This window comes from Alnus glutinosa, chromosome 6, assembly GCF_958979055.1.
Source record: "Alnus glutinosa chromosome 6, dhAlnGlut1.1, whole genome shotgun sequence".
In the NCBI taxonomy this organism is placed as follows: Eukaryota; Viridiplantae; Streptophyta; class Magnoliopsida; order Fagales; family Betulaceae; genus Alnus; species Alnus glutinosa.
This window is the reverse complement of record NC_084891.1, coordinates 28640001-28710759: the sequence shown is the minus strand read 5'-3', so window position 1 is coordinate 28710759 and position 70759 is coordinate 28640001. Positions and strand designations below refer to the sequence as shown.

Sequence of the window (70759 nt, the reverse complement as noted above, 5' to 3'; positions counted from 1 at the left end):
CCTCGATGGTTGCAGCGGTGGCCACGTCTTCGGTGACGTCTTCGAAAGAAATGGGAGGCGAGCGGGTGCCCGAACCGGGGAAGGAAGGGCTCGTCCGAGGATCTCGGGGAAGAACCTTTACGGCTGGGGAAGAATTCCCCTCCTCTTCCTCGGATGAAACCTCGGCTACCTCATCAATCTCCCTCATAATGGAGTCATCGGAGCCGATCGATGAATCAGAAGATGACCTGTCCGGAAGGGCCTGAGGAACTCGGGAGGCCGGGGCCTGTGGTTGATGAACCTTCGAAGAGCGTGTTCTTCGGGGAGACTGATTGGCCTGCCTCCCTGATGTACTCCCCTTTTGGGCAACCTTCCTCGGAACCTTGCCCGGAATGGGCCTACTGGTCGTGACGGACCACCCAACCACCGGGGCTCCCCGCTTGTCCAAAATTACTTTTTGCTCTGGGATTTGATACCCAAAGCATTCGTTCAGGCTTTGGACTGAAACAAGGTTTTCGTAGTCGATCGACGACTGAACCGCCCTGGCCGAGAAGGAGAGCATGGTGTTGACCTCCTTGATTTTAGTGACGCTCAGTGTAGGAAGGATCCGCAAGTCGTCGACTAATGACCTCCATTCTCTAGGCACCCGTTGGGAGTCCGGAACCACCGACTGGGAGGGACATTCCCATTCCCCGGAGACCCGAAAAAACTGCTCTCTCCAACCTTTGTTGTTCCCGTACTTACGTTGGTCGAGGTAGATGAATATCGGATCTTGGCGCACCCGCAGCTCGACAGCACCGTCCTTGGTAGACGGGCGGTATATACTGAAGAATTGGGCAGCGTCCATCTCAGTTCCGAGGACCAGCCGCCACAGGATAGAGGACGCCACCACGTACCTCCAGCCGTTCGGAGCGATCTGGCTGAGGGCCACCCCGAGGAACGCGCAAACCTCGCGAACGATTTTCGGGAACGGAAGTCGAACCCCTGCCATGAACATGCGCTCTGTCAAGGTGACTTCACCCCCGGCTATCCCCCGCGATTCAGGTTCTTGAAAGAAGATGTTGACAGATGGGCCGATGTCATAGGCCCTCCGAAGAGTCGCCTCGTGGCACGCCAACCAGGTCGACTCTAACCGATCTTCTGGCGGCACCAAAAGCGCAACCCCAGGTCTGACAGTGGGAAGGGAGACAACGGCCAAAGGAACAGGCTCTTCAGGGGCATCCACAAGACTCCTGGATGCTGGGTCTCTGCGAGTGATGGCCATGTGGAGTTCGGAGGAGGTAATGAAGAGAAAGAGCCGAGAAAAGAATAAGGTGAAGACGGAATGAGCGACGGAAGAAATGAACAGAGTTGAAGCCGAGGGGAGATATTTATAACGAAGTCGACAACCTCTGAGAAACGGAGAGGTGTGCGACTGTTTGATTGATGGCGGAGAATTAATTCTGTAACCGGCGCGGAAGTCGAAAGGCCTTCTTGTCGTCATCATTACGCCGCACGTTAAGGTCCCTGATCCCTGAAAAAACGCGCATGTTCAGTGTAGGAACGTTTCCAGTCCCTCCACAGCAAACTGGTCACGCTGGAGAAAGGTGAAATCAAATGTCCTCTCCTTGGGGCCCACCGTGGAGGCCTGAACACCCCCAAATTAAATGGCGGGAAGAGACAATCCCGGAAAAAGTGCTAGAATTCTCTTCCCCTTCACTGGGATGTAGAAAGAATTCGGGGGGTAAGTGTTAAGGAATTTCCCGCCATTGATTAAAATGATAGAGAGTTGAGCTGGAGTCTACAGCTAAGAGAGGAGCTGTTTGAAATGAAGTGGGAGATTCTCCCTAATTAATATTTTTGTCTTATTAATCGATGATTGCCTGCCGCCGATCAGAGAAAGTAGGGACGATTTGGTATAAGCGCCTGGGTTCATGGGCTCAAATTAATGAAGGAAAAGAAAAGCATATTCGAGTAATAAATGTTGACGTGAAGGACATTTAAGGGGAGCAGACATATAAAAGGTTTGGGGCTGATAAAAAAGGGAGGTATCTTCTTCTAAAAACACACACGAATTTCTTCTTTCTAAGGAGGTTTTCTCCCACCAATTCTAACTTGATCGTCGGAGGAGGCGTTGCCGGGACACCCTGACGACCCCTTTTGTTTTGCAGACAACTTGAAGAACACTCATTTGAATTTCGTCAACCTTGTGAGCTTTGGTACACGGTGACATCTGGGATTCCAAGTCGTCAGCTCCAGAAAATTTGTTAACATAAAGCATTACTAAATGACATTTTTATCTCACAAGGTTAATGTGACAATCTCAACCATCTTTTAAATCAGTTCTTATTAAAAAAATAAAAAAATCTAAAGATTAATGAAGACGATCATGTCAAATATTTATGAAATAAAAAATAAGATATATATCACTCAAGCAAAAAATAGAGACCTTGTCGCTTTGAGAGAGAGAATCGTAACAAGAAGAACCTCCCAAAAAACAGAGGTGATGATGACAGTGACAAAAACAAGGAACCTCTGACATAACAGATGGAGCCTGTTCTATATTCTTCAAAACAAGGTTTGTGCAACCCATCTTCATCCTTACGTTGAAATACCTATATGTAAAACTACCATTTTATTGGAAAAGGCAAACACAGGATATAAATTGGAGAGTCAGGAAATGAAGAGTCTTCATTTGGGACAGCTATGGATTCTTTCTTCAGAGAGGGAGAAGGGCTTTTTTTTTTGTTTTTTTTTTTTGAAAAATACAAAATCAGCTCTTAGGGTTTTAATGACTTGCAATTAGCTCATTGGAGTAGTTCAACCATCGTTAATTTTTATTTTTGATTGGAAGTAATGTGTCATCATATGATTGTTACTGACGTCACATTTAACGGTTTTCGTCAAAATTTTGGACAGAAATTAGGGGTATGAACTTTTTTTTTTTCTTTTCTTACCACATATAGTTGTCAACCAATTTTTATACCTCATTGAGCTAATTGCAAATCTGTAAAATTATAGTAATTTTTTTTTTTTTTTGAGTCTAAAGCAGACATTAGTTGTATTAGTAGGTGTGTTACCCTTCGATCTCTACTATATGACGGACACAAATTTTATATAAATTGGGTTGTAGGATATTTTTTATAAATCAGTCTCTGAAATTAATGTGTCCTTAGTATGTGAGAAACACATGGGATAATGAAGACTGATTTTGTGTACATTCTCATCTCTTCTTCTTTCTTTTTTTATTTCTTCTTCTTCTTTTTCTTCTTCTTTTTTATTCCTAATTGAATAAAAAAAAAGGGTTAGATGAGATGATCATTCCCACTCCTGATCCGAAAGGAAGAATGAGCAAATAATCTAAAAAAATAAAATGAACTGGGCTCCTTAACAATAATAGTTTGAAAATGATACCCATATACCGGTTGAGTCCATCCTAAAGATTCTTTAATTTAAAAAAAAAAAAAAAAAAATTGGAATTTTGATGTTTTTATTATTATCTTTCGTTCAATTAATTCTGATTCGAATCAGGTCTCTTTTATCTGTGACTGCTTTATAAGAGTCATGTGTGACCTTCGGCCCCTCCTTCACTCAAATAATAATAATAATAAAGATACGTGTCTCCTTGATCACCATTCCTTTCATGTCTATGATTTTCAGAATCTTCCATATCCCTAATTTTAAATCAACCTCCGTGTGGTCAGCTTTATGTAAAGAAAACACTCATTCAAAAAGGGTGTTTTTGGGCTCGTTTAATAACCTCCTCCCCTCTCCCTTTCCCTTATTTTCACTTCTTCCAAAAAACATCAAATCAAAACATTCTTAACCTTTTTTACTTTTTATATCACATCAATAATTTTTTATTATTATTTAAATAAAAAAACTCACTACAATACAAATTTTTTTCACTTTTCCATATAAATTCTTTCTACTTTATATCACATCAATCACTTTTAACTTTTACTCAACAAAAAATATTCTCCATAAGGGAAGTGAAGTGAAGTGAAGGGGAGGGGAGGGGAGAGGATTACCAAACGGGGTCTTCATCTTTTTGGTCGAATCGCCTCCCACTTTTTTGACTTCTAAATCATTGACTTGCTTGATTGACATTATTGGAATGCTTATGGCCAGGTTTGATAACGAGAAAGCCATTTTTTATTTTTTTTTAAGTAAAAAAATAAAATCATTAACAAATTGCTCTCGATACAAAATACTCACAAAACATTTAAATTTACTTTCACGTTTATGTTAAATTAAAACATTATTTCAACCAAAAAGTAAAAAGCACTACAGTAAATTTTTTTTATCAAACACTCTGTTTTATGAAGAGCTTCTATCCATAGTCCAGCTTCCTTTAACCTTTAACGGAAATTGTATGGGTAATTAATTGAAATGAAATAGAATAGCTTAGAGGAGGTTAGGATTCCATATTGTTCATAACATTGATAGAATATATCCTCCATTTAAGAAATCTTAAACCCAATTCCAAAGGAGTTGTTACAACAAATCCTACTGACTGATTTTGTTGCTTATATATATATATATCCTACGCGATTTAGTCTTAATTAAAATGCAACCAAATGACCAATACTAGGGTTGGCAAAATTTGTCCAATGAGGCCAAACCCGAGCCACTTGGTCGGCTCTTATTGGTACAGTTTCTAATATGACCATGACAGCTCACTCCTTTTCGGTGGTCTCGTTGTCTGATGGCTGCAAAACAAACAAAGTGAAGAGAACACGTCGGATGTTGGCCAACGTTCCCCCCTCCGATGCTTAAGTTAGTATTTGAGCGTGTATTAAGCGCAAGTGTATAAAATTGCACCCTTGGTTTCATACCTGAGGTTCTAGCCTATTTAAGTCGAGTGTCAATGACCTTTTGCTCCTTAGAGTTTTGTCTATTTCTCCTCCCTTATCCTAAGAGCGTCGCCAAGGCCATGATTTAGCCCGAAATCACCCACCTTCCATACCAGGATTATTTTCTTAATAATCTCAAGGCGAGATTCACGAAGGTAAATCCCGGATTTTTAGAGGCGAAGCGCAGTTCTAGAATATCCTGGACGAGAAGAGGTGTGACTCCGGGATATCCAAGGTTGCATGTAACAGACTTCCGGTCCGTAGTGATTGCCATGGGCAATACAATGCCTAGGACCTCTGAATGTCTATCCTCACTAGCTCTCATCAGGTGGGCCTTGGGCCCAAATCCCAGCCTGTACAAACATGGACTAGAAGGCTTGTAGCTCTAAACATGGGCCGAGCCAAAGTGAGATTATTCCCAACAGCTCCCAACAAGTCTAAGCTTGGGGTCGGTAACGGGTTTTACAATTCTGACCGGGTAGGGCCATAACTTTTAATTTATTTTACAAAAGAAAGAAAAAAAAGTGGATTTTGATCCAACTTAATAATATAATAGAAAAATTAAAAATAAACACTCTCGTAGGCCTTTTGCTGATTTCCCTATTGATGTATGCCGTCCTTGCTAATGAATCCTTCACATTGGTTGGCTCCTCCACGCGGTTCCAATTCCTAAACCTCCACGTGCCATCATTTTAGCTGAAGAACTCTACGAAGATGTTCTTCAATCTTGATGTCGCGAGGATTGTACTTGGAGGAATGCTAGACATCCAAACACCTTTTTTCAGAATTTGGTTCCAACCTGATGTGTCACAATTTCATGAGATCTATCATTTTGAGAAGTGTGCAACAATCTCATAAGATTGCGACACATCAAGTTGGAACCAAATTCTGAAAAAAAGTGTTGAGATATCTAACATTTCTCTTATACTTTAACGTCAAGGGTCTCCTTATTGGATTAGGGCTCGCAAACTGTGCCACCTAAAGCCCATCATCACCATAAAGGTCGTAAATTTTACGCTTATGAGGGTCGATGAGCACGTCGTAGGCAACAACCCTCATAAACTCGAATTTTGACTAGAGAAATGCTACGTGTACTTAAACTTTTACAAATGGAAGCTCACAAACTGATATAGAGCCTCTCATGAGGCTCCACATTAGCTTAATAATTATATAAAGTTAAAACAAATTTTAATACATAGACAAAAATACCCTTTCATCTCCTGTTGAACCCACCCGCCATAAACCATTAGACTGCCGGAAACTCAGCACGCCGGCCACCACGACTCCGACCCCGACCACCGGAAACCCAGCATCCCAGACTGGAAAAAACATGGCATCCCAGACAATCTCGGACTCGACCACGACCATGCTTCTGGTCGGGGAAGAGATAGATCCCGGCCGAGATCCAGCCGTTCTGCCCGGGGATGGGCTGAATCTTGGCAATCTGGTCGGGATCTGAGCGTGGCTAGATGATGCCCCACGCCACTGCCCATGATTGGAGAAATCACGGAGCAAGCCGAAAAACTCCGAACCAGTCATCCGGCGAGACATCTAGCCATGAAGCAAGGTGGTCTTTCGTCTGACCACGAGTAGTCTTGAAATAATAGATTTTGTTAAAAGGACATTTTCGACTTTAAGTATGGTGCCACATCAGTTTGTAAAGTTCTATTTGTAAAAGTTTAAGTACTCTTAACATTTCTCTTTCGACTATTACACGATGAGACTGACCTTGGAGAAGAGGCTTAGCCCAGCCCAACGAAAGAGGATAAAACTGAATTCCAAGCTGACTTGAATTTTCCAACTATGCATAAAATTTGGCAATTTTTGAAATACCCTTATAATCATTTTAAAATTAAAATTTTACCTCCCAAATTTTATTATTTTTAAGTTTTATCCTCAAACTCCAAATGCTAGTTACACCCCTCGTTCGGCTTAAAATATATTTTCTGATTTGGACCCCCTTGAATCAGAATTCAAAGACCACCCACTTCCAAACCGAAGGGCAGATGATTAGCCCCTAACCAACACACCGGATTAGGAAATCATATATATATATATATATATATATATATATATATATATATATATATATATATATATATATATATTTTATAAGTGGAAATCATATTAAGTCAGCTTATTAATGAGCTTCTTTTCTTGGTGGGCAACATAATTTTTTGAGATAACTTCGTAAAAGGGTATCGAATTATATGCCGTTTTGAGATAAGGGTACTCCGTTAGAATTTGTTGTTAAATCCTACAAAAATTTTCAAAATAATCCTGTGTTTATTTTTAAAAATAAATTTATAAATTTTTTTAAAGATTCAGGTATGAGTATTTTTGTAAATTTCGTTAAATTTTGACCAACAATTAGATCCTAGTATTTTTTTTTCCTAAAAATATTAGGGGTATTTTGGATATTCCATTAAGATTTAATAGCAAATTCTAACGAAGTATCTTTAAGTGAGACGTTTTGAAACTTAAATATTATAATTTAAGACATTTACAAATCCAATTCCCTTATCTCAAAAAATATAATATAATTCAATTTTTTGTGTAGCTATCCTAATTTTGTTGTGCCCCATAAAATCCATAATGAGCCCCGGCACGGTTGGCGGGAGAATTATAAAATCCATAATGAGCCCCGGCACGGTAGGCGGGAGAATTATTGAACTAATTATACAGAAAAGCAACCTACTAATGTTCCGTCCGTAACCATTACGACCTTGACCTAAACCGACCACGAGCTTAAATGGCATGTACGTAACATATCTCAGCGCGTGTGGCATCCTACTTCTTGTAAAAAAAAGTCTTCACCGACGAACTGCTGTGGTCCCCACGATCCAAAATCCCACGTGGGCATATCATCTACCCAATTAAAAAAACTAACCGCCTGTGTCTCCAATGTGGTCCCTGTTAACGCAAACGCCATGGTTACTAAAGAAACTGAGAAAAAAGGGAGCGAAGTATCAATGTCAGTACCAGTGCTAGTAGTAGCTTTATTTGCTTTGCTCTTGTTACTCTGTTCAGTCCTGTGACTCTGAGTACTGTATTCTATGGTACGGTACAGTTAATCCTTAATTCTTCTTCACCGGAGGGAAATGTACGGTTATGATTCTTAATCCTCATCAGAACCTAAGTCTCTGATCTTGATCAATGGGGAGCGTTTCGTCCGAAGACGATTTCGACCAATTGAGCGAGCGGTTCGAGAGCTACAGTCTGAGCGCGGACGTTAGCGAGTCGGAGAGTTCCAGTGGTTTTTTTTCGCGTCGGCGATATGGTCACGAGTGCGTGGTTAGTTCTCTGACGTCTTCGCCGCTCGCCGGAAACGAGGTGGGCGAGAATTCCGATATCCCGGCGCCTGTGCCGGTGATGTTGCCGGTGGTCGGTGGTAGGCACGTGGTGATTCCTGCGAAGAAGACGGATAATTCGGAGACGGAGTTATCCGGTAAGTGCTTAACAATTCATTTTCTTTTCTTTTATTGAACTTTACCTATTTTGGAAAGATTTAACGGTCATGTTTCTTTTATACGTTGAATATGTTATAGGTTTGGCTGTTAGGTTCTGTTTGGTTCATGGAAAAACTGAAAAAAAAAAAAAAGTTGTAAAATGAGTGAGAAACTTCATGTCTTTAGGGGTTTAGCTCCTTAAAAGACTCGGTTTAATCATCATTGAACCTTGGTTGAGATGATTTCTTCGGGTTTCTTGGGAGCCAAAAGACCGAAAAATGAGACTGCTAATTTTTCTTTTACTTCTTCACTTATATAGATAATTAGATATGCTTAATTTATAGTTAGTTAACATGTAATTGCAGAAATTGAGTTGATGAAGGAGCGGTTTGCTAAGCTTCTGCTTGGAGAAGATATGTCAGGGGGAGGGAAGGGAGTTTGTACTGCTCTTGCTATCTCCAATGCCATCACAAACCTTTCAGGTTTGTTTCTTCCTATATGTTTCAATGAGATATTTGTTTTACTTCATTTGTGTCATCCTTTTTGTTTCTGAGGAGAAAGAAGAAGAAGAATCATGATTCTGCATCTTTAATTTGTTGCAAGTTTGAGTTAGATGTTCAAACAAAATACAATAGAGAAAATTGGCTTTAAAAATTCCAATTTTATGTTTTTTTTTTTCATTGTTGTGTAGCCAGCCAGATTCAGTTGATTTTACTCTAATTTTTGTGCGGACCTATGGTTCTCTTTAATTATTCCTTGCAGCTACTGTGTTTGGGGAGCTGTGGAAGCTAGAGCCATTGGCTCCACAGAAGAAATCGATGTGGTGTCGAGAAATGGAATGGCTTTTATGTGTGAGTGACTTCATTGTAGAGCTCATTCCATCTGTGCAAGAATTCCCAGGTGGGGGGACCTTTGAGGTTATGGTGACACGGCCTCGCGCAGATCTCTATGTGAACCTCCCAGCACTCAAAAAACTAGATGCAATGCTACTTGGCATTCTTGATGGTTTTCACGATTCTGAGTTTTATTATGTTGATCGTGGGATAATTGTTTCTGGCGCTGATGACACAGAAGCTAATCATTTATCTGCATCCCCTTTAAGACCTTCAGTTAGGCAGGAAGAGAAATGGTGGCTCCCCTTCCCTAAGGTCCCACCAAACGGTTTGTCTCAAGATGTAAGGAAAAAATTACTGCACTCCAGGGAATGCACGAATCAGATCCTTAAGGCTGCCATGGCAATTAATAGCAGTGTGCTGGCTGAGATGGAAATCCCAATTGCTTACTTGGAGAGCTTGCCCAAGGTATGGGGACTACGTTTGGAATCTGTTCTATTTTATACTCCTATTTAAATCTATGCAATGTGAGCCCGAAATGGATATTAGCCACATGATTGAGGGTTATTTGGGTGAAATAATGAGCTCATTTTGGGTAGGAGAGATCACAAATGAATCCAATTAGGGTTGGAAACAAACCACAAGTTCTTAATAATCCTCTGATAATCCGTTGTTACATGGTCCCTTATTTATACTACTACTTGACTACTAAAGTCACTCGTATAGGAAATACTACTTCAACTAGAATTAGACTATGAAAGCAACATATAATAGGAATACTTCTACAATGAGAACTATAAACTAAAGGCTAAAGAATAAAGATAGGATAGATATGTAGATAAGTTAAACTTCTCTACTGCCAGGACGACTTAGCAGTAAATAAAGATAGGATAGGATTCCATTCTTTGGCCGCTTGGACTTATGGTTTTGGTCCTAGTGGATTGACGTGTGGAGCTCTATCATATTAGGTGAACAGCTCTTCAACAGCACACAGATGGAATGAAAGCTAGCGCATCAGCCATCATCAATTTTGATAAATTGAAAGGGTGCTGTTGCCTTTTCTTCTTGGCAATGTGGTACAGAATTTTTAGTGAAATTAATAACAGTTTACTTATATTTAGTAAAAGTTATTTGGAGACTTTCATAATGTGTTTAGCATGTGCTACATTACAGTTTTAAGGGAACTCAACACAATTTATTTATTTGCAAACATGTGAGCAAAGAGATGGCCATGGTTACTTCGTTACATGTTAAACATTGAAGGTTTTATCAGATAAACTACTGTGGGTTTGAGAAATATCTTCAAACATAGGTTATTTATCTAAATATTTTAGTGGTTTCAGTGAACAGAATCCTTGCCGATTTATTAGTCACACAATTTAAGACAAGTGCAAGTACCACCACGTACCTATTCGGAGGAATAGGTATAGATAATGTGGTTTGGAGAAACACTTAGTAAGAAAACAATACAGGAAGTTCCTACCAATATCCATAGCTTTTAGTTTTTCCTCATTATGAACATGTTGCTCAGTCAAATTATTCGATTCCAATCTAGTTAGCTGGGAGGCTTCATCTGCTTATACGTTTTGAAAGAGAAGAAAGTACAGTGCTAACTATCCACATCTTTGTATGATAGTCCTCTAGTTATCATTTTGTTTTTTTCTTAGGTAGAAAATACAATCCTTTTTTTTCTATTTGAGTAAATCAGTTATGAACCAAGTGACATTTTATTTCTATTCAAAATGTCTCTATATCTATACGTGACCTGCCCATATACATGGTAAGGACACGAAAACAAATCCACTTGTATTTCCATGGCTTCATACCCATGTTTCATGGCAAGGTTATTTCACAAGTTAAAGTTATGTTCAGAAGAAATGTAAATTTTGGTTTAGATTTCTCTTCGTTTTTCTCCAGATAGCAAACATGTTAATTTACGTAAGAATTGTTTTATCTTTGCAATTTATCTTTCTCGCTGTGGTTTGTGTCTACTTGATGCATTAGGTAATCTCAAGTTGTGATTTTCCTAGTTTTATCAGATTCTTTATCAGGCAATTGTGTTAGGATCTGATTGTTGGACATTCTCAGTTAATGCGTGCATCATGTTACCAATATGTGATTTCTCATCTATTGATCTAAAGAGCAATTAGATTTCATCTTCCCAGGGGCATGTTACTACTCAAGAATTTGTCTATTTTATTCTCTTCATTTCTGTTATTCAATACCACATGATGACTTACCAATTTTTCAGAGTGGAAAAGCTTGTTTAGGCGAAATCTTATATCGTTGCGTTACTGCCGAGCAATTCTCTCCTGAGTCCCTTCTTGATTTCTTAGACTTTTCATCAGAGTACACCACTCTGGATATAGCAAACAGGATTGAGGCTGCTGTGCACATTTGGAGGCCGAAGTATCTGAAAACACATTCAGTTCATGCAAAGGCTGGGAAGTCATCATGGGGTGGCAAGGTTAAGGGCTTTGTAGGTGACAGAGAAAAGAGCAAGTATCTAGCAAGTCGAGCTGAGTCCCTTTTGCAGAATTTAAGGCTACGGTTCTCTGGCCTCCCACAGACTGCTTTGGACATGAGCAAGATCCAGTATAACAAGGTGCAGCTCCAGTGCATCCATCTTTATTTGAGACTTGTAGTTTTTGGATCCCGCACATCATCAGTATGTCAATATCTGCATGTGAAATTTACAATGTTATATTGCAACCCAACAGAGAGATCTCTTTGCAAAGTTTTGCCTCAACTCGTGTCATTTTAGAATCTTGTATGGCATTACAAACATGAACATTGTAGAAATGAAAACTAAAATTGCTTGAAATTAGGACAGAAATTGGGTAATGCATTTCAATGCTGCATACAGGCATGAATGTGATCCTCATGGACCAATTAAGGACATCTTATCTTTTGTTATGTGCCTCTACAACCTCCCACCTCCTCTTCTCCTCCAAATCACACATACACTGTGAATGAGCCATTTATCTAAGTGGAAAGAGTAATTTTCTTCTCTGCTACAGGATGTTGGGCAGTCAATCCTTGAGAGCTATTCTAGAGTGATGGAAAGCTTAGCCTTCAATATAATGGCAAGAATTGATGATCTCCTATATGTAGACGATGCCGCGAAGCAACGTGCGGCAGCAGCAGCAAAGGCAACTCCTCTTTATGACCAGGAAAGGTTAGGTTGTGTTCTTCCCAAACAGCAGCGGATCTCACGTAGCCCCTTCTCAGTTCAACGCTCATATTGTGCTTCTCCATTCACAACGCCGGCATGCCATTGTAGTCAGATAGATGCAAGCCCTGGTGGAAGGACACATCATGCCGTGAAGAATTTAAGGTACACACTAGAGAGGTTAGAAAAATTAACTTTTCAATGAAGTAGAAATTAAAGTATACAGTATGGGAATCTCGGTGCCTTATTGGAGCTAGTATGCTTCTGAACTGGTTTGAGCTAACTTGTCTGTCAAATGCAGCTGAAAGACAGATTCTTAGACCAGTTGGTAATTAAGACTAGAACACACGAGCTTGTATATTATTTTATGATTGCAGAACATAGCCAGAGATTCTTGATATAGCTTGCAACCAGTGGTGCATAATTCTGTTTCCTTTCCATTTTCAGAACTGTGAAATAAGTGGCTTTGAGAGGAAGCAGGTACCACATGCTTTTTTATTCAGTTGGAAGTGGAGACGGTGAAAATCTTACCTGATATGAATCTCAACTGTTTTGGCCAATGACATCATTGTAGAAAATGCAGTATATAAATTCAAAAACTACCCTCAAGAGATAATATATCAAGGGTCCCAAATCAGTAATGAACCCCGCAGCATATGCTATATTGCACACTAGTTTGGCTCATGACATTGTGTTGATGGGGCTTTTGAGGCAAATTTGTTGTTGTAGTGGTAGGACTAGAAAATCCCTTAATCAGGCATAATAGCACGGTTAGATATTAGATAAAGCAGTTTCTGAAGCACCTAAAGTAAGACTATTAAGTCTTTTCCTTTATTATTATACTATTTTTCATTTATTATTATTTTTGGTTTTTCTTCTTGTGTAAAAGGAAAAATATTAGAAGCCTATATCAGCAATCACGGGCGATTAGGAAGTATTGCACCCCGTAGCATGTCTATCACCCTTTCTGGATTCTGTTAAAAGGGTTTTTGGATCTGTAGTCTACACAACGGGATATAACCTTTTCTTGTCACTCTCCTATGCGATTTGCTTCCATGTCTTTTCTAAAAATATGAAGAGATAAAGAATCAAAAGATTCCATTAAGTTAGCTACCATATTGGCCCGGGCATTTAGGCACTTGCCCTACATCTCTTTTTAACCTACAGTTCAGTACTGGCCAATCTGCTCAATGACCAACCATTTCATGGGAGAACTGGGATTCCTTATAATTGGTTGTCCAAATTGCCTTAAGTGGGGATTTACGGGGCCAACTGTTCCGAACAGGTGAATCTTATGTTCGGAGTTGTTTGGAACAGGTGGGCTTTGCAGCCCCTACAATTCAAACAATCCGATCGTAGGAGATTCCGATCCCCAACGCTAGCCCTAGGCAGCACATTTATACATCTGACCACAATACAGATTCACTGGGTCCAAATCCAATGATTGAGTTGAACGCCAATCTGCTCATATGATAAAGTGCGTTGGCCCAAATAAATCCAACTTTGTTGTATAGTTGGCTTGTCAGCAGCTCTCCATTTTACCAATCCGTTATAACTCAATTCTATGTAGTCTTAATACCAATTAAAATATGTTCAGCTCAGTATTAAGTTATCTCAAATTAACTTGTAATTATGTGATTACAGTATCATGAATTTTTCTTTTCCTTATTAAAGTGCTCAAACAGAAGGAACTGAAGTTTGTTCGCTTTTCTCAACAAAATACAAGAAGCACTGCTCTTTAGGTGGGGATTGGGGGTCAATTATCATGCTCCACAAGTTTTTTAGGGCTATTCCGGCCGGTTCTAGACTCAGCCCACTTGCTCCCGTTGTGAGACCTTTTTTTCCTTTTTTATTTTTATTTTTTTTATTTATATATATATATATATATATATATATATATTTTTTTTTTTTTTATGAGCAATTACAAACAAAAGGAAAGGGTATACAGGAATCCTTCCTACTATTGATCCTAACGGAAGAAAAAGAGGGAAAGTTAGGTCTTCTAATGGTCTTAGGAGAAATGAGAAATAAAAACCTTGACTTTCACTAAAAGGTCATAAATAAATAGTACCCCTTTAGTAATTGATGTTCATAAAAGACTTGATGAACATTGAAAAGATAATTAAGTCGGAACCAAACCCTAAGAATATATCAACATCCATAACATATAAGCCGTTCGTTAATGCTTTTTATAGAATAATTTTTATTTTCTGTTTAAAGTAAGTGTTTTGATATGACATAAATGTAAAAATAATTTTGAGTGTTTTGTGTTTCAAGATTTATTTGTCAATATTTTTGTTTTGAAAAGAGAAATAAGAAGTTTTATAAAATAAAATCTTGTTATCGTTTTAAGTGAAATGAATAAAAATAAAATCTAAACCATAAAATAGATCATATTAAGATCCTGATTATAGAAGTGGTTGGTAATGGACAGCATGCGTTTTAGCAGTTACTTTTTGTGGGCATATTATCCCAAGCATACAAAAACGAGAGTTATCAACTTTATGGAAAGAGAATAACCATGCAGTAATGTTTGAAGGAGCTTTATGACAAGAGCCATAATTAAGAGATAAGTTATTTGAACACAATCTATATACAGACCAAAGTCTTTTGGCGGTATTTATTTTATTTTTTAAGAAAAAAAAAATTGCCAAAAGGCATTGTGCGTACAATTTGTGTATAAATTATGTGCAAATAACATATCTTATTTTTATAAGGGCCAAAGCACACCAAGACAACAATTATGTAAGCGGGTATTGCACTAGTAATGAAACTACTCTTCTTCTTCTTCTATGTACTATTCTTTTTCTTTGTTTTTGTTTTTGTTTTTTTGTTTTTTTTTTGGTGTGTTTATTAATTGTTTGGGTTTTCTTTTTTTCATTTTTTTTCTTTTTAATTTCTTTATTTTGATTGTTTCTCAAGAACGTACTAACAACTAAGGCAGAACTACCCTTAACCTTTAGGGAAACGGATCTTTGAACTTGAGAGTATTCAGTTCCTTATAATGTCGGGACATTTTTGTTTTTTCATAATTTTTTGGACAAAAATGCCCATACACTAAAAAGATCTGGATACTTTCCGGTTCACTCCAGTTCAAGTGAACTGGAGAGAATCCTAATACAGCTTTGAAGGGTTTTAGGCCACCCCAATATTTGAAATTTTTGTCATCAAAATTTGAAAATTTCCTCTAAATTTTAGGTATTTTTAAGAAATGAATCTCCAAAATTAATTTTTAACGCCAATAATTTTCTTTTTTTAGTTTTGTCCTACCATTCCTAAAACTATAGTTTACCCCTGCTAAAAACTACTATTGTTATTAATAACAATTAAAAAAACATTGTAGTATACAATCAATTGGCTTAAGGCCTCATTTAATTGTTTTGATTTATCTTCAAGCTCTTTTGTTTTGGTCCTTTAAGTTTTCAAAAAAAAAATTAGAAAATTATTTGGGTGTAAAGGCGCCAAAATTGAACTTTACTACGATTTTTATAATAAAGTTTGAGATTTTCTAATAAGTCCACAGATCAAGCAAATGGAGGCTAAACTTAATAATTTGGCCCTAATGCAATATATATATATAAATATAAAACTTCACTTATAATTTTTGAACTTTCACCATTTTAAAAAAAATGTATCTAAACTTTAAAATGTTTTAATTTTTCAAAAAGTTCAATCTCAGTCTTCCGTTAGAATTTTCCATTAAATCTTGTTAAAATTTTTAAAATACCTCTCATTTTTAGGAAAAGAAAAAAAATTTGCTAAAATTTAGGTGTTAGTTAAAATTTAACAAAGTTTACAAAAATATCTGTACCTAAGGGTCCGTTTGGATTTACGATTTCAAAAAGTACGATTTTAAAATGCGCTATTTAAAAAAATAATTTTTAAAAACACGAATAAGCGTTTGACAAAATCGCAGTTTAGCCTTTCAAAATTTTGCGTTTTAAAAAAAAACTCAATTGCCTACGATTTGAATAATCAGTTTTCTGAGTTTTTAAAACGCAATTTTTTAAAAATATAGTTTTCAAACAGTTCATTTTCTACGATTTGATTTAAAATCACATTTTTTCTCTGAAAATCGTAATCCCAAGCTCACACTAAATCTTTGAAAAATTTTATAATTTTTTTTTAAAGAAAAAAAACAGTCATATTTTTTTTAAAAGAAAATAAACACAGTCGTATTTTTTTTTTTTAAAGAAAATAAACACAGTTGTATTTGGAAAATTTTGATAAAATTTAATTGAAAATTCTAACGGAAGACTGATATCAAAACATTCTAAAAAATGAATACCCTAATTAAATTGAGACGTTTTAAAGTTTAAGTACATTTTTTTAAAATGAACGAAAGTTTAAGGTCATAAGTAAAATTCACCCTTTAAAAAACCAAAAAAAAAAAAGGGAAGGCGCCATGGCCCCTAGGCCCCCTATGGTCGCCTTCCTCTGCCCGTCTTTATTAGTGACAATGCTGAGAGAACTGTGGAGAGATGTGCTGCATCCTTGTATCTAGGGTGCCCCTTCCCAACAAATGCAACTCTACAAATAGTTATATCTGTTAAACAGACTATGAACCAATACCTCCCATGAAAACTCATCGTCATTGGAAACTATCGTCTGTGAGCACTCACTGTAATAGCATGATCACCCAACACAAGCTTTCCATGTTGAGATTAAGGTAACTTTAAGCACTACAGGATTTTAGGTACTAATTAATGTACATTGTCATGCTTATCTTATATAAGAATGTTAATTAAAATATGAGTAATGCTCTAAAAACAACACTTTTATTCCGCTAGTATCTCATCGGCTGACATAATAATGTCAATCAAATCAACCCTTTAGTTAAGTCATTAAAGAAAAAATATTTATCTTACGAAAAAGACACTAAGAAAAAGTGAAGGAAAAGAAATGTTATGCTATTTTCATAACAAAGAGAGGTGTTCAACTCCTAGCAAATGGTTAATGATCCAAAACTCAATGACTCGAGCTTGATAGCTAGCTGTATAGGATGGCTCCAAATACAAGGGACATTGGCACAAAGTCGCTTAGGAAGCTCCAACTTTGGCCACCAGCACCGCAGAAAGCTAACCGGAGTCTTCCATCAAGATTTGAACTATATTAAGCAGTATAAAATGAATAAATAAAGGATTAAATACATTTTAGTCCCTAAATTACTACATTTTTTTCGGGTGGCCCCTCGAACTATTAATGCTTAGATTTTGACTCTCCAAACTAGTACTTTTTTTTTTTTTTTTTGCTCCATCCATCCATTTATGCATGGCACATGACCCTTTTAACCTAAAAATTTGAATATACCCATTTCTTAACTGTGAAAATTTCAAAGTGAGAAGGAGGGGTATTTTCAAATTTTTGAACTACACGTGCGGTGCACATGACCCAATTTCTGTTGGAATTGACGGCATAAATGGACAGATGAAGCCAAAAAATTAAAAAGTGATAATTTGAAAGGCCAAAACTTAAATATTAGTAGTTTGAAAAACCATTTAAAGAAAAAGTGATAGTTTGAAAACTAAAATGTATTTAACCCATAAATAAATAAACGAAAATGTTTGCTGCACGACAAGTTGTGCAACTTTTGAACTTGTTTGCCAAGTGACAGAACAGTACAGGATAATGAAATTATTGTTTATGTATTACTTCATATTTTTTAATACCAATTATTATTAAGACATTGTTATTTTTTTTTATTTTTTATATCACATCAATAATTTTTTATTATTATTCAAATAAAAAAATTAATTACAATCTAAAACTTTATCACTTTTTTATATAATTAATTTTATTTTATTTTATATCACATCACTTTTTACTAATTTCAACTAATAACATAACTTTTTTCTAATTTCATCTGATAACAACCACTATTATGTAGCGTACGTGTCTTTGCCAAACAAATTCACCGAACCCCATAAATCAAACTCAGGTAGTTCTGCCACAAGAGAAGCTCTACGGACTTTCCGATTACCATTTACCAACACTTTATGGTGAATAGGTTTAATTACTCATAATTTTTACATTATTTAAGAGAGCTGTCAGTCTCAATCATGAGCCTACGTATTCAGTAGGGAATAGAGTAACGTATTCAGTATCAGTAATGGGCTGCCATAAATTAATTGGGAAAAACAACAAAAAAAATTATTGTACTTTTTACATATATATAATTATAGCTAGCCATAATCCATTGAACAATTGGTAGACGCTAGAGGCATGCAAGAAGCTATGAATGAAGATTGAGATCTCAATCGATCTCCTCCGTTGACAGTGATTTGATCATCAACATGACTATACACAAGACAGTAAATATACAGAAGATCATTACAAATGCGAGCTCCAACTCAAAGCACCTAAATGGAGCGCCATCATTTCGGTCTCATGAGCTCTGACAAAATAATGTCTTTCTTCTCATTTCCACTATACCTCACTTTTCTATTTTCTGCTCTTTTTTTCTTTTCTTTTTCTATGAAGGATGTACTGGTAGACCCTTTATCCCTCAGAAGCTTTTTGAGCTTTGTTCCTTTCCTGAATCAGCTGGAAAGAAACGAAGAGACCCAAAAAACCCTAGGTCTCAATACAAGCGAGAAATTAGAGAGACAAGATAAAAGAGTCTTGAAAATGCTTGATGAGAAAAAAAAAAAAAGTTGACTCAAATTGCAGCCACAGAAGATCTACATATGATCAAACAGAAAAGCAAAGAGTTCGGCATGATGTTTTTCATCAGTTCATGTACATATATATACAACTTAAACCAGACAAGTACCGGTAACATATATACACATGAAAAGGAAGAAGAAGAAGAAGAAAGTAGAACAGATAATCTCTTTTTACTTATTTCATATTCGAAAACAAAAGAAAAGTAAAGTCTGGGTGGTCAAGTAGATAAGGATCATAAAAGAATAAAAAAAAAAATTAAAAGAAAGAAGGGTAAAGACAACAGAAAATGATCAGTTATCATGGAATATGCATGCTTTATACCTTGATCTCTATCATGGAACAGGAGAGAAGAGCTGGAGTGGATATATCACGAGGGTCTTACAAAGAGAAGCCAACAGAGCTCAGTTGGCAGTATGCCCACCTCCATGAGAGAGAGGTTTTCTATAGAAGGGAGGTGGACAGAATGCCAATAAACTCTGTAAGAAACCCTTTGCTAAACCCACATGAAAGCACTGTCCTTGTATTCACCATTGAAGATCTACAGACATTACACGCTCAGACACAAACTCATACAGAGACACACAGAAACGGAGAAAGAGAAGTAATAACTACATGGGAGAAAGAGAAGGGGCAGATGGGTTCTATTTAAGATGCGATGGAGCAGGTACAGTAAATGAGAGAGAGAGAGAGCCGAGAGGGTGGGTGTAATTAATAATTGAGAAGAAAAGTTAACGAGAGGTGGTTTCAGTCTTTCAGACGGATAAATAATCAAAGATTGGATGGTTCATTTACATAGGTGGCATATTTAGAAGGATCAAAGGATCATCATAGTTATTCTCCCCTCCCCCCCACCCCTCGTTCCTGACGAAACCCCTTTCCCTCACATATCCCCTCCATCAGTCTTTTCTTGCCTTTCTCACATATCCCTCGTTTCTGATGCCAAAGACTCACCCATCTCTCTCTCTCTCTCTCTCTCTCTCTGTGTGTGTGTGGAAGTGAAGAAAAGGGGTTGGCCAAGTAACTGACGAAAAATATGACAAGGCTTAGAGAAAATCAGTTTCGGATTAAGGAGAATCTTAGTTCTATGTTTCCGCTCCACCTAGCTTCTGTTTGTGAGACAAATAAATCACTAGGAGCTGTCTCTCGTTCATCTGGACCGTTGAGCGCTTAGTCAGATATCATCGATCCACAGCATTGACGTTTCACAACTTTACCAGGAACCTCTTGTTCTTAGTGGGTCTCAAATCTTAATGGCTGATTCCAAAACTTAATTTAAAAAATAAAAATAAAAAATAAAAAAAATAAAAGCTGTACTTGCATGCATCACCACATGGTGAAATCCAGTTCAACAGCGATAAGATTATGGTATGCACAGCCTAACTTTTATCCCATTTGGATAAGAGTAGTAGAGCTGACTAATTAGTGCCACCGTAGATAAAACATTTATCTCATGCATGTCTCTAGAAAACAAAATTTAATTATGTGAAACAAAGTTCTCAACGTGTTTTTTCCTCCACCTTTCTTTTTTTTTTTTTTTTGTCTTAAATTATAGCATAAAGCATAGATTTTAAGAGGAATGAAATCATGATTCCTTATCCGGCCGGACTCAGAGCAAGAATGTGGGTCAAACTTAATATTTAGGCTAAAATAAATTAACTATATATAAATATTTTTTAAAAAATAAAAATCGGGGGGCTGCCCAGGTGCCCACTTGATTCCGTCTCTGGTCCTATGATGCGAGACTATTGCTTGGCTATGAGTTTACTTCATAGTTAGAAGGATTTTTAATTATTTTGGTGACCAAATTATAAATAATGTATTTTTCATAATAATGGGAAACAAGAATAAAGAATATGGGCCTAGATATGGCTTTATATATGATATTAAATTTTACTCCTGCGTCACATGTTACTCTTTCAACACTTTTTTCCTTGTTCAACTATATCAATTGTACTAATTAATTGGAGAAGTAATTCTTTTCCATCCAATTGCCCTCTCTAGTCTCCCCCACGTAGAGAGAGAGAGAGAGAGAGAGAGAGAGGTAGGTGTGCCCTTTCCGTTTTACTTATTTGGTCATTCAATTCGTATATTGAGTCTATAAATATCATAGATGTTTAGTTAAATCCAGCCTCTATCATTTGGCAACATGTCAAATCAATTATAATAGTTTTAAAATAGTAATTGATGGTCACTGTGTATGAATGAGCTTGTTTGACAAAGACATGTACAAAACAGAACAGTACAGAGTAGTGGGTTGTTAATTTTGGAATTAGTAAAAAATGATGATGTGATATAAAATAAAAAGAATTTGTATAAAAAAATGAAAAGGTTTTGTATTATATTGAATTTTTTTATTTGAATAATAATAAAAAATTATTGATGTGATATAAAAAGTGGAAATGTTTTGATGTTGATTAGTATTAAGAAATATGAAAAAGTAAAAAAAAAAGAAGTACATGAACAGAACACGCATTACTGTGTACTGTAATGTAACTTGGCAAACAAGGCCAATATGACATTGAATCAGTAAGACTGTATTTTATATATTAAAAAAAAAGTACACACATTTTTTTAAATTACTATTTTATTATTAATTTACTTCATAAACTATTAATTATGTCAATATGTCCTTCTAAACTATTAAAAAAATATCAATATCTTCCTAAAGCTAACAAAAAATATAAAAATAATCATAAAAAAGTTTTAATAAGACAATTGGATAATAATTTAAGGAGGGTATATATACTTTTCTTTATTTATTCTTATTTATTATTCACTGTATTAAAATAAAATCCTTGTAAAAAATCGTTTATGAAGGGATGATTTATTTTGAAGTAATAAACTAATAATATAAGATAATTTGTTAGGAGAGTAAGGGTATGCTTTTTAACGTGCTTAAATAAATATATTTTGTTTCTTGTTAAAAAGATGTTATAATGTGATGTAAAAGTGAAAATAATAATAAAAACATTATTAAATGTGTCAGTGTCATTCTCCTCCTCTTTTTATTCTTTTCTTCAAAGGAGTGAGTCTTGTTCCAGCGGAGGATAATGAGAGATTTGAATCAATTACCTCCCCTTAAGTCTTAAGCATGATTTTCAATCGACTCTACTTAGTCTTAAATATCATCATTTTATCCTTAATCAGTTTGTATGTGTCTTTTGTTTCTTCTTTCTAAATTCTAGCTAACCTCAACCAAGTCAATCGACTACTCAATTACGAGTGATCTAATATATATGCTTATTGTTTCTTCGATTCTCAAGAGTCATAGATGATGTCTCATCAGCTCCAGAGGATAAGAGTCGTGATCAATAACAACATATTTTAGTGGTAAATGGTGAAATTAGGCACTCAACCAAGCTTAATGGGCAGCTTATGGTGGGGGAGCCGACCTTGTCACTTCTCAGTCATGGCCGGTCCTACTACAGCACTAAAAGTGTGGAATCCTAGGTACCCTCCGCTCCCATAGAATTAAGAACGCCTGAAGAAACTACAGAATTCAAACAAACAATTCCTTTTGACCTATAGGACATTTTAAAATCGGGATTAAAAGGTAAAACATAGGTCAATCTCTCCAATTATAATAATATCAATTAGCTATACTTTATCTCACTGCTGCTAACACTATAATAACTTTTATTATAACCTTTTTACAAACTTAACGGGTAATCTAAGACATTTATCACATTTACAAATTGATCTTATATATAATATAAGCAATACTTAATATGTCAGTCCCTAAAATGTGAATTGTCACGTCTACATACCTCTCATTTTCATAAAATATAAATTTTGAATAATGCTATGTATCGTATTTTTATCTCACAAAACCTTCCGGCCATAATATTATGTTGTAGTCCCAACTAAAAATTGGTTTTTTTTTTTTTTTTTAATTTTTAACAAAGACTAATTTGAGAGTTGATTAAAAGCATCTCTAACAGAATAGGTAAATGGCTCATAATAGTCAAATTTAACTATTATGAGTCATTTTTTCGTCTCCATGCTAGCAAAATAGATAGATTATAATTTTTTATTTTAGTGTGAATAGTAAATAGGCAGAAAAGCCTATTCACTATTCATAAGTTATTTATTGTTTTCTTTTTCTTCCTTTCGCTTTTTCTCTTTTCATCTTTCTTTCACACAAAATTATAGAAGAAAATAAAGAATAAAATAGAGAATTTATTAGAGAAAATATAGAAAAAATAATAGTTAAAGTAGAGAGTTATACCTTTTTTTTAATAACTATTTTGATTATTATCGTTAGAGATACATGAAGACTATTAGGTCAACGAGATAATTGTTAAAGTAAAAAAGGTGCAATAATTAGTGGAGCATTTTCGTAATCTATTGTCCTTTTTCATTGACTGAAACACTTGGGTAGTGTTTGTTTGTTGTCAAAACAATGAGAAAGAAAAGAAATGCAGTAATGCACAGTGACAAACGCTATGCACACAGAGAAAGAGATATATGAAATCTTCCCTTTTGTCGACCGATACGTCGCACTCATGACGCCCACAAGGCCACAACCCACGCTCCATGAAATCACTCTACCAACAATATTTATAGGAACAAACTTCCACATATATTCATTATTTATACGTTTTCGCGTGTGTGTGTATTTATTACGCCAATCCCATGTACTCAATACGATTTATTGCTTCAAATCTACCACCCCAACCATACCCAATAAATAAATTATATGACAACACGGAACAAATCAGGATCCCACGTAGAATTTATACGCTGATGTTGACTTTGTTCCCATCCAACCTGTTTGCGTCCTATTTGTCTGTGAGGTACAGACCCGTTGTGCAGCTGAGTTCCTGTCAGAGCCATGATTGAATCATTGGGAAATGAAACATTAAGGATAATTGTTTTATCGATAAGTATAATTTGATCTTTTACTTCAAATAATAATAATAATATATATGACATATTTACCTAGGCCAAGTAGGTTTAACTTGGGGAGTTGGGGGTTCTTTTAATTGAGTTTGCTGCTGCAAAGGGTCAAAGTTTGCAGAATGAAGAATTTCCATGGAGGGTTAAAGTTTGTAGTTTAGGCCCTAGGGCCTTCAAGTAGTTTTAAGTTTCTCTTCTTTGTAAACTATTTTTTTCATTTTTTTTTTCAAATAACAATTAGAAGATGGTGTAGGATGCAATCAATTAACTTAACATAACACCCAGTTTGATTGTTTTGATTTAAGTTTTATTATTTTGGTGCTTAAATTACATGATGGAATCATCAATTGACTCTATGCCCCATTTGATTTCCACCAAAAACTTTTAGATATAAAGAGGCTAAAAATTCGGTTTTTCTATGATTTTTTTTTTTTTTTTTATAAAGTTTAGATTTTATTGGAGAGTCCCTCATGTTTGGGCATGGCAGAAAACATGAGTTTTATGCCCACCAATAACTAGTCGACACGTCAACTAAAAAAATTAAAACAAAAAAACTAAAATGCTGTTGATGTATTGAATCGCTTCTCTTCGTTCTTTCTTCTTCTGTTCTTTTTCTTTCCTTTCATTGGGACTCGGTGAGGCAGAGGGAGAGAGTGGGTTCGAGAGGGGGAGATCGGGGGAGAGAGTGAAACAGAGAGAGAGATGCTATCGGAGAAAGAGAGGATCCGATCGACGGCGGGCCAGCGCCGAAGGAGCAGGTCCGGTTATGGGTCGTCGACCGATGGCTGGAGGTGCGATTTTCGGTGGCCAAAACCGACTTCCGGCGAGGCAGGGATGGTCCGGCAGTTCCTGTGGAGCGGAGTTGGCGCCAATCGGAGCTGAGAACGCCAGAGATGCGCTGAATGGGTTCGAGAGGGGGAGATGGGGAGAGTGAGATCGGGGGAGAGAGTGAAACAGAGAGAGAGACGAACAGAGACAGAATATCGGGGGAGAGAGTGAAACAGAGAGAGAGAGATGCTGTCGGAGAGAGAAAGAGAGATGTCGAGAGAGAGGAGAGATGAACAGAGAGAGGATCCGATCGTCGGAGGAGCAGGAGGCGACGTCCGGTTATGGGTCGTCGACTGGTTGCTGGAGAACTGACTTCCGACGAGGCAGGGACGGTTTGGCAGGGGCTTTGCAGACTGAACAGTAATTGGAGGCTTTGGAACTTTGCTTGTAGATTAATTTGAGAAAGTGAGGTTTTGCTTGTGTGTGTTTTACATATTTTCATTTGGTGTACTATGCTGATGTGTCTGTTTTCTATTAGAGGGTATAAAGGACTTGGTTTCTTTGATTCCGAACTGAAGTTATTTATTCCCTATAATAAAAGGCCACAAGGGTAATGTCAATAAGGACTAAATCTAACATAAATAAGGACCATCCCTGTGTCTGTCACTGCAGACTGCTGCTGCACCTTCGTACGTAGCTTCTCTCACAATCTGCCAGAGTATGGTTCATTGACTCATTATACTGCATAAGCAATCCCTACCGACCACACTGTTGGGTGGCCTGACGTGTTAAACTGCCCTGAGGCGAGTTGTTGTTACAATTACTTGCTCAACGTACGCAACTCTCATTTTGGTTTCAGCAAACACATTACAAAACAAGAATAATAATAATAATAAAAAACAAACAGTTTTCTTATTTTTCTGGTGATAAGGTGAATCAAAACTGTGTGGCCTAGCAAAAGAATGAGAATCTGATGAGGCAGCTGCCTGCAGCCTGCGCGCTGGGATGGTGTATTGAATTGTCACTCTTGATGCCATCATAATATAACCGAGCAAAGCAAAAGAGTAGGTAGAAAAGTTGTGTGTAGTATTGAAACTTTAACGTGAGGAAAAGAATAACTTTTCGCTTCTTTTAGATTTATGCCTAAATCTAAAAGCTTTGAAAAAAGTTCATGCGCTTTGTTCCCTGCGCTCTGTGCAACTCCTAGTGTCAACTTTTATCGTCGCTTCTCTTCTTTTGTTTCCTTTTCGGAAAAAGCTTTTAGGGCTAGCTATGGTGCTATGGTAGGGACCATTCCTTCTTTCTATTCGCAAGAATTAAAGTGATGTCCAGGGACCAAAATCTTCAACGAAATGACATCAAAACAACCCAAGATTTCCAAGTTGTTCCATCTTGGCCCTTGGCTGATTTTATTTTGACAAAAAATAATAATAATAATAAAAAATGGTAAAAAAACTCCATGGAAGCTCAAGTACTCAAGCACACTTGATCGTCGATATCAAAAGTGAGAAAAAAAAAAAGAGAGAGAGTCAAATGCAAATTTAGTTGACTAGTTGTTGAATATATATAAAATTAAGCAAAGCACCAAGCTAGGCACTAACAAGCAGGGCTGCAGAAAGAATATAATTACACAGCTCGATGCATGGAAATCCACTCCTTTAACCTTTTCATGATTGTGAGCTACTGGGGCTCAGGTGTATTTGCTCTCACGACGTAATGCTTCAAAATTGACTGTATCATTGCATTTTCTTCTTTCTACAAAAATGGGAAATGCTGCTGTAGGACTTTTGGTCGTCTCTCCACTCTCTCCTAATTAACCTAATTAATTTAAAACAAACCCATGGCCAGTGCTAAAAATAAAAAACAAAAAACAAGACCACGAAAATGGTTTGGAAATTCAGACTCTTTTACAGATTTGAATATGAATTACTTTTACAGTCAATTATTGGTGGAGGACTCTAGCTAATTAGTAATTAACAACAAGGTACGGTCTTAATTAATTATATATATGTTCTACCGGAAACCCATTTTCCATTAGAATCTTGAGGGTTTTTTTTTTTTTTTTTTTTCCTTCTAATTTTCATTTTTCCTCATCAAATGTATCGTTTACTTAGGATTCTGAACTCTGGACCAATTTGTACAACCTAGCTGCTTTTGACTTTCAAAGAATGTGTCATGCCTTACTACGCGACAACTCAAATGTTTACACAAGAAAAATGATTTCTATTTTTTTTTTTAAATTTCATTTGCTGTACAATTTTATTTTATTTTTCCTGTTAAATTTGTAAGATTCGCACTCATTAATTGATTTGTAGAAGAGATAAACATTAGATGAAGGGATGGACGTATATCACATCTCGTATATTTAACATCTATAAACGATAATTGGTACGAATTAATTAGTTGTGACATCCTAAATCTTAATTCCTAAAATTCAAACAAAAGCAAATATGTGGACAGCCAAACAAGGCCTAATTAATCCAAAGTGGACAATGTCAAGCTTATATTAAAGTGCTAATTATATTCATGATGGCTCAAGACCTCTAGGCTCTAGTCCCTTGAATGTTCTTGCATGCGGACTGCCCTTTTCATGTGTATATGACCTTTCCATGCACTCAAAGACTATTTTGGCTTATGATTATGGTCCAATTAATTCTATTTTAAAACCATACGGTTGTGATCACTTGTGGGTGGATGGAAGAATTGATCAATTTTTATTATTATTTTTTTTAATCTTTAAAATAATAAGAATTAAATTGATGATAATTTCAATTCGTCAATTAATTTTTAAAAATGATGAAATAGTAATAGTGATAGCATCGATAGTAATTAATGATCATAGAGTTACTTATGGATGGTGGTTAGGATAATGACTAGAAAAACAATTTTTGCATATATTTTTTACATCACTTTTTAAAATAAATCATTGGATTCGTAGGATCCACATGTGGATCTTACAGATTCAATGGTTGATTTTAAAAAATGATGTACAAAATATATATACAAAAAATGTGCATGTAACGTGTTTCTAATGACTATGATGATGTTAAGAGTGACAGGATGGCAACGATAGTACGCCACGTAGTATAAAAATTGTCCCCAAGGGATAACTAAATCGGTTGGAGATCACGCCTCATGAAGTGGAGGTCACTAGTTCAAATTCCATCTTCCCCCTCTTGTGTGGACATGTCAAAAAAAAAAAAAGGTTTAAAAATTATATAAATTATTTTTTTTATAATTACATTTTCAATGAAATTTGATCGGAATTGAATGTTTAAAAAGTTTAAATTCAAAATTAAAGATTTTTTTAAAAAATTACCTTGTTAATCCGAGAAATTATCGTTGAAGATTTTTAAAATACAATTTTAAATAAAATTATAGCTTGTCTAGCTAGGAGAGCATTCATTACTTGAATGAAGCGGTAGTTGCTATCAAATAAAGTTAATTTTTACCATGTTTCCTGGACCCGGCCAAAGGCATGCACCAGGGATTGATGAAATATTGTGGATTGTAAAACTGTAACCGGAGTCCCACCCCGTCCTTTCATTGATGAAATATTCTCTATTTTGTACAGAGGACAGTGATGACCTACATAATTAGAGGACCAACTTTTGGAGTTTTTGAGACTATTCAAATCCACTTCATCTCATTTGGTAACCCTTTGAAAACACTTTATATTTATTTTTTATTTTTTAACAAACCATTTAAACACAAAACACTTTTGAAGCGTCCATTACACACACACACACAAAAAAAAAAAAAAAAAAAAAAAAAAAAGTTCTCACTTTTAAATCATATCAAAATACTCTTCCAAATCATAAAAAATATAAAAAATATTATTATTTCTGACCTAATGTGTATATATATATATATATACACACAAACATAGAGAGAGAGAGAGAGTGATTGGGCGGAAAGAAGGACGACTGAGATGGATCTTTTGCTCTTTTGTTTAACAATGAATGATAAGATCATGACACTATGTCACGTGAGAGAGAGAGAGAGGATAGTAAGCACTTTCGCATTTCGCACATTTGATTAGAAAAATGTGTCGTTGGGTTGAACGTTAGGGAAGAGATGTACGTGGCCGGCCAGCCAAGTTGTTGTCTTAGTGAGTTACAAATTCAAAACACGAATGATGAGGGCGATGACGATGGTTGTGATGTTGATTGGGGGGCCGAGTCTCTTTCCAGCTCTACTGCCATGTGACTCTCTCTGTCTCTTATAGGGTATAGGGTACATAGTAGGTGGATCAAACCTTCTCTCTACATCCATTTGTGCCATGCAACTGATATCCATTATTATATGGGCTTCCAAAATACCTAGCTGGTAAACTGGACCCCTATATATTCACAACATCCATAATTCACCTCCATTCCATATCTTTATTCCATCTAAATCTATACCCTCTCTCTCTCTCTCTCTCTCTCTCTCTCCATTTTTGTAATATGATGGTGATTTGTGCTTTGACTAATGAGATTTCTGTCTATATGTATGTCTAGATATGATAAAGTCTCGATGGCACCTAGCTTTTGCTTTCTTTATTAGAGTTCTATCATTACTTTTGGTCTCTCGTGCTATTCAGCAATTTACTAGTTTTACTGTGCTATGCAGTTGCCAACTTTTGTATGGGGTTGTCTGTCCTTTAACCCCAAGAAGAAAAAAAAAATGCTAGTGGAAGTCAACTGCGCAAGGCAATACTTTGTAGTGCTTTGCAATGGAGTCGGAACAATGGAGCGGAATCCCTATAATTAGGATCTCTCCTCTTACTTTTGCCCTTTTTTTTAGGAGTATATGAGAGGGGGCTACCCTACTCAAGCAGAGAAATCCTGCCCGAACAAGAGGGGTCGAGCAAGGTCAAAACTCAGCCTTTGTACTCAAGGGTCAATCTCCGTCTCGCCCGAAAAACCTTTGCACGCTTTCGTTACCTTTTGAGACTAATCGGGCAAGGAAGCCCACTCTCACCTCCCTTTCTCTTTTTACTTTTGTTCCTTTTTTTTTTGGTGGGGGGGGGGGGGGGGGTGGAGGGGCAGTTTTGCTAAGGTAAGGAAGCCCCTCTCTCACAGGATTGTAGGGATCCTTATCCTGGAACAATGGTCTCAACACCCGGGGGGGGGGGGGGGTGTGGAACTTTGGATTTTTGGATTCTTCTACAATTCAAGGAATAAAATAAGCCTGAGAACTTTGCCACGCACCTGCGTGTTTTGCCAACCTTGGGACCTTTCACGTCCATCAGAGGTTCTTTCAAACAATAGTTTGGTGGGGCAGCTGCTTCTCAAACCACACTGTCATTTGTTGACAAACACATCGAAGGAGCATATCAAATCTATGTTGATACGAAGACGACAGAGTAGACCGGAATCAAACCGTCCAATCTACTTGTGATTCCACCTGTGGGAAGGAGGAAGAAACATATTCTAGCTACCTAAGCCATGAAAGCAACATCTCCTTTTGCTTCAGACGAAGAATATGCTTCAAGAAACAGTCCTGTAATAGTAGTAAATGAACATTCCCCTATTGCATGCACGGGCAGTCACGTGAGAGTTTGTCCGGGCCTCACCTGTTTGGGCATGTATATGGACAGTTTAGATAGGGCTTAAGCAGGCTCTCACATGCAATAGCCCTATTGCATGAATCCCCATCCGTAAACGAAATTTTATTATAATATGACTGCTTTATTACACAGGATCCGCTGCATAAATGAAATCAAAATACAAACAGTACAACGGTTCCCAGTGCAGATTGGAGGCTTTATTTATACACTATTAAGACTACGGCTGAAGAGAGAAACTAAAGCCCAGCCCAGCGCCAAGCCGAAAGTAGACAAAGCGAAAAGGGATAAAATAGCTTTTGAAGCATATTACTTCTGCCATACTGCATATCTGTGGCCACAAGTTGCTAGTGTCCACTCTCTGCCCGTTGGACACCATGATCCATCCCCAATCTTCATGCACACTTTCTCCCCAATGATTGCAGAGTAGAGATTTGGCTGTGCCTCCAGAATACCAATAGATGATCGGCTGTGAATGTCCTGACGCTTTCGAATGTTGAGCTGCAGGCACATTTGAGAAGCTTGACTATGGTGCACTCAAAGAGGACAATTCGATAAGTGAAAATAAGTTACATAGCATACCAGTTTCACGATTTGGTCATGAATGGAATCGCCCCAATCATAAAAGTGGTCATAAAACACGGTTGGTATTCCTGGATGCGTGAGTATATATGCATAGCCCTGCAGAAATTGGACTCATAAGTCACTGCACAACAATCAAAAAATAGATAAAATTTCATGACATATAAACAAAGCTTTCTTCGAATTGGTGAAATTGATGAAGGAGAGTGAAAATATCACTTTGAAGTTTGAACTGGGAGACAACAACATTTTCTGACCTGTTTAGGACCTTGGCTGATAGACCTCATGAAATTAACTGCAGGCAATCTGAATTCTTATATGTGGGATATGTTGCACAGAAACACAATAGGCTTTTGGAATCCAATATGGTATGGAGCTCAAATTCAGCATTTCAAATGTATTTAAAAGGGAAAACTCACAAGGAAAAGAATCTGTCAGCAAAACTAGTTTCACAATGTCTGTCAATAGAAGAGGCACCTGTATATGCCCATAATGGTAGGATATGAATTAGGCGTTTGTGGTTGAGTTGCTAGCATAGGAAACCTTTTCTTTTCTTTTTCATTTTTCTTGTTCTAATTGGTATGATTTGAAGCTAAAATATACACCAACCCCAACCCAGGCTTTTACCTTTGCAGATGAAATATTGAAGTTGAGGACTCAGGCAAAGTTGTCAATTGTGACTACTTCGAATCTAATCCACAAGTTCCCTAATTGTTGAATCTCCTGAAAGGAGTAGAGAATTTAACGGGACAATCTATGCACCATACAAGTCTGGCATGGATCGACACAGAAATTAGAAACCATGTGACATGGACTACCACATGTAAATCTTAGATGTAATTATCCCTTGCCTATTAGATGAGTTACAAATTTGGATGATTAAATTAATAAGTAAAGTTCTTTGCTTGTTAATATCTCAAAATTAATAGAGATAAAACCTGGGACTCCTACCTGCAACAGAGTCCTTGATTTCTGACACTTACAAGTTGAGAGGTTCCATTCCCAATGGCAGAAGATTAAAATTGAACAGATATATTACATGTAGAAAACAAGTTTACGTACCTCCATAATGTGATTTGAAGGGAAGGGCCAATGAGCCTGCAAGAGTAAAAGACTAGGTTAAGTGGATTCAGTATTTTCTATAAGTGAAACAGAAGATAAATTTCAAAAAACATTAAAACTGGTGGCATTAACTGACAATAATATTTGACAAAAAGAAAATCTCAGATTATGTTGATAATAAGTCAGAGTTGGAATGAGCCCACAACTGTTAAGTACAACTGCGACCTATTACCTAGAAATCTGGCCTCACTTGGGACTTTGTTGACCAGCAACCAATTATTTTTCTTGGGTCAGCAGGAAGATTCTAATTAATGAACCCGACTCGGTGACCAACTTGATTTTATTGTAAATATAAAAAAATGCTGCTCAACTGTCAACCTAACAAAACCTAAATCACAACATTTTGTGGTAAGCTATCCTAGGACCTTACCTGAACCCTTTATGTGTAACTCTGGATTCAAGTTACTCAATGCTGACATTTGACACCAAAGGCCACCTAAATTTATTTGCAGTGGTTGGTGGCATATGTTAAATTTTGCTTACTCTACAATAATTTGATAGCAAGCAAAATAATAACAGATCATGTGAAATATGAACAAAAAAGACATATATCAGACAGCGGGAGATGCTTATCCTATTTGCTGCAATTTCCATCACAAAATTGTATACTCTCTATATATGCACTGAGCACAAAAGGCAAGTGAAATAAACTCCTACAATTAACTGAGCACTAAGCAACACTAGGAAAGAACATTAAGTACCTGGGTTGATCCTGTATCATGGTTATCTATGAATGTGACAGCTCTTGAAGGCCACCATCCCATAACACCAGGTGGTTTCCCTTGAGGATCACGTAAACGCCAGAATTGTCCCTTAACAGCTTCCTACAAAGAAATAGATTAATAAATATATTTTCTAACTAAAATGTCTAAAACCTCAATGGAATCAGTAGTTTTTGCTGTAATTTAACTAAAATTACATGTATGGGTTATACCAAACTTACTGAACATATTAAATTACTGAAAGCTAACATATTAAATGATTGATGTAAAAGACTCTGCTACCATATTTCTTTGACAGCATAATTACTGAGTATATAACAATTTGGAATACCTGAAGAATTCCCTTTGTTGTAAAGTCAAATGCAGTTGAAAGCTGTCCTGTGCCATCAATCCAATTGACCATCCGCTGTCTATGGCTATCTGCAGGTAGAGTTTGCGAATGAATGGAAACATCAGAGAACTATCAATAAGATCATACTGAAGATTGGAATAGTATGCTCAGCACTATATTAAAATTTTCATCCATTACAAAAGGGTAGGACGTGCTCAGGAGGTGTGTGTGAGTGGGGGGGGGGGGGGGGGGGGGGGGGGAATTAGACATTTGAGAAGACAATGTTCCAAATAAGGCAGTATATGGAATAGTAGCCCAACAGGCATGCTTTTTAACATGGAATAAAAGAAAACTCATAAGAAACAACAATGCACTATTGACCAGTTATATGAGGAATTTGTGAACATAAGAATACATACGTTAAATAAAGAGCAATTAGAGAAGTTCAACTTCAAGGGTTACTTTCTTATTTTCCGTTTTTCTTATCTTGCCTTCCATAACTTCTAAGTTCTAGACAAATCACATATCTATCAATTCAGAGTTCAGCTTACTTTCTTTTTAACAATGCAATCAATTTTTTGGTCCATGACAGACATGAATGTACCATACCTTGGTTATAGTCCAAGCCATGACCATTGTAATTGCAAGAATCCCAGTACTCCCCAACAGAAAATATTGGCTTAGCTCCTTCAATATATTCTTTCACATATTTTGCTGAATAACTAAATCAAAACATTTAGGAGACATAAACAATCAGCAGCAAGTAAAGCCAATGAAAGACAATTGATTTCAAAGTGTAGGATCGCAGTTACCCTCTTGCAAAATCAAAACGAAAATCCTGAAAGCCAACACTATTTCGTAGCCACTGGAGCCATGCAATAATATCTTTTCGAACAAATTCTTGGCTATGATCAATATTTGGAACCCCATGGAAGTTGTCCCCGGTACTTCGATTACCCTGGAACATAACGATAGAGACAAAATAAAAATATAAATGTTATTATCTATCATGCCATATTGAAAATATATTAGCTAGAATAAATATCATTACCAATCCACCAGTACAAGATGTGACAGCACGTTCATCCCATGCTATAGGAATTCCATCATAACGGTTATACATTCCCCCATGCCCTTGTGATGTTCCAACACGATGATTGATTACTATGTCAGCCATTGCTCTAACCTTGTATTGCTTCATTTTTTGAAGTAAATTTTTCAACAGGTGCTCAGAACCATATGAAGAATTGAGGGAATAAAGGTTCTGTGGAAGGTAGCCTGTAAGTGAGAGGAAAATGATAAAAAGCACAGTGAGCGAGTTAAGTATGCATGTAAAAGTTAAGAGATGAATCTAGAAGTTTAATGAATCAATGCCTCCAACCTTCAGATGAGAAGGAATGAGTTGCTGGTGGCAACCATGCAGAAGTAAACCCAGATTTTGCAATATCAGGAACTTTCCTTTCCAAATTTCTCCACCAATCATGTTTATGAGATTCCCAGTTAAAAGCCTGTAAAGTGTATTTTTCTGTCACCATCTACGTGCTTCAATGTTCTTGAAAGGTTTAAGCATTCAAAAATGGTTGAATGGACTATAAACCCTGATTTATTTAAGAATAAAGCTAGAAAAGCTTCAAGTAATAGACAGAAGAAGAATCCCATTTGGACAGAATTCAATTGTTTTATCTTATAAAGATTACAGATTTTATGTGTAGAATATAGATGGCAATGATGGTCCCAGCTATGGCTTTCTGTACTATGGAGACATTAAGAGACAACATCCTTGTCAAATTTACCTGCAAAATAATTTCTCTTCCATTGCGTAGAACCACGTCTGCAAATGAATCGAAAAGCATAGTTTAGAATCATTAAAAAATATCATATCTTTTCCTTCACAAGACCAGCATTCTAAAATAACAATAAATCTGACAATACTTTATTCAGCCTTATGTTTCTTTTAGTATTAAGAAATAAGTTAAACGCTTATTATAGTCCTTGAAAAAGTACATAAAATTTTAATTTGATCCCTGAAATCTAGAAAGCTACAATTAAGTACCTAAATAATTTTCTTCCGTTAGTTTGATTAATAAAAATTAATGATGTGTTGGTGTTAATTTCTTATGTGGTAGTTGACGTGACTAACAGAAGTCCACCTAAATATTTGCATGTGTATCAAACCTAAGAATAACAATGATGTATCATGTTAACATACTTTAATATTTAAAAAAATAAAAAAAAAAAAAAATTGTTGTATTTAATTAATAACAAAATTATATAACTTAAGCGTTTATTTGTTGACAGTGCTATATCACGTAGATAATTGGCTATCTAGCATATGCCATATTAGTCAAAATTGCTATTTGATACTTTCCATCACATCTAACTAAAAAAAGGACCTAATTACGACTTCTAAATTTATTTAAAACTTGATTGCACCTTTCTAAACTTCAATCACCAAATTGAAACTTAATGTATTCCACAGAGACCCTAAGAAATATTACTAGAATAGAAGAAAAATCATGTACATGGGAAGTATACACAAACTTCCCCTAAAAAAATTACATTTGATTTCAACTTATGTTTCACTAGCAACCATCACCATCAATACAAATTAGAGAAACAAAGATCATGTAAGCCCCTCATTGTGCTATCTCCAGCTTCATTCATGATCTAGACATTATAGCTCTAATTTCTTGAACTGATAATTCAACTTTATTAAAATTACATTTCTTTGCTTTCCTTTTTTCTTCTTTATATTTTAGTCTATGTATCTTAATACATAAAAGTATTAGATTTCTTTAGTTCTCATCTCTATCTCAATATTTAATTTATCCCAAATTATTATTTATTGGGTGACTATGCTTCGATAGATAACCAAATTTCCAAGCATAATCATGTGGACATGACACAAAACAATTGCCGAGCCTAAACTATGTCAATTCAGAAGTATATTTATAAAGCATTCACATCATGAGATACTAAAGTCTTTTCTTACTTTAATCCCACTGACATTCTAAATAGTAAGATATCAAGGAAGGAAATGTGTTTCCAAAGGGTTTAAAGAAAAAAGGAATACCAGGATCATTCTGTTGATTACTTTCATAAAAACCCTGCAATTTCAACAACAAGGTTAGAGAAAGAAAAGAAAAATGCAGGTCCAAAAACTATATCTATCACAAACAAAAAAAAAAAAATTGTCGAAAAGTTTCATATATGAAGGAACAAATTATTAAAAAACCTCTCTCTTTATTGAGATAGAGAAAGAGATAAAGCAGGATTCATACATTGCTCTGGTAACTCATAACGAATCACGGGATAGTCGTCCAAATGTTGATGCTGGATTGCACAGTATAAAGCACAAAGAGATATCCTGCATCCACATTAAAATCACTATTTATGGCTTCCGTTCGACTTACGGTTGTCAAAAACATTGACAGAGAAGAACCAAGCCGTGCCCAGCACATGACCATTATTTACACTTCCACATACTTTCCATAAACAGATAGAAAAACCGAACAATAAAGCACAATTAAACTTATATATGCTGCTATCATTTGTAAACAAACAATTTTATCCTAAAGACAAGATATCAGCTACTCTGAGACACAGTCTCACTAACTCAATTTTCATACCACAAATAATTTGTTTACCTAATCTATTGTTAAAGTTTTAATTAATAGATTAAATTTACTTTTTCTATCAACTTGCTTTTAAGATAACTAGTTATTTAAGATAGTATCAGAGCGTAGATTATAATTACGAACTTGACTGTGTCATTTCAGTTAAATATTCAACGTGTTGAAACTTATTTGGTGAATTGGAGTTTGAACCTACAATGAGAATGAGTTTTTTAACGTCACTGATATCATTAGCTCTTCCCACAAAGACTAAAAAAGAATCAGAGGCTCATTCAAACCAACCAAGAACCGTTAAGATAGCACGAAACATTATTCTTTCTACATGTTTTTGTTTTCGTATTAGAAGCAATACTTATGCAACTATCAATGCAGTAACATTTTGCAGGCATTTTTACAGAGAAAATAAAGAATAAAATATAGAAAATCCTGGAAATTTCAACACCAGAAGAAGCCGCATACCAAAAGCTTAAAGGTTGCGATCGCAGCGTGGGTTATGTGCTTGCTGCCTTCGGCCAATAAATAGAAAGAAAAAGTTGGAGATTCGGCCGAGACCACCGAATTGGAATCACGCAGCTTATCCATCCATAAGATGAAAATTTTAAAGAAGAACAAAAGCGATCAGGGAATCTTGAACTTATGCGATAAACTGATTCGATAACGCAACGAAAGCCGCTGGTTCCGAATTTCACAACTGGAATGAAAGAAAAAGGGAATCGGCTTTTTGAATTGGGGGATCTCAAAGTTCCATCTCGGTGCCGCGGTGGAGGGAATGTTCACATTCAACTGTAAGAGTGCTACGCTGTGTCGGAGTCTCAGTGCGTTCATTGCGGTCCAGCGTCTCGTGCCGCTGATTTGGTTTTACGTGTCCGTACGGATCGCGTGGCGATCGTGCTGGAGTAAGATGATCTGTGTGGTCTAGCGGGCACCTGTGTGCCCAAACCCAAAGCTTGAGAATTAAGCAACGGCCGAGTGCGCGAGCTGATGGGACTCAAGAAGTTGATAATGACTTGGACAGTTGTTATAGCGCGAGGTGGATTCTGCTTTCAGATATGATATGATTTTGGTTTTGATTTTGATTCTTTTTTACCGTAAGATATAACTTTTGATCACTTTATCCATATAATAAGGTAATTCTGGACTAGGGTTAAGATTTTTTTTCTAAAGAAAAATAAAAAAGTAAAAATAAAAATTGTCACGTGAGCAAATATGATTAATAATTGTGTCTTAGAATGACAACGTGTCATATATCTTTTACTTTTGAAAAGCGGAGGAGAAGTTTAAAGTGTTTTGAGTTGGTGGTTATTATTTTTATTTATTTGTTGAAAAGTGAAAAAAAAAAAAAAAAAAACTCTAGAAGGTGTTGTTAAACGAGCTCTCTTAGTATACACGGCATTGTCATATCAGTTATAATTAAATTTAATTATTTAGTAATTTATATGGTAAATGTCACGTGAACTTACAAACTAATATAACAGTCTACATGACATTACTATGTCAACTACAATCAAATTTAATTGTTAAGTGATGCTAAAAGTACTATAGCGTTTACTACAAGTGTTTTTACAAATTGATGTGACAATTCATAATTGGTGAAATGGCTAAACAAAAAATTTGACTTGCCAATTTAATTTGTTAGTAAATAGCTTGTCAACCTTACAATATTAATTATTTTTCCAATTATAAAATGTCAAGTCAATTTGTAAGAAGATTATTGTAAAAATTATAATACCAACTCATTTTATTTAATTGTTTAAGTGATCGTTGGGAGTCTTGGAATCATGAGAATGCTACATAAATTGTCACTTCTATATTTTCAAATGTGCAATTCTTGACCTATCATCATTAAATCTTAAATGAATTACTATAACATTTTAGATTCAATGTTTTTTAGTGTCACGTTAAAAGAGTGGATATCATTTATTGTTAGACCATACCTTAGAGTGATGATGTGTGTGTGTGTTTTTTTTTAAATATATATATTTTTTTCTCAAAACGTAATTGAGTTTTATATTATTTTAATCACAAGATTAATAAAAATAAAAGAACAAAAGACCATTTGATGGCTAAACCTAAACTCGGGATTATCACCGAGTTTGAAAGGTTGAAGTTTTGCGTTTTGCCGCCGTAGTTCCTACACGGCCACGCATGAACCGAGTTGATGAGTGTCATCGCTCTTTCGTCTCAGTATCGCTCTTTCTTCACCGCGCTTTCAGAATATACCCATCAAAAGGACCTACGAAAAGGCAAGGCTCTCCACGCTCAGATCATCAAGACCGCTTCGTCTACGTGCGTATACCTTGCTAACAGCCTCATCAACTTCTACGCCAAGTGTGGGCACTTGGTTAAAGCCACGTTTGTGTTTGAGAAAATAAGCGACAAAGACGTGGTCTCATGGAACTGCCTCATCAATGGCTACTCTCAACAGGGCCCTACAGGGTCTTCCTTTGTCATGGAACTCTTCCGACGTATGAGGGCAGAGAATACTGTTCCAAAAGCCCACACTTTTGCCGGGGTTTTCACTGCCGCTTCAAGTACGTCGGACATTTTCGGTGGTCGGCAAGCTCATGCGCTTGCTATCAAGACTGCGAGTTTGTGCGATGTTTTTGTTGGGAGCTCGCTTCTAAATATGTACTGCAAATCGGGTCTTCTTTTGGAAGCTCGCAAGGTGTTTGATAAAATGCCGGAGAGGAATTCAGTTTCTTGGGCTACAATTATTTCTGGGTATGCAATGCAACGAATGGCTGGAGATGCTTTGGAGCTTTTTGAATTGATGCGTCAGGAAGAGGAGGATGAGAATGAGTTTGTTTTGACTAGTGTTCTTAGTGCATTGGCGAGTCCTGAATTTGTCAACATTGGTAGGCAAATTCATTGCCTTGCATCTAAAGGTGGGTTGTTATCATTTGTTTCTGTTGAAAACGCTCTTGTTACAATGTATGCAAAATGTGGGAGTTTAGATGACGCGCTTAAGACGTTTGAAGAGTCTAGTGATAAGAATTCAATCACGTGGTCAGCAATGATTACGGGTTTTGCCCAAAGTGGGGATTCTCATAAGGCTTTGAATTTGTTTTTACATATGCATCTCTCTGGGACTAAGCCTAGTGAGTTTACTTTTGTTGGGGTCATCAATGCTTGTAGTGACATTGGTACTGTTGTAGAAGGAAAGCAAATGCATGGCTATTCCTTGAAGATGGGATATGAATCCCAAATATATATTATGACAGCTTTGGTTGACATGTATGCAAAATGTGGTAGCATAGCTGATGCTCGGAAGGGATTTGATTATTTACAAGAACCTGATATTGTTCTGTGGACTTCTATGATTGGAGGATATGTACAAAACGGCGAGAATGAAGCTGCTCTGAATTTGTACTGTAGGATGCAGATGGATGGTATTATGCCCAATGAGCTTACCATGGCCAGTGTCCTCAAAGCATGTTCGAGTCTTGCTGCTTTGGAGCAAGGAAGGCAAATTCATGCCGGTATCGTTAAGCATGGATTTAGTCTTGAAGTTCCAATTGGAAGTGCTCTTTCGACCATGTATGCAAAGTGTGGGAGTTTGGAAGATGGGGGCTTTGTGTTTCGGAGGATGCCTATGAGGGATGTGGTGTCATGGAATGCAATGATATCTGGCCTTTCTCAAAATGGGCGTGGTCATGAAGCTTTAGAACTATTTGAGGAGATGCAACTGGAGGGCACAAAGCCAGATTACGTGACATTTGTGAATATTCTCTCTGCTTGTAGCCACATGGGATCAGTGGAGCAAGGTTGGGTTTATTTCGAGATGATGTTTGATAAATTTGGCTTAGTTCCAAGAGTAGAGCACTATGCTTGCTTGGTTGATATCTTGAGCCGTGCAGGAAAGTTCAATGAGGCTAAAGAATTTATTGAATCTGCAACTGTTGATCATGGTATGTGTTTATGGCGCATCTTATTATCTGCTTGTAGGAACTACCGTAATTATGAATTGGGAGCCTATGCTGGAGAAAAGCTAATGGAGCTTGGCTCACAAGAATCATCTGCGTATATTTTGTTGTCAAGCATCTATACTTCCTTGGGTAAGTGGGAAGATGTGGAACGGGTTAGAAGGTTGATGAAACTCCGAGGGGTGAATAAGGACCCTGGGTGTAGCTGGATCGACCTGCAGAGTATTACTCATGTGTTTGTTGCAGGAGAGCAGATGCACCCACAGATTGGAGAAATACGTGCAGAGCTACGGATGTTAACCAAACAAATGAAGGATGAAGGTTATGAACCCTCTTCTTAATTTACTTCTTGACCTATTTGAGATTACAAGGGAGTTTACTTCGTGGGTTATTCATTACGTTCTTTGACCAATAATGTTTTGTTTTGTTTTTGTTTCAAGTAACATATCAAGTACTAATGGCATTTTTTTTGTGGCCGAAAATCTAATTATTTTAACCATATTATCATCTAGTTTATCAACGAGTAGCGAAATAAATTCGATTTCTCATTTTCTTTCGATAGTAACACTACGCCTATAATTTTTTTATAATTTTTATAACTCTTATAAAGATGATTGGAGCCACATCGGGAAAAAAAAAACAAAAAAAAACCTTTACAATCACATACTAACATGCATCAATAAGTTGTAAAAGAAGTTATAGGTTTAACATTTATTCTTTTCTTTCAAATTCTCTTGTCAGAGAGAGATGTAAATCTTAGCTAGTTATCAGTCTCATGTAGCTGAAGATTCACACTGCGTCCTAGATATTTTTTTTTTTGTTATATATATATATATAAGAGCATCTCCAGCAATAATAGCCAAAATAGCTATTAAAAAAGTACAACTCTCTAATTTAATTACTGTTTTTTCTATACTCTTTCAAACTGATTCTCTATTCTATTCTTTATTTTTTTTAAATATTATTTTGTGTGGAAGAGAGAGCGAAAGAAAGAGGGAGAGAGAGAGTGTAAAAAAATGAAAGGAAAAGAGAAAAAAATAACAAAAAACCGTGTGTTGTGAATAATGAATATGTTCTTCTGCCTAAGTGCATTTTCAACAAAATAGACAAATAGTTCATTATAGTTAAATTTAACTATTATGAGCCATTTTTCGTCTCCAACATAATAAGCAAAATAGATTTTTTTTTTTTTCTCCTTCTAATGAGTTTTTTTTATTATTTCCCCTCTCCCTTTCCTTCTTTCTCTTTCTCTCTCTATTTCTTTCACACTTTTTCTCACATAAAATAATATTTAAATGCAAGTAGAGAGTAGAATAGAAAATCAGTTAGAGAGAATATAGAAAAACATAAACTAAAATAGAGAGTTGTAGTTTTTCAATAGCTACTTTGACAATTATTGCTGGAGATGCTGTACTATTCAAACTAGAAGAAAAAATTATATTTTGTCTATTCTGCTGGAGACGAAAAAAATAGTTCATTTGACTATTATAAGCTATTTGTCTATTCTGTTGGAAATGCTCTAAGTAAACACAATTTATTAGAAAGTGTAAGAGGTGTAACCTAAATATATATGAATTACAATTTATTAAAAAGTGCTAAAAATACAAGAGAAATTCCTAGCTAATATAAACATTGAATATATATGTGTTCCTTTAAAGCTACAATTAGCAAATGTGGATGGGTTATGGGTGCCTAACTTTTTCCTACGTCGAATCACCAGCATTGTATATAGTTCTTCAACGTTAACCTGCCTCGTAAAGGTAAAGCATTACCTTCTTCTTCTTTTTCTTGACATGTTCACGAAATAGGGACGGAGATTCGAACTAGTGATCTCCGCTTTATGTCTCTAGTCGATTGAGCTACCTCTCGAAAACAAGTAGGTGAAAAATGTTTATAAACCCTTGTCCACTTGCCAATATGTTATTGTTGGTAGAAGTTTTCCTTCAACTCAATTTTGAAATAATTTCTTCCGATCTTATTTATTAAATTGACGTGTATTCAAAATATACGTAATTCTTTTTTCATTTTATTGAGCTCCAAGTATTGTCCCCGCTACGCTTACAGGATTCCATCGTTTCTGTTTTCGTACTAGGGTTTTACGAGGGTATAGCGAATAGCAATAGACCCCAAAAGGCAACGCTCAAAACACTGTAATGGATATGTCTTCCACCTCCTACAAACCCCACAAAAACTACTGAAAATGGAAAGCCCAGATACCAAAGCCACAAGATCTCCACCACCGCCACAAGAACTCGAACCCGAACCCGAACCCAAGAAGCTCAAAATGTCAACCACCACCACCACCTCGGACGACGAAGACCCCAGCACCGCCACTAGCGGACCCGGAACCACCAAAAAGCAAAGATACAAGCGCCGGAAAGTCGCGATCCTCTTCGCGTATTGCGGCGTCGGCTACCAAGGCATGCAAAAGAACCCAGGTGCCAAAACAATCGAATCCGACCTCGAAGAAGCGCTGTACCTCTCCGGCGCGGTGCCCGAGCAGGACCGCAACAACCCCAAGCGCTACGATTGGGCTCGCTCTGCCCGGACCGACAAGGGGGTTAGCGCCGTGGGCCAGGTCGTCTCGGGCCGGTTCTACATCGACCCGCCGGGCCTCGTCGAGCGGCTAAACTCGAATACCTCCTCTCAGATCCGGATCTTCGGGTACAAGCGCGTTACGGGGTCGTTTAGCGCAAAGAAGTTCTGCGATCGGAGGAGGTACGTGTATCTAATACCCGTGTTTGCGCTTGATCCCTCTTCGCATCGCGATAGAGAGAGCGTTTTGGCTAGTTTGGGGTCTGGGAATGAGCTCGTTAAGTGCTTGCAATGTTCCGAGAGAGGCCGTAAGGTCGTAGGTATAATGGGTAGGCGTAATTTAGAATTTAAACCCGCGAGTTCCGATTCAGGCATTTCGTCGAACAGTGGGGATGCCGTGCATGAATCTAACGTCAAAGAGGAAAACACGGTTTATTTGGAAAATGACGGCAATGATAAGTTGAAGTCTGAATCTACGGAGGAACCTAAGGTTGTAGATGACAACAGACCTTCTGAAATTGCGGTTGAAACTGTAATTGCTGCCCAAAACGAGCTTACTGATGAGAAAGTAAATGGAGAGGAGGAGGTTGCAAAGGGAAGTGGGTTTTGTTATGGTGAGAAGGAGAGGGAGAGGTTTAATAGGATCTTGAAGCTCTATGTGGGGACTCATAACTTCCATAACTTCACCACTAGAACAAAAGCCGAGGACCCTGCTGCTCAGCGCTTCATTATTTCGTTTGAAGCAAACACCACAGTTACGGTTGAGGGTATCGAGTTTGTCAAGTGTGAGGTTGTGGGGCAGAGCTTCATGCTTCATCAGATTCGGAAAATGATTGGGGTTGCTGTGGCTATCATGAGGAATTGTGCTCCAGAGGCATTGATAGAAAAAGCTTTGCAAAAGTAAGTGTTCCCTGTTCCCTTTATTGTTTGTGTTTATCGCCGCATATGTGTTTGACATTACAATGTGATTCTCATTACATATGTAAATTCAGGGATGTTAACATTAATGTGCCTACAGCTCCTGAGGTTGGTTTGTATTTGGATGAGTGCTTCTTTACATCATATAACAAGAAATGGAAAGACAGCCATGAAGAGGTGTCAATCAAAGCATATGAAGAAGAGGCAGAGGACTTCAAAATGAAGCAAATATACTCTCACATTGCCACAACGGAGCATAAAGAAGGAGCTGTGGCCCTCTGGTTGCATTCTCTGAACCACCGTAATTATCCAGATTTACGCGTTGTCAATGATGAAGACCCAAATAATGGGAAAAGTGTTGAAATGGAGAACATGGCTGAGTAAATCTTTCTTGCAGGATATAGGATTTAGAATGCTGCTACATCTTTTATGTACTGATTGATCATCACCAATAGAAAATTTCACTTCTGTTGGATGTCATAGCAAAAAAAAAAAAAAATGTATTCTGCTTTCATTTCATAATTAGATTCTTATGAACCTCTATAAAGTAATCAGTTATCGTAATGTTAAAACTTTTTGGTCAATCCACTACATAAATCTTATGATTACAGGCAAGTTTGTATGGCATACTAGAAATGTTGGTGCCTCTCTTATGGCATATGGATGTCTGGTACTTGGGAATTGGTTGGTTTATTTGACTTGTTACTGCAGTTTGATACCCCCCTTCCCTTCTCTTGTTACTTTCAGCATATGTGACATTTTCATTAAGCGGAATTGTTTTAGAGGTTTGGATCTCTTGTTTGAGTTATTTAATTGTTTGTTTGTTTTCCGCTAGCGGTCAATCACTGGAAATTTTTTGGACAAAAATAAGTGACGGAGATTGTAAGAGTGGGGGAGAACTCTAGTTATTTTTTTACTACAAGCAATCTCCACCGTTTTTGTGCACAGATCCCATCTTATACTTCAAACCATTGCTATTTCAGGTTTTCAGAATGAACTGGAGCAGGCCGCAATGGGGTAGAGTTGTGAACAATTGTTGTTTATTGGGGAAAATTCATCGGTGTCCTTGTCTGCTTCTGATGTTCTAGGATGTTTACAGAATTGTGACCATTTGTCTAGGAATAATTGTTTAGAGAATTGTATCTATTTCGCTGATGATCATTGTGTTTACAACTATGATGGTGCATTGGATTTGGATAGAGGCATCTACAGGTTATGAGATGAAAAGATGATCTCTTTACCCTGTGGTTCGCTAGATCCGCGCATTCGCATTGGGTTACACACTTGCACCAAGTCCAAGCTAAAGTGGAACTTAGTGGCTGATGCTTTGATGTCACATTTTGAGTTTGTTGTTTCTACAAGACGTGTGCTTGATGAGTCTTATGTTGTGTAATATTATTTCTTTTTCATATATCTGTTATGTGTAAACATTACTATGCATATATAAAATATGTCTAATAAGCGAATGCCTTTACTAATTTTCTAGTAATATTGTGTCTTTTTATTTCTCAATGTATACATATTTAATTAATCTATTTAGAGACATTTTTAGATGCATGTCCTTCCGTTTTCATTGAATCATATTGCTGTGTTTTCGTTGATTTTTTTTTTTTTTTTTCCTTTTTAATTAAGATTGATCTAAAATAGATTGACAATACCACGTACGTAAAGAATGAAGTATCTCATTTAAATTTTATTCCCAAGTCTTTAAAGGTAGGAAATTTTTTAAAAATCCTTTCAAAAAACTCATACGTTTTCTAAACCAAAGAAAACCCAATGTGTTATCCTAAATCTAGGACAGAGCTTTTGCTTCTTCTTTTTTATTATTATTTTCATAAAAATTAATTCCTTTTATTATTTATTTTGAAGAATATTTAAATAACTTTTTCTTTCTATTATTCTTAACATTTATTTGGAAGAATATTTAAAGAATAATATTCAATGGTTAATTTTCAAAATATGAGAAAATAAGAATACAAGAAATCACAAAATATTTAAATGGCTTTTTCTTTCTTTTTTTCTCTTTTTTAGTATTTATTTAAAATAATATTTAAATAGTATAAAGAAATGATAAAAAAAAAAAAAACTATTGTGAAATTTATTTAAATAAGAAAACAAAAAAAAAAACTTAATTCTCTGTTTAAAATTAGAGATGCATGCTAAATTGCTAATGCTCTTTGCTGGTAATACTACTTGAGAGTACATTGACAATTACAATTGTTATAATTTTATATCAATAAAAAAAAATAATGTTATAATTTCCATCGGATGATATTTTTGACGTGATATCATACACGTATTAAATTTAAAAATTCATATTTTAACGATAAATGCTTATTTAAATTAAAAACAATACAATGCAATTATTGGAGATTTTATTCGTCCTATTCTTAAAATCTCGCCGCTTAGGTGTCTTTTATTATTATCTCAAATCTTAATTCGTGGAAAACAGGAAATTCGCGGAAGATGGCCGTTGACTGGACGCAACTCCCGCGAGAACTCGTGGAATCAATCGCCGACAAACTCACGATCTACGCCGACTACCTCCAATTCCGCGCCGTCTGTCACAGCTGGCGATCCTCCGTCCCAAACACCCCGCGCCACCTCCCTCCTCAGCTCCCATGGCTAATGCTTCCCCTGGTGCAATCCAACCGATCCCATCGTGCGTTCTTCGACCTCTCGGCCCGCAAACTCCACCATCTCCAGCTCTTGGAGGCCACCTCGCACCGCAAGCGCAGCTGCGGCTCGTCCCACGGCTGGCTCGTGATCCTCGACGAGTCTCCAGCGGTCCTTCTCCTCAACCCTCTCACCCGAGCGAGGTTCCACCTCCCTCCGCTCTCGGCCTTCCCCAATATCGTGAGCTTCAACTACTCCGAAGTAGGTATGGAATACGCTCTACGGGCCGTTTCCGGTGAGATCTACCGGCGTAGTTTGCGGGAAATGCGCGACACCTTTATTAAGAAAGTAGTTCTCTCCTCTGCGCCACTCAACAACAACTTCATCGCGCTGGCGATTCTCAACTACTACCATCTTTTAGCATACTGTAAGAACGGCGATCGATCATGGAGTTTCATACACGGTGCGAATTTTTTCTGCGAGGACGTTATATATTATAACGACCTATTCTACGCGGTGGATAAGAACGGCGCAATTGCGGTGTGCGATGTAAACGGTGCGTCGCCGAGGGTTTCGGTTATTAGACCGCCGTTACAATTGGACGGCGACATGCAGTATTTGGTGAACTCAGGGGACGACGAGTTGTTGTTGGTGACACGGTATGTGGATCTGCAATATGATGATATTGATCCTTATGCGCCTATCGTATTCTACAAAACGATGCGTTTTGAGGTTTTCAAAATGAATTGGAGCGAGCCACTGTGGGAGAGGGTTACAAGCTTGGGTGATCGGATGTTGTTTATAGGGGAAAGCACATCGATGTCGTTTTTGGCTTCTAATTTTAGGGGATGTTTAGGGAATTGTATCTATTTCACGGATGATTGTGAATTCTATGATGGTTCTTTTGGAGACTATGATTTGGGCATCTTCAAGTTGTGGGATGGGAGCATTGAACCTTTACCTTGTTACCCGCGAAATCCGCATTCTCAGACCCATTGGCCTCCAATTTGGGTTACGCCAAATCCGTGCTAATATTTCGACCTTGAATGTAAGTGCGAGGAGCCCTTTGGTGTACATGTTGTTCCTTTAATGTATCTGCTATGCCCTGAAATTACTTTGTATATATAAAGTCTGACTATTTGTTTATTTTAGCATGCCTGTACTAATTACTGACTCTGTGTATTGGGTTTCTACATGATGTCCAATTTCTTGTTCAGATGGGAGTACATGTGACAATTGGGTCTTCGTAGAGAGTAGAGACTATGAAAACTTGTGGACATGTTTCAAAGATATGTGAAAACAAGTCCTGATTTTTGGGGCCAATCTTTGAATCTGTTCAACTGTAAGAGATATACACCAGCATTAGATTTTGTCGTGGGATTGTTATTATTTGTCTTGAGTAAGTTCTAGAGTTTGCAGCATGAAATTAGGAACAATCGATTACTGGGAACATTGTGGCCAAAATTTGATCAATTAAGAATAGCAGGTGTGTACTCCGTAATCCCTAATTGAAACCCTTTAAATTTTAACTCAAGACCAGAACACCAGTCAACATGATCAACAGACAATTTTCTTTCTCTAAAACTCTGTTATGTTCTCCCTCTTAAAGGTCTTCTACTTCACTCGAGAAAACACAGCCCATAAAAGGGTTAATGCTTATGGCCAAAGAGTCTTTGTTTTTAGTCATTGTGATCAATTTACAATACAGGTGAAGAAAAGGGTGTAGCAGTATTGATTGAATTGAGGTAGGGTAGCTATATTTATTTTCGGATTTGAGCTTCTGTGAACTGTGGAGACAGAGTGAAAGCTGATCCTTTATTGTCTGGTCGTTGAAAGGACGAAAAAAACTTGAATTTTTGTCTGAAACTGAATTTGTTCTACATGGTGATGCATAAGAGGTTAAATAAAGTCAATAAGCACAGTGAGAAGCTAGGCATTTCGTCCGGTCTTTTGGTGACCAATTCAGGCGTGTCAAATTTATAACAAAGAACCTTGAATATGTGGTGACTGTAACACCAATGCAGAGTTCGTATCACTAGTGGAGAAGCGTATTACCATAATAGGAGGTGGGAAGGAATTTTACCCGTTTGACAATGGATTCTGCTCTTGTGGTGATTACTGGTGATGATCTTCTGCTAATGCTAGTGTCTTTTTTGTCTCTGATCTCATCTATGCTTCAGGAAAAAGTTTAACCTATCCGCTAATAATTAATAACAATCACTGAAGAATTATTATTGGTTCGCTGATGTATATGGCTTGATATGAATTGCATATTTGCATCAATTCAATCTTTTTTACTGTGTTGACATCTTAATTGGATATGATTTGAAGACACTAGCTGATGATTTAACAAAATTGGATAGCCCTAGATAGAGCTACAATTTAGTTTTCTTTCTTTATAGAGCCTAGATGGATTACATGGTTGAAGGAGTGAGCTATGCCAATGAGACGGCATAAGATATATATATATATATTGTTCTTTTTTCCCTGAGCAATACATGGAAGCGGGGAGGAATTACAAGCAAGAAGCGAAAAACAGAGAATAGAGGTGAATTACAAGGGACGTAACCAAAAGAGTTATGGGATGCTGCCCATTTTGCAGCAATGTGGGCTCTCAGATTTGCTTGCCTTGGAATTCTGATGGCCTCCCAGCTGGGGAAAGAGCCTAGAATATAAGAAATGTCTCTGATATAGGCTCTATGATCCAATCCGAGATGAAGCTTGGATTCTTGATGGCCATGGTGGTGATTTTGGAGTCCCAGGTATAGGGCTAGTTTGGTTGCCAAAAGGGCTGTCTGACCCTCACCGTAGCTCACAGCCACTGAGCTGGAATTTCTGACTGCAATGTCAAAGTTGGCTTCTAGAAAGCCTACTGGCACGGGGGAAACCCACAGATTTTCCAAATGATCAGTATTTCGCTAAGCTTGCATATGAGACTTTACTTAACTTGATTTCCTTAGGAAGAGAGGCGATTTGCAGCTTATGAGAATTATGCTCCACTTGGTTTCTTGAGAACCAGATTATATCCATAACAATGATGGCAAACAATTGAAAGCTACGAGCTTCCTTCCTTGAAATTGTGCAGAATTTTGGGGGATTAAGGATGCTCTTAATCCAGCTGCAGATCGGAAAAGCCTCTAGAGCAGTAGTTCTAAGAGGCCATTGACTGAGAACTGGCCCGAGGGTGGAGTCCACTGCCATATTTCTGGTGAAGATGGATATGATTTGCTGTGTTTGAATCAAAGGAGTAGGCCTAACTTGTTTGTGTCCCACCTGCGGCAGTTTGGGACAATAAGATCAGAAACTTTGAGCTGAGGGGCATTAGTTAGGGCTGGATTGGCTATTGGTTTGAATCAAGGGATGGAAGGAGTCCGTGGACGGTGGATCAGACCATATGCTCAACGTCTCACCATTTCCAATAGCATACCATGCTCCATTCCTTACTAGGTGATTATTTTTAACAATTCCCTTCCAAAGCCATGAACTTGAGGGGAAGGGGAAGGGGTTGCATTCAACAGAAGAGTGTTCTTCAAGTATTTCTTCTTTAAGGGGTTTGATCCAAAGCAAATCTTCACCCTTTTAACACTTTCCATCCTAGTTTTGCAAGAAGAGCTTTGTTTTGACTATTCAAATATAATCGACAATATGAAGAACCTATCTATTCAATAGCCGAGACGATCCGAGAAGACAAAATACGATAGGTAAGAGTTAAACCTATAACTTTTGGTTAGGAAATAGGTAGCTCTGGGTGTGTTCTCCTTTGTCAATGGACTCTACTCTTCTGGTGACTATCTCATTAGTACAAGACCTAACAATCTTGGGCACCTACAAAACCATCCTTGTGCATATATGGTCTTAACACATTGATTAGGTACTAAATATAATTTCCATCTGATGAGAATTTTTTACGTTAAATTTACATTTTAACCCAAATTAAACATCATTGGTGAGAGTTGATTTTAAAACAAGATAGATGGGAGAATACAGAATAGCAAGTCCCTATCCAAAAACATTACTTTTCTTTTCATTTTTCTATGTATTCATGTTTAATTAACAATCTAGAAACATTTGGGTGTCTTTTTGGGCCATGCACAGGAGGCAATTCATGGATTTTGTAGAACCAAATTCCTCTTCTTGTTTTGTCCCTTTTGGTTGACCCCTCCACGTTTCCCTTAGTTTCCATGGTCCAGACCATAGGGCACCCAATAGGGCAATGAAGTTAGTTAAGTTATTTTAATCTCTCTATTGCTCAACTTTTTAATAGAAAAACAAAAAATCGAATCTCTTAATTTATCTACACGATAATATATGCAAATTTTTATTGTCTATCATTTTCTTAAAATTGACTTTGGTCGTACCGAAAACAACTTACAATAGACTGCACTTGAATTTGTAATCATTTTGACTCATCAATGTCATTTCATTCTTTTAGAACAATAGTTATTCCTTTTTTATTTTTTATTTTTTATGAATGACTATTCCTCTAAATAGGAAGTTAATTACCATTAAAGACAAAATATATATCATACTCTACCTACAATTTTCATCCTAATATATATTAGATAATAAAAGTAGTCATTCAAGTAAATAAAATAATTATAGAAGTTGGTCGCTAGTAGAAGAAATTCACTATTTTGCTACCATATATATTAAGTATTAAAAACTGTATATGCCATATTGTTTGAAATTTCTGTGTATCGTGAAGAAAAAACAGCACATAAGATTTATGATTTTTTTTTTTTCTTCCAAAAACTTGTAGTAAAATCCCATAATCACAATTATTTTATTGACGTGGTAATTTTTAATTTTTTAATTTTTTATTTTTACAAGTTCACATAAGAATAGAAGAAAAGATTCAAACTAGTAAGCTTCATTTTATGAGTCATGGTCCCTAGTCAATTGAACTACTCTTTCATGACATTGACTTACTTACAAATCGAATATAAAAGATATAATAATAAAATTATTTTAATCAGAAAATACAACAACTAATCACTCCTCAAATGTAAAATAAATTGAGTACGGGTTGGTTAAGATTTTGAATCCACTCATATATAAATAAATTATGCATTCAATATGTTCTGGCTCCATAAATTTTTTTTAAAAAAAAATCAATAAAAGTAAGCTTTCGATATATTCGGCCACAGTTGCTGCAGCTCTTTCAAAAGACCTCTAATTTGTCTCTTCCGTTGAAAGAAATTTCTTCCTCTTCTTTTTATGACCATGCACAGAGGCAATCGCTTTTGCAGAACCAAATCCCTCTTCTTCTTTTGTCCTTTCTGCCTCTGTCACTTTCTTTCCCTGGCCCCGCTTTCTGCTGCACCTGAAAAAACACTGCCTCACGCAATGTAGCAGCGCCTGTTTCCAGTCATATCCCATCGCCCCTTCCATTCTACCTCAAAACCCTAATTCCGACGCCTCTGATCATCTCTTTCCAACTTCCTTCTTTTTCTTCTATCTGTCCCTGCAAAAATGTGCCCTTTGAAACATCAGATTCAACCAGCTATCACCTAAATCTGCCTCACATTCTTTCTTCCCTTTTTGAAATCGCCCTTAGATTCATTACATCATACTGGAAAAAACAGGAAATCTATCTGCGGAAAATGGCCGTTGATTGGACGCAACTCCCGCGAGAACTCCTGCAATCAATCTCCAAAGGAATCACCCTTTAGAGTGACTACATCTGATTTCGAGCCGTTTGTCCCCAATGGTGCTCTTCACTCCCAAGGTTCCCACTACACTTCCCTCCTCAATTCCCATGGCTCATGCTAACTTGATTGCTGTAATTAGGGTACGCCAACTTGCCCATCTTATTGATAATCGCCACCGCGATGAACTTTTCTTTGTTCAGTACTAAATCCGACGATAAAACGTCTTTCTTGATAAAAAAGTCACGCATTTCCCCCGAACTACGACAGTAGATCTTGCCGGACGCATCTCGAATAGCATACTCCTTACCAACTTTGGAGTAGTTGAGGCTCACGACGTTGGAAAAGGAGGAGAGCGGAGGGAGATGGAACTTGGTCAGGGTACGAGGGTTGAGGAGTAGGATTGCGATTTTCAAAAACCCAACTACAATCCCACCGCTCTTCTGCGACCTCTCTACAGACAAGACCTACCATCTCGAGCTCCTAGACGCTTATTGCTCGGACCTTTGCGTCGAGGGTTCCACGCGAAGGTCAGAACGAGAAGCGTCTGGGAGCTCGAGATGGTAGGTCTTGTCGGTAGAGAAGTCGTAGAAAGAGCGGTGAGATTGTAGTTGAGTTTCTGATAATCACAATCCTACTCCTCAAGCCTCTTACTCTGACAAAGTTTCATCTCCCTCCGCTCTCCTCCTTCCCCATCGTCGTGAGCCTCAACTACTCCAAAGTTGGTAAGGAGTATGCTATTCGAGATGCGTCCGGCAAGATCTACTGTCGTAGTTTGGGGGAAATGCGTGACTTTTTTATCAAGAAAATCGTTAAGGAATGAATGTTTGAAAAATCGTATCTATTTCACGGATGATAACCGTGTTAACTATGATGGGGACTTTGGTTCTAATAGACCTTCCTGCTATGATAAGCTCCGTAGGAACGATGATGGTGCTTTTGATTGGGATAGGGGGATCTACACGCTAAGGAGAGACGGAAGGATTATCTCTTCACCATTTCGTATGCGAGATTCGCATGCGCTTTGGTTTACACCGACTCCATGATTAGAAGGTTGAATCTGGTTGTCGACAAAGACTTTTGGGGTTTACAACCTCGTTTTGATAAGTATGTTAGGTTTATGTCAAATTTGTGGTTAAGTTTATGTTAAGTTTGTTGTTTCTATAAGACGTTTTATTTGAAAGTTTATCTCATTAAGTGAATGAATTAAGGGTAATGCTTGGGAGTGGGAAAATTTCCGGATTTCATCCGGAAATTTGGCCTTGCTGTGGCATATTTGTAATTAATTATAATTACAAATATGCCACAGCAAGGCCAAATTTCCGGATGAAATCCGGAAATTTTCCCTCTCCCAAGCACTGCTCATGAATTAATGCCTTCACTAATTATCTAGTATTAATATCACTTTTAAGTACCTCTAATGTTCAAGGATGTTTAAATCCTCGCTATTTGTCTCTGTTTGACGATTATGAACACTGTTTACTGTTTAGACTCTTGTATTGCATTTCATTCATATAACTGTTATATGTGAACATTGCTATATATATATAAAATATATCTAAGTGAATTCCTTCACTAATTACCTTGAAAAACTATCACTAATTATACACTAATTGCTATTTAGGCGTCTATATCACTAGTTGTACAGGTTCAATTAAGCTATCACTAATTATACACGCATGTTTAATCAATCTTTTCAGAAAAGAATTAAATGTCTTCTTATTATTCTACGTGTGTACCTGTTTACTTTGTTTATACAAAAACAATATTCAAGTGTCTTTTCATTTTTCTATGTATACATTTAGATGTCCTTTCGATTTTCTATGTGTACATGTTTAATTTAATCGATCTATGTAGAAACATTTAGATGTCTTTTCATTTTTCTATGTTTATACATTTAATTGTGTGTTTTCATTTTTCTATGTACACGTATTTGATTGAAATCTATGTCACTAAAAGTTGAGAAATTATTTTTTTACCTCTATTATACATCTTTTTTTTTCTTTTTTTTTCTAAATTAATCACTGGATCTGTAGAACACACAATGACCTACTTATGGATCCTACAGATTCAATGGTTGATTTAGAAAATAGATGTATAAAAAATGTACTGATAAAAACAAAAATGAAAAAAGAATGTCATGAGGTGTGGGAGAGGTGTATGAATTATGAAAGATGTAAGGGAATCATTTCTCTAGCATATATGGTCATCTGTGAAATATGAGAAATGATTTTTGTACATATTTTGTACACCTCTCATACATCTCTTTCATTTCTTAACTATTTGATCTATAGGACTCATAAGGACTCACAGATTCTACAGATCTAATAGTTGATTTAAAAAATAAATATATAAGAGATGTACATGTAACATGTTTCGTAAAATAAATACATCATCTTCCAATCCGATAGATATTATTTTTTATTATTATTATTGAAATTGAGCACATTTTATATAAATAATCAATTTAAGCACATTGCTCAACAAAAATAATATTGGATTGATATTGTTAGCTAGTGTAGTAGTAGTACTATTACTGAATATTATTCAAATCTGCCTTAATTTATCATCTCCAAACCTTTTTTATTAGACTTATATTTTAACCACAAATTAATCTCTATCAATTTGAAAATGAATCGGAGAGATTATAATCTTGCTATTTAGGTTTCTTTAAAGCATTCCTAATAAGCTTTTCAAATTTTAAGTAAACAATCTATTTTTATTATTTTATCTATCACTTTTAAAAAAATTTCTTAGCACCTACATAAACTCTTTAAATATATCTCTATTTTAAACGGATATTATTTTTTATTAATTTTAAGAGTAATCTCTTTAACAACTTTAAAAGAAAATGTTTGAAATTACGATTATAATTCCCAATAAAACCACCTCTCTCTCTCTCTGTTTTTTTTTTTTTTTTTTTTTAACTTGTTTTGTGAAAAACCCATAATCCTCTGCAAACCAGGACACGACAATGAAGGAGAAGACGTTGAAGAAGGGTTCTCTTCCTGCAAATATTCCTCAACCATATCCTTCACAGCCTCGCAGACAATGGATGAAAATTCACACTACTCTCTGTAACAAACCCTTTAACCAAACCAATCTTACCTCTTCATCCATCTTCCTCCACTTCTTCTTCGCCTCCTCTCCTTTCAAAGCCAGGTAGTGGCACGGCTCTGTGAACAGGAGCTCTTTGCTCTTCTTCATCGCCTCCTCTCTCTGCGCCAAATGGGTGTTTATCTTTGCCACTTCCGAAGCCAAATTTGATGAAATCTCTGCATCGCTGATTTTGTTGGCGCATGAGATTCGGCCATTCGGGTTCTGGGTCTGTTGCTCAAAAGGGTTGTGGAGGAGAAAGGATGGGGATGGAATTTTTGCGCTTGTGGGGTGATTGTGGAAAAAAGTAAAGGAATTCTTACAGCCATTTGAGAATTTGGTTAAGATAGGCTGGTTTAGATTTTTGGAAAGCCTTATCTTCCTCTCCAGAACTTCTGCTCAGAGAGAAAACGGGCTCGGCGAACTCGTGGCTGGTCCTGATCATCAAAGGCTTTTCATGATTGGCAGCCGTCCGTGAGGTGGGCGTGGAGCACGGTTGTGGAGTAAAGAAGAGGAGGAAAAGTGAAGAATGGGGAGAGGCGGAAAACAAACAAAAAAAAATATAAAATATTCAATAGTTAATAGTTAATGAAATTTGTAAGTTAAATTTGAGGTGAAATTTTGACAAAAGTTAAAATAGATAAATTATAAAAAGTTTGTTGAAATATATTTTTTTGAGTTTTTTACCAAATTTTAGTGAAAATTTTGAAATGGATTGTCCACTAAAAATGCTCTTATTAGGTGAAAATTAATTTTGGAACACAACATATCACCCGTTATACGCGTTCAATTAAGATATCAGTAATTATATATGCAATTTTTATTTTTTTTTAGAATATAGTATTCTTTATTGAATAAAAATTCAATCACTTGGGGGGCAATAGGCTCCCTAGATACAATATCACAGGTACAATTTAAAACTTCTTTAACTCAAACTCTATTTATTACACTTGAAATAGCCTTTTTGGTTATGGTATGAGCTTCAGTATTGGCGTCCCGCTTGACATGTTTGATTATTCAGGATCGCAGTTGGCTCAACTCCATTTAATTCCATCTACAATATGTTCAACGTTGCTCTAACTTTTACCTGTCGCTTTAACTGTATGTACTATATATCATTAAAGCTCATCTCTTTGTTTAATTCCACAATGTATAGAGCTGTCAAAGCTTCATCCACCTCGCAAGTTCAACTAAAAAATTTGTTTTAATATTCCATGCAGCCAAAACAAAACACTAAGAAAAATACTAGTATATTGTTTAATCATGCTTTTCAGAAAAATTTAAGTGTATTTTTAGTTTTTATTATTCCACATGTATTTGTTGAATCAGTTTATCCAAAAAATTCAAGTGTCTTTTCATTTTTCTATGTATACATGTTTAATTAATCCATATAGAAATGTCTTTTTATTTTTGCTGTGTACGTGCTTAATTAATCTACCTTGAAATAATCGATGTCCTTTCATTTTTCTATGCGTATACATTTGATACGTGCATCAGAAACATTTAATTATCTCTCTTTTGAGAAATGCTAGGCTAGCCCAATCCTTACACCTGACGTAGCATTACCATGTCAGTTTTTTTTTTTTTTTTTTTATCGTTTTCTCCGGCATCTCCGTCACTGTCACCATCGGAAACGGCGACGTTCCGAGTCTGGATCTCGACAGTGACGGAGACGCAGGTAATGGTGACGAACGGACCGACGAGATCTGGTGAAAGGAGGGTTACGATCTCGTGGCAATGAGATCGGCCGAGTCCAAGCGGCGCGGAGGGTCCACTGGAACAGCCTCGTGGCCATGGGCTCCGTTCGGCTCCGACCGGAATATTCGGAAGTGGAGGTCCACCTGTTTCGATGGGGCTAGGGTCCGATCGACAGAACTGGGAGCTTGGGAGCAGGACCTCTCGAGGTTCGAGACATGCTGAAGGGGGCGGCGTGGTCCGGGGTGGGTGGTGCCGGCTCAGATCTGGTTTTTTTGGTGGAGCGGCTCCCAGGTGGGAGGTTTGAGAGAATGGAAATGGAGAAGACACACTCTTCAATGCCAAAGCAATTTTTTATTTCTTTTTATGCCACGTCTCTCTGCCACATAAGGGTGCAAAGGGTTGGATGTAAAAAATGAATAATGCTACACATCATCTCCTTATCTTCATTTTGTTCCTCCAAAATTGATGTGGCTCTTAAAATCACCATTGAATTTTTGATATATCACTCTTGGGTTTTGATCCAATGGTGATTTTAAGAGCCACATCAATTTTGGGAGGACAAAAAGAGAACAAGGGGATGATGTATAGCATTACTCATAAAAAATTGGGTGTAAGGGTTGCATTATCTTTTCATTTTACTATGTGAATATATTTTTTTTTTTTTCTTTTTTTTTTTTTTTAGAAGAAAGTAAACTTTCCATTAATCAAGACCAAATGGATGGTTACATAAATTACAACCAAACTGAGTCAAGACAGATTCAGACCATCACATACAGCTGCTACAAAGAAACCTAGTTAACAGAATGATATATCTGCATTGACATAAAATTTTGTTTGAACTAGGAGTAGGTCATACATTCTGGGCTAAAAAGCAATGATCAGTTTGATCTAACAAATAGAGCAAACTGCCAAAAACAAAACAAAGAAAACAAGTACAAAAAGCACCCAACACATAGTTGTCATCAGGAGATCTGCCATCACCGGAGACGACGCATGTAGAACTCACACCTTCTCCAAAAACTCCTTGCTACAAGGCGTTCACCACGGTCCATCAGATGCCATCAAACATGGCAAGAAAAACGGAGCGTGGCCATCGCGCATGGCCCAAGGTGATAAACACCTTGGCGCATGCTGGCCATGCGTCGAGCACAGAAGACCACCACAGTCGTAGCAAGCGGCGGCCAAACCAGAGGACGACAACGAACAAGGCTGAGGGCGCATGTTTAGCAGAAGACGGCGGAAATGCACAGATCTGGCTTCGAAAATAGATGGTGAAGACTAAAGCTTGGCCAAGCATAACGTCAGCGACATGAACAGAGCAGACTCCCCCTTCAGGACATCTCGATAGAGCCTTTCTTGCCATAAAACCACAAAGCTCCATAGCCTTAAAAGGATTGGGAGAAAGTCAGCCACCACCGAATCTAGCCCGGAGAGAATCTAAACTCTACAGCTTTAATGGCTGGAAGACTCCTACCCTCCACTGGATCAACCCATTGAGGAGCAAAAGCCTCCATAGCCCTAGAAGGGCTAAGAGGAAAGGCAAAATCGGGAGGAGGGAGGCATGGAGCCTCCCCCCGGCAAACACAACCAATATTCAAGCACTCTCTCTCTAGAAGACTCTCGAGTTTCTCTCTATCTCTCTTTTCTAATATGTGAACATATTTAATGACATTCTTGTGCACATTTATTCAAGTGTCCATTTAAACTCCTCTATTGTACCTTTAAATAGTTCCTTTGTATTCTCTTTGCTTGTACCCACAACTATTGACTGTATTCTTTTGATAAATGGTTCATCTAGGAATTGGATCAAGAATGGCGGTTGATTGAACTCAACTTCCCAAAGAACTCGTTCAATCAATCTGAAAGAAAATCACCGTTTACATCGATTATGTTCGATTCCGAGCTATGTTTCATGTGGCGCCGGTTGATTCCAGTGGTTCTGCGCCAATTTTTTAGTTCCAACTCCGCTTCCATGCTAAAGACTAAAGAATTTTGGCCATCCATAAAGGCAAAACCATCCTTGTGTATATGGAGAAATGATTTTCCTACCTCTTTCATACACCTCTTTTTATGTGATGTCTTTTATTTTTTTATTTTTTTATTTGAAATCTATGTCACTAAAAGTTGAGAAATAATTCTTTTACAATTATTGTATATCTTCTACATATCTTTTTTCTAAATTAATCATTGGATATTTAGGACTCATAATGATCTATATTGAATAAAAATTCAATCACCTAGGGACAATAGACTCCTTATATACAATACCACGGATACAATTTGAAATTTTTTCAAATCAAACTCTATCTATTACACCCAATATAGCTTCTTAGGTTATGATATGAGCTTCAGTATTGGCATCCTGCTTGACGTGTTCAATTCTCCAGATCGCAGCTAGCTCAACTCCATTTTGATTTCATCCACGATATGTCCAACGTTGCTTCAACTTTTCCCTTTTATTGCATTTACAATTTACAAGACATCTTCCTCCAAAATTATGTCATTGAAGCTCATCTATTTGCTTAATTCTACGGCATGTAAAGCTGCAAAAACTTCGATCGTAGTATGTTCAACTAAAAAATTCCTTGTAATATTCTGTGCAGGCTGCAGCCAAAACAAAACCATCAAAAAAAAAATACATGCATATACATATTGTTTAATCATGCTATTTAGAAAAATTTAAGTGTTTTTAGTTCTTATTATTCCACGTGTATTTGTTTAATTTGTTTCTCTAAGAAATTCTAGTGTCCTTTCATTTTTCTATTTATACATGTTTAATTAATCTAATTAAGCTTTTGGTGTCTATGAAGTTTCTAGAGAGAGGGAGAGAAAAATTGTGAGCTTTGTTCGCCTCCCTCTTGGTGCTGGTGTTTCCCCTTGACCTTTAGGGCTATGGTGGCTTTTGTTCCCCCATTGGCTTGTTTCTAGAGGTAGGTGGTCTCTTCTCCAAGCCTTTAAAACCATTGGAGCTTTTGGTCATCCCGGTGCTTGAACCAATGGAGGTTGTTGGTTTTTTTCTTTTGTTTTTCTATTATTTATTGTTGCAAACAGAGATTTTCAAGTACTGGCCCGAGAATAACGGTGGGTGTTGGTGGATTTCCGGTGGAGGTGTTTTCAAAGTTAGATCTATAATTCTCGGTTGGTTTTTCTTCGACAAGACCCATCTAGTTGCGGTTGCTGGCCTTTTCCGGTCAGGATGGTCACTCAACGAGATTGTGCGGTTCACTTTTGTTCGGCGAGTGACCCGCACGCGCCGGGGGTTTAGCTGTTATGTTTTTGCACGTGTGGGTTATAGCTTGCTTCTCTGGTCTTGGAAGGTGTCAATCTATGTTCCTGAAGGTCGTCCATCGTAGGGGGTTCTCGAAGAAGGCGCGTGCTTTACACGTGTCGACTCCGGTGGTCGTTTTTTTCCCGGTGATTGTGTTTTGGGGTTTTCTGTTTGTTGTTTTTATGTAAATTCTTGTCTTTGATCATAGTCTACCGTTTGGTTGCTGCTTTAAGCCAAGTTTTTTCCTGGTTTAGTGGGTAGAGATTCTTTATCTCTAGTTCACTATTTCAGCCTTCGGGCACTGATTTCACCTTTGGGCTTTGTGGTTGTATTTGGTGCTTTTGTTCTTTATAATGGCTTTCTGGTTGTGTAACCCTTTTGGAAACGGACTCTCAGAAATGAAAAAGAAGGCACTATTTAAAAAAAAAAAAAAAAAAATCTAATTAATCTATCTTGAAATAATTCAATGTCTTTTCATTTTTCTATGCATATACATTTTAATTAGTGCATCGGAAACGCGTATTTATTGGGCGAGAGTTTTGAGAGAGAGAGAGAGAGAGAGTTAAAACTGAGAGTTAAAGCTTAGAGTAATGTTTTTTATACAACTATTGTACAATTTTTACATAACTCTAATAACATTTTTTTTTAAGATCAACCATTAAATATTTAGGGTTCACATGTAGGAAAACAAATACAATGATTGATCATAAAAAAAAGAAAAAAATAAAAGAAAAGAAAAATAGTTAGAGTTGTGCAAAAATTGTATATGAGTTGTACAAGAATCATTACTCTAAAGTTTAAGGGCAGAATGAAAATATTTAATTTGGGAGGGTTTTTGAGGCAAAAGTAGACGTTGGAACATATGTTGTTGTCCTTTCAACTGAATGGCGCACGTCTCAAAGCTGCAGATCCATATTTCCATTGCTTGCGAAACACGTTTTTGTTACTTGTGAAAGCATTCCTAGTAGCCTCACCAAAATAGGTTTTTAGTTATTTTGGTGAGGCAATTTGGTGAAAATGTACAAAAATCACTTCCAACAGCCTCACCAATTTAACCAACAAAAATTTGGTAAGTGAACAGTACTTATCAACTTTGACGAGTATTATTCACTTTCCAAATCATTAAAAAAACAATAAAAATTGCAATTTCTTTCTCTTTTTTTTTTTTTTTTTTTTTTTTTTTTCCTCTCCTGTCTTTACGATCCAACCAAACTTTGACATGTTGAACGCCTGTTTGGTAATATTTTTAAAAATTTATGTTATCAATATAAAAAATAAAATTAAAAAATTCAGGAGCTTTTCAAATGCTGGAAATTACTTTCGAATATCAATTATTTAAATAGTTTTTTAAATGTGGCCTTGACTATTAATACATTTTTACAAAATAAGCCATAAAACATTTTTGAAAAACAAAACAATTTAAAAAAAATAAGAGTGTTAGGAAAAGATAAACAATAAAAAAAATAAATAGAAAAAATAAAGATATTCGAATAAGTATTATTTAAATAAAATAGTGAATAATAAATAGTTAAAATTGTGAAGCTGGTAGGAGTGTTTTAAAAAAAATAACTCACCAAAATAGAGAAAAATAACTTTTAATTATTTTAATTAGTAAAATTTAGTGTGGATACAAAGAATGCTACGAAGACGAAGATTGTTATTAGTAGACACCACTCTGCTGACGTGGCTCTGTGCACGTCAGTTTTTTTTTTTTTAATAATTAAAAAAAAAAAAAAAACACGAAAGGAAACCTGAAACATTTCTGAAAGGCCCCAAATCTCCGAAATATCCCCAGAACGCAGACGCAGACGACAAAGCTCACCCCCTCCCCTTTCTTTTTTTTTTTCTCTCTCTCTCTCTCTCTCTCTCAGGAACTACGAGAAGACAAAGCTCCCCGTTTGATTTACTCTTCAAAAGTCTTTGCTTTCGAGACAAAATCTAAGTCGGCTTAAATTTCTAATACCGCAATACCCATAAACCAGACCCTTTTCCAGTCTTGCTAGAACAGGGCCTGTTCTGGGATGATGAGGAGCCAGAACGCAGATGCAGTGAAAGCCTCCTCAAGCAACGGTGGGTTTGTTTCTTTTTTTTTCTTTTTCTTTTTTCATATATGGGTTTCTTTTTTAAATATAATGAACTGAACGGTGAATTTTTACACGGGTATTTAGACCTCCGGTAAATGAGAGCTCTTTCCTTTTGATTTGTTTCTTTCTTTCTCATGTTTTCCATTTGATTGAATTCTGTACAATGATTGTTGGTTTGGATTTGTGGGTCTCTTTTTGGGAGATGTGTTCGACGTTGTGTAGCCGATGTGTTTGATGATTTTCCGCTGCGTTTTCTTGGTTTAGGGTTGCTGGGTTTGGAATTGAATGGTGATGGCCAGGTTGCGTTTTTAGAGCCATGTGATTCAAATGACAAAATCGATGAACAAAAAAAGTCTTTTTTCTTTTTGGGGTCTTTTTTTTTGTTGCGGTTTTCTTTTTGGGGGAAATTTGGGAAATGGTCTAGAACTCTCTTGACCACCCGCGTTTTCACCTTCAGTACTTTCGTTTTAGTTTTTTTTTTTTTAATTAAACCTACAACTATTGACTGTATTCTTTTGATAAATGGTTCATCTAGGAATTGGATCAAGAATGGCTGTTGATTGGACTCAACTTCCCGAAGAACTCGTTCAATCAATCTCGAAGAAAATCACCGTTTACATCGATTATGTTCGATTCCGAGCTGTGTGTCTCATGTGGCGCCGGTCGATTCCAAAGGTTCCGCGCCACCTCCCCCCACAACTCCCATGGCTCATGCTTCCTCTCTCCAAATCCCAACCACGATACCAGCGCTCCTTTTATGACCTCTCTACGGGCAACACCTACCATATCGAACTCCCAGAAGCTTCTCGCCCCGAAATTCGCATTTGCTCCTCCTCCAATGGTTGGCTCGTCATTCTCGACGACTCCCCAGCCATCGTTCTCCTTAACCCTCTCACTCATGCCAAATTCCACCTCCCTTCGCTCATCTCCTTCCCCAACGTGGTGAGCTTTGACTACTCCAGAGTCGGCCGGGAGTATGAGTTCTTTAACAGGGACGGCGAATTATACTATGATAGTTTGAGGGCAATGCGTGACATGTTTGTCAGAAAAATTGTTATTTCCTCAGACCCACTGAATGGCAACTTTGTTGCGATGGCGATTCTCAGATATAACGATGAGTTGGCATACTATAAAAACGGTGATCTATCTTGGACTTTCTTTCCTGACGTGGGTTACATTGAAGACATTGTTTATTACAAGGAGAAATTCTACGCTTTGAAAGAAGGAGGAGAAATTGCAGTTTGTAATGTAAATTGCGAGTTACCGAGTGTTTCAGTAAATTTCAGACCACCAAGACCACCTATTTACTGCCTGGTGAATCGTTTAGTGAATTCAGGGGACGATGAGTTGTTAATGGTTGCACGCCATTGCAATAATGAAGTGGAAATGGGGCATGGATTTGGAACGTTACGGTTTGATGTTTTCAGAATGAATTGGAGCGGGCCCAGTTGGGATAGAGTGGAGAATTTGGGTGACCGATTGTTATTTATTGGTGGAAATTCATCTGTATCGTTGTCTGGTTCTGATTTTCAAGGATGTTTACGGAATCCCTGCTATTTGTCTCCTTGTGATGATTATGGACAATGTTTAAAGAATTGTATCTATTTCACAGACGATATTTATTGTTTCAACTGTAATCCCGACGCTTTCGCTTATGGTGTTTTTGGTAAAAAAGGTGATAGAGGAATCTTCAAATTATGGGATGAAACCTTTGTCTCGTTACCATATCGTGAGCTGGAGCGAGGTTCATGGGAACTTTGGTTTACACCGAGTCCAGGAGGAGGAAGAGAATCGGAGGATGATGTTGGCTATGAAGTTGACTATGGAAGTTGAATCCTGTCGCTGAGAGAGATTTTTTGAGTTTAAAGATGCTTTGATGTAAGATTTTGATACGAATTATGTGCAAGTTTGTTTCTACAAGGCCCTCGATTTCCTAGAACTCCTAATCAATGGATGTTGAATGTATGAAATCTAAGTGAAAACAATTCTTGATTTTCGTAACTGACAGTCTTAGAATTTCTTCAAAGCTTAAGATCTGAGGTTGCAGGAATTACACCATCTTTATATGTTATAGTGGAGTTGTTATTATTTAGAATTTGCACCATGAAATTAAGAATAATTTATTACTGGGAATAATATTGTTTGTCTCTAAAACTATGTTTATGTCCTCCCTCTTAAAAGAGTTAGAGAAATGCTATATGGATTTCAAATCTTTTACCACGAGATAAGTACCAAATTGATATAAAGCTGATTGATTAGTACACGTAGCATTTCTCTTTGTTTTTGGGCTCATGAGTTCCATATTGTAGCGTTGGGTCTTTAGAATTGCCGAAATATCTTTATTTATGGGTCAAAAAAATTCTTTCAAACAATTATCGGAAGCCACTTAGACATAAAATTGCCTAGCTTAAGATGAGTTAGATGATTCTCTTTCACCTTCTAATGGCAGGTGAAAAACAGGTGCCTGAGATTCTTAATGCTATTAACTCATCTTTCAAAATACTCCGATCCTGAACTTAATTAACAATTAATGAAACCTCATTTAATAGACATCGTGTGCAAAGTGCAAACTTTTGCTTCAATAAATAGGCATTGTGGTTTTGTTTAAGACATTTCGTTAATAATTTCAAAGAAATTCATCTTAACACATGAATGTGATTTCTTGCAACATGCCCACTCATATTAAAACATTCATCTTAACACCTAACTTGTGATAAAACTAAATTCTAAACCATAAAATGGTTCCTATACATCTTGAAGCTGAAACTAGAGAGGATCCCATTCTAAAATATCTAATTTAAAAATAGTAATTAATTTTTTTTAAAGAAAATTAATCAATTAATATATTATATTAAAAATCTTGAAAGAGACACTTTGTCTTGAAAAACAAGAGACGGAGATAATGGAAAAAGAACAGGAAACAAAACAAAACAAAATATGTGAACATGGTAGCCAATCAACTGATGTCACTTTTGCACAAAGAATTTTTGGCTGCGTAGAATTAATTCTTGACATGTAAGTCTCGACAACCAATTTAAACTACAACAGTAAAAACATCGGTTATCTTCTCTGAACTTGACTACACGATGACCGGTCAAACTCAAAAAAATCGACCACCTAATACTAAATTATTTACAGACCAATTTCTAGCCTCAAATCAGTTTCTTGTAAAAAAAAGCATCAATCAAGTCAAATTAGTCTCCTCCAGTTCAAAGTATGAGTTCAAAAAACATTTGCTCGAAACTCTATCTCAATTATCAGATGATGAAAATGAAGATGAATCAGTACTACTAGGATATGCTCAAGATCCTTATACAGATTCTCAGGATCCTTATGCAGATTTAGAATTATGAAGCATTATGACATGAAGACTTTATGAAGATGCATTATGACAGACTTTATGAAGAAGAATTATGACACGAAGACTTTTGAAGAAGCATTTATGATATGAAGACTTTATGAATCATTATCAGTTTCACATCCGTTGACGCAAAAGACAAAATTGGAAATTGTTATACAAAAATTTGATTTCTTCCGATAAATCAATTTTGTAAGTAAAAATTTTGATTTGTAAAACTATGAAACATAATTTTTCATTATAAGACTTTTTCGGTTTCATCCAACGTATCTATAAACTACAAGATATTTATAAATTCCAAATCTTTCTCAAGGAAACTTTATTTTACTTTCCTTTGTGTGTGTGTATATATATATATATAATTAAGATGATGTAATAGTAAAAATTACCTATTGATTTATTTTTTATTTTTAACAAATTTTGATCCAAAGACTAATTTATACTGCCACATATATCGATCATCAAGTTATATGACATTATATAATAGTCTACTAAATATCATTATCTTTTTATAATAGTACAGCTCTTATATAATTAAGATGAAATGGTACTGAAAAGTAACTATTCGATCAACATTTAATTTTTTATTTTTTTCAAGTATTGGTATTTACTGTCACGTCATCAGACAATTGTAGAAGAATGTATTAAATAACATTTCTTTGCGAAAATAATAAAAAGAAAAATAAAACAAAGTGGAGAAAGAAAGAAATAAAAAGAAAAATGAAAGAAGGGCAGAACAGATTTTGTTATGAAGAATAGCGCGAGTCTCCGTACAGTTTAAAAGCAATTACTCTCTTTACAACTACAAGATCAATAGCCGATAGGTGAATTTCTCTCTTTTTCTTTTCTTATTTTTCTTTTGTTTAATCATGCTATTCAGAAAATATTTAAGTGTCTTTTTCTATGTATACATGTGTTAATTAATCTATATGGAAACATTTAAATGTCTTTTCATTTTTCTATGTGTACATGCTTAATTTATCTATCTTGAAATTAATATTCGATGTCCTTTCATTTTTCTATGCCTATATTGTTACATGCGTAGTCCTTGTTAGGTATTGTGTCTGTTAAAAAATATTATCTATTATGTTATTTAATTCAATAGTGGTTTATTGCTTTACTATTTGTTCAGTTCATTAGTTGTTTTATTAGTTTATTATTGTTGTGTAAGTAGATGTCTATGTTTATCTTTTTACGTTGTTGTTTGGGTAGGATTATGTTCATCTCTTTTATATTTATCTTTTAGAAGTCTTGTTTATACTAGGTTAGGCTGTTAAGTTATAAGTCAAATAAAAGTTCTATTTCATGTGGAACTCTATTTTCTATTGTATTTTGTTTTTTTAAATATTCCTTTGTTATTGAATAAAAGTAATGAATCAACAAAATTATCAAACCTTATGTTTGTGAGTTCAGAACACTTTTAATTGCTTAACCAAGCAAGTTTAAGATTCCTAAAAAATTCTACCATATCTATAATTCTTGTTGAGTTCTCGTCATACGTCAACTAAGCAGGTAAGATATACTTTTAATTAGTGCATCTTAAACATTTAATTAATTATCTTTTCATTTTACTATGTGAACATATTTAATTACGATTCTTGTGCACATTTATTAAGTTTCCATCTACACCTCTCTATTCTCTACCTTTAAATAGTTCCCTTCGTATTTCCTTTGCTTCTACCCACAACTATTGACTGTATTCTTCTGATAATTGGTTCATCTAGGAATTGGATCAAGAATGGCGGTTGATTGGACTCAACTTCCTGAAGAACTCGTTCAATCAATCTCGAAGAAAATCACAGTTTACGTTGATTATGTTCGATTCCGAGCCGTGTGTTTCATGTGGTGCCGGTCAATTCCAAAGGTTCCGTGCCACCTCTCCCCACAATTCCCATGGCTCATGCTTCCTCTCTCCAAATCTCAACCTCAAGACCAGCGCTCCTTTTATGACCTCTCTACGGGCAACACCTACCGTATCCAAATCCCAGACGTTTTTCGCCCCGACGCGAACATTTGCTCCTCCTCCAATGGCTGGCTCGTCATCCTCGACGACTCCCCGGCCATCGTCCTCCTTAACCCTCTCACTCAGGCCAAATTCCACCTCCCTTCGCTCACCTCCTTCCCCAACGTAGTGAGCTTCGACTACTCCCGAGTCGGCCAGGAGTATGAGTTATTTATCGTGGACGACGACTACTTCTACTATCTTAGTTTGAGGGAAATGCGTGACTGTTTTCTCAAAAAAATTGCTATTTCCTCAGACCCACTGAACAGCAACTTCGTTGCAATGGCGATTCTCAGATACAGCGATGAGTTGGCATACTATAAAGACGGTGATCTATCTTGGACCTTCTTTCCTGACGTGGGTTTCATTGAAGACGTTGTTTATTACAAGGAGAAATTCTACGCTTTGAGTAATGACGGAGTAATTGCAGTTTGTGATGTAAATTGCGAGTTACCGAGTGTTTCAGTAAATTTAAATTTCAGACAACCAGAACAACCTATTTACTGCCAAGTGAATCGTTTAGTGAATTCAGGGGACGATGAGTTGTTAATGGTTGTACGCCATTGCAATCCTGACGTGGGAATGGGGAATGAATTTGGAACATTACAGTTTGATGTTTACAGAATGAATTGGAGCGGGCCCAGTTGGGATAGGGTGGAGAATTTGGGTGACCGATTGTTGTTTATTGGTGGAAATTCGTCTGTATCGTTGTCTGGTTCTGATTTTCAAAGACGTTTATGGAATCCCCTCTATTTGTCTCCTTGTGGTGATTATGGACAATGTTTAAAGAATTGTATCTATTTCACTTACGATATTTGTTGTTTACACTGTAATCATCCCTACAGGTTCCATTATGGTGTTATTGGTGAAAAAAGTGATAGTGGAATCTTCAAGTTATGGGATAAAAGTTTTGTCTCGTTACCATGTCACGAGATGGAGCGAGGTTCATGGGAACTTTGGGTTACACCGAGTCCAGGATCGGGGAAGAGGATCGGAGGATGATGATGGCTATGGAAGTTGAATCCTGTCGCTGAAAGAGATTTTTTTGAGTTTAAAGATGCTTTGAGGCAGGATTTTGATAAGAAGTATATGTTACGTTTGTAGTTGTTGTTAACGAGTATTATCTGGTAGTATTTTATTATTATTAGTAATTGTCATATTCGTTGGTGCTTTAGTTATAGATGAGTCTTTAGTATTTGTATTTGGGCAGAGGTCTTATGTTTATCTTTTTATGTTGTTATTTCAGTAGGGTTATGTTTATTTCTTTTATCTTTTAGGAGTCTTGTGGTTAGATTGTTAGGAGTCAAATAAAAGTTCTATTTCATGTGGACTCTACTTTTTATTATTCTGTTCTTTTAAATAATGTTTTGTTATTGAATAAAAGCAATCAATCAAATAAATTATGAAACCTTGTGTCAGAGCACTTCTAATTGATCAACTTCGAAAATTCTACCTACAATAGGAGGTTTAGGATTTTTCAAAAATCCTATCATATTTATGTTCTTGCCTTTGATTTCCTAGAACTCCTAATTAATGGAAGTTGAATATATGAAATCTATCTAAGTGAAAGCCTTTGTGTACGTGTTTCAAATATGTGTGAAACAATTCTTGATTTTTGTAATTGCCAGTCTTAGAATGAAACAATTGTTGATTTTTTTAATTGCCGGCCAGTCTTAGAATTTCTTCAAAGCTTAAGATCTGAGGTTGCAGGAATTACACCATCTTTGTATGTTATCGTGGAGTTGTTATTATTTAGAATTCGCACCACGAAATTAAGAACAATTTATTACTGGGAATAATATTGTTTATGGCTCTAAAACTATGTTTTGGTCCTTGCACAACTAGACCTTAAATTTTAGAGAGAAAAAAAGTCTTGAGAGCTTGGTTTTCTTCGGGAGTGGGTGGTTTTCTTGCCTCCCCCTCCTGGTGGTGATCTCCCTCTGACTCCTTGTGAGTTAGAGAGTTTTTGTTCCCCCTGAGTTGGTTCAGTGGGGTTAGTTTGTCTCCTGACCTTTAGGGTTGTGGAGCTTTTGTTCCTCCCGGCTAGATCCGGTGGAGGCTAGTCTTCCCCTAGCCTTTCTAGGCTATGATGGCTTTTATGTGTCGTTATTTGTTTGTTTTCTTTTGTCTGGCAGGATTTCTCATCTCAAGTTGTCTTCTTTGGGGGATTGGCCGAGTGTTCGTGTCGTCGGTGGGATGTTTTTTGGCCCGTTCTTTCACCTTGGTTTCTTCAGATTTTGGAAGCCAGATATGCTCATCCTCGCCCAATTCTGACTGACACGCGCCACCCAGCCGCGTTCTCCATCGCCTTCCGCCCCAGCCGCCGCTAGATCCGGCCCTGTCGGTAGCCGGTGACCGGCGCGTGGTTCCCACGCGCCAGTGGGCTCTCCGCTGTTTGGTGCGCGTGTGGGCCACGCGCCGCTTTTCTCAGGTCGATCTCGGCTGTTTTCGGCCGTCCGGCGTCGGATCTCTGTCTGGGTGGCGCCGGTGTTGGCGCGTGTCCCTCACGCGCCGTCGTTCGGCTTCTTGGCCCTTTTCCTCCACTGCCAGCAGCCTGTTTTGGGGGGTCTCTGCTTCAGTGTCGTATGTTTTTGTCTCTTTTCTTGGGTCACAGTTTGCTTGTGTTGAGTTCAATTTTTACTGGAATATTTGGTGGCTAATTGCTAGATCTTGTCTCTTTTATTTAGAAAGTGAGCGTTAATGTAAAAGAGGCTCAAATGATTTTCTTGTAAAAGTTGTATTTCTGCTTAGACAACTGTTTTTTAAGCCAGATCCTTCTGGTTTAGAGAATGGGGGGTTTGTCCTTTATTTTCAAGTTGTAAGCCTTGAGCTATTCATTAATGATAGATTCCGTTTCTGCTAAAAAAAAAAAAAAAAAAAAAAAATATTAGAGATGCTTGAGATTCTTAATGCTATTAACTCATCTTTCAAAATACTCCTCGACTTAATTAACAATTAATGAAACCTCATTTAATAGACATCAAGTGCAGTGCAAAATTTTGCTTCCTTAAATAGGCATTGTGTTTTTGTTTAAGACATTTCGTAAATAGTTTCAAAGAAATTCATCCT

General features: G+C 36.6%; 7 protein-coding genes and 1 long non-coding RNA gene across 10 annotated transcripts; 6 read left to right on the top strand and 2 right to left on the bottom strand.

The window, feature by feature from the left end:
- Window positions 1-7721: 7721 nt before the first annotated feature.
- LOC133872055 (rop guanine nucleotide exchange factor 1-like) lies at window positions 7722-13048 on the top strand. 2 transcript variants are annotated; one of them, XM_062309561.1, is made up of 6 exons: window positions 7722-8262; window positions 8629-8745; window positions 9026-9564; window positions 11348-11701; window positions 12117-12433; window positions 12716-13048. In XM_062309561.1, the coding sequence occupies exons 1-6, from the start codon at window positions 7971-7973 to the stop codon at window positions 12726-12728; spliced, it is 1632 nt and encodes a 543-aa protein (XP_062165545.1). In that variant the 5' UTR covers window positions 7722-7970; the 3' UTR covers window positions 12729-13048. The 2 variants fall into 2 exon arrangements, with proteins under 2 accessions (XP_062165545.1, XP_062165544.1); XM_062309560.1 differs by lacking the exon at window positions 12716-13048 and having other exon boundaries at window positions 12117-12666.
- A 5362-nt stretch (window positions 13049-18410) lies between these two features.
- LOC133871770 (uncharacterized) lies at window positions 18411-19802 on the bottom strand. Its single transcript, XR_009900872.1, has 2 exons — window positions 19256-19802; window positions 18411-18841 (listed from the first exon to the last, which is right to left on the bottom strand). It is a non-coding gene; the product is annotated as an uncharacterized LOC133871770 (long non-coding RNA).
- A 10440-nt stretch (window positions 19803-30242) lies between these two features.
- LOC133871905 (probable alpha-amylase 2) lies at window positions 30243-37504 on the bottom strand. Its single transcript, XM_062309366.1, has 13 exons — window positions 37004-37504; window positions 36191-36276; window positions 35983-36016; window positions 34703-34740; window positions 34291-34417; window positions 33961-34187; window positions 33722-33867; window positions 33519-33631; window positions 32910-32998; window positions 32558-32680; window positions 31797-31832; window positions 30735-30833; window positions 30243-30653 (listed from the first exon to the last, which is right to left on the bottom strand). The coding sequence occupies exons 2-13, from the start codon at window positions 36206-36208 to the stop codon at window positions 30462-30464; spliced, it is 1242 nt and encodes a 413-aa protein (XP_062165350.1). The 5' UTR covers window positions 36209-36276; window positions 37004-37504; the 3' UTR covers window positions 30243-30461.
- Window positions 37505-38618: 1114 nt separating this feature from the next.
- On the top strand, window positions 38619-45398 carry LOC133870716 (pentatricopeptide repeat-containing protein At2g33680). The gene is made up of 2 exons (XM_062307914.1): window positions 38619-40788; window positions 44904-45398. The coding sequence occupies exons 1-2, from the start codon at window positions 38703-38705 to the stop codon at window positions 44939-44941; spliced, it is 2124 nt and encodes a 707-aa protein (XP_062163898.1). The 5' UTR covers window positions 38619-38702; the 3' UTR covers window positions 44942-45398.
- LOC133870717 (uncharacterized) lies at window positions 42482-44504 on the top strand. Of its 2 annotated transcripts, none has more exons than XM_062307917.1 (2): window positions 42482-43902; window positions 44021-44153. In XM_062307917.1, exons 1-2 carry the CDS (start codon window positions 42668-42670, stop codon window positions 44025-44027), a joined length of 1242 nt encoding a protein of 413 aa, XP_062163901.1. In that variant the 5' UTR covers window positions 42482-42667; the 3' UTR covers window positions 44028-44153. The 2 variants fall into 2 exon arrangements, with proteins under 2 accessions (XP_062163901.1, XP_062163900.1); XM_062307916.1 differs by having other exon boundaries at window positions 42483-43902; window positions 43995-44504.
- A 939-nt stretch (window positions 45399-46337) lies between the features above and the next one.
- LOC133872067 (F-box protein SKIP23-like) lies at window positions 46338-47927 on the top strand. Its single transcript, XM_062309576.1, has 2 exons — window positions 46338-47584; window positions 47754-47927. Exon 1 carries the CDS (start codon window positions 46387-46389, stop codon window positions 47566-47568), a length of 1182 nt encoding a protein of 393 aa, XP_062165560.1. The 5' UTR covers window positions 46338-46386; the 3' UTR covers window positions 47569-47584; window positions 47754-47927.
- A 14126-nt stretch (window positions 47928-62053) lies between these two features.
- LOC133872042 (F-box protein SKIP23-like) lies at window positions 62054-64331 on the top strand. Its single transcript, XM_062309549.1, has 2 exons — window positions 62054-62316; window positions 62866-64331. Exons 1-2 carry the CDS (start codon window positions 62268-62270, stop codon window positions 64161-64163), a joined length of 1347 nt encoding a protein of 448 aa, XP_062165533.1. The 5' UTR covers window positions 62054-62267; the 3' UTR covers window positions 64164-64331.
- Window positions 64332-67426: 3095 nt separating this feature from the next.
- LOC133871688 (F-box protein SKIP23-like) lies at window positions 67427-68711 on the top strand. The gene is made up of 2 exons (XM_062309109.1): window positions 67427-68423; window positions 68536-68711. The coding sequence occupies exons 1-2, from the start codon at window positions 67427-67429 to the stop codon at window positions 68709-68711; spliced, it is 1173 nt and encodes a 390-aa protein (XP_062165093.1).
- Window positions 68712-70759: the final 2048 nt, after the last annotated feature.

Excerpts from the sequence above, each read along its gene's own strand:
- LOC133872067 (XM_062309576.1), top strand. The coding sequence starts at position 46,387 with ATGGCCGTTGACTGGACGCAACTCCCGCGAGAACTCGTGGAATCAATC.
- LOC133870717 (XM_062307916.1), top strand. The coding sequence starts at position 42,668 with ATGGAAAGCCCAGATACCAAAGCCACAAGATCTCCACCACCGCCACAA. Across the intron at positions 43,903-43,994 it reads ATAGAAAAAGCTTTGCAAAA|GGATGTTAACATTAATGTGC; the intron begins GTAAGTGTTCCC and ends ATGTAAATTCAG.
- LOC133872055 (XM_062309560.1), top strand. The coding sequence starts at position 7,971 with ATGGGGAGCGTTTCGTCCGAAGACGATTTCGACCAATTGAGCGAGCGG. Across the intron at positions 9,565-11,347 it reads ACTTGGAGAGCTTGCCCAAG|AGTGGAAAAGCTTGTTTAGG; the intron begins GTATGGGGACTA and ends CCAATTTTTCAG. Across the intron at positions 11,702-12,116 it reads GCAAGATCCAGTATAACAAG|GATGTTGGGCAGTCAATCCT; the intron begins GTGCAGCTCCAG and ends TCTCTGCTACAG.
- LOC133872042 (XM_062309549.1), top strand. The coding sequence starts at position 62,268 with ATGATGAGGAGCCAGAACGCAGATGCAGTGAAAGCCTCCTCAAGCAAC. Across the intron at positions 62,317-62,865 it reads GAAAGCCTCCTCAAGCAACG|GAATTGGATCAAGAATGGCT; the intron begins GTGGGTTTGTTT and ends TGGTTCATCTAG.
- LOC133871688 (XM_062309109.1), top strand. The coding sequence starts at position 67,427 with ATGGCGGTTGATTGGACTCAACTTCCTGAAGAACTCGTTCAATCAATC. Across the intron at positions 68,424-68,535 it reads TGGTTCTGATTTTCAAAGAC|GTTCCATTATGGTGTTATTG; the intron begins GTTTATGGAATC and ends TCATCCCTACAG.
- LOC133870716 (XM_062307914.1), top strand. The coding sequence starts at position 38,703 with ATGAGTGTCATCGCTCTTTCGTCTCAGTATCGCTCTTTCTTCACCGCG. Across the intron at positions 40,789-44,903 it reads CAAACAAATGAAGGATGAAG|GTTTTCAGAATGAACTGGAG; the intron begins GTTATGAACCCT and ends TTGCTATTTCAG.
- LOC133871905 (XM_062309366.1), bottom strand. Across the intron at positions 34,741-35,982 it reads TAATCAACAGAATGATCCTG|ACGTGGTTCTACGCAATGGA; the intron begins GTATTCCTTTTT and ends ATTCATTTGCAG. Across the intron at positions 33,868-33,960 it reads CATCTTGTACTGGTGGATTG|GGTAATCGAAGTACCGGGGA; the intron begins GTAATGATATTT and ends GTTATGTTCCAG.